Source organism: Lynx canadensis, chromosome F1 (assembly GCF_007474595.2).
Source record: "Lynx canadensis isolate LIC74 chromosome F1, mLynCan4.pri.v2, whole genome shotgun sequence".
In the NCBI taxonomy this organism is placed as follows: domain Eukaryota; kingdom Metazoa; phylum Chordata; class Mammalia; order Carnivora; family Felidae; genus Lynx; species Lynx canadensis.
In genome coordinates, this window is record NC_044319.2 from 41,430,427 (window position 1) to 41,495,208 (window position 64,782).

The 64,782-nt window shown below is 54.9% G+C and overlaps 3 protein-coding genes across 8 annotated transcripts; 1 reads left to right on the forward strand and 2 right to left on the reverse strand.

The window, feature by feature from the left end:
* The first annotated feature begins 1,008 nt into the window (after positions 1-1,008).
* On the forward strand, positions 1,009-34,202 carry ADORA1 (adenosine A1 receptor). 2 transcript variants are annotated; one of them, XM_032591787.1, is made up of 3 exons: positions 1,009-1,105; positions 1,974-2,371; positions 32,861-34,202. In XM_032591787.1, exons 2-3 carry the CDS (start codon positions 2,031-2,033, stop codon positions 33,498-33,500), a joined length of 981 nt encoding a protein of 326 aa, XP_032447678.1. In that variant the 5' UTR covers positions 1,009-1,105; positions 1,974-2,030; the 3' UTR covers positions 33,501-34,202. The 2 variants fall into 2 exon arrangements, with proteins under 2 accessions (XP_032447678.1, XP_032447677.1); XM_032591786.1 differs by lacking the exon at positions 1,009-1,105 and having other exon boundaries at positions 1,591-2,371.
* Positions 34,203-35,231: 1,029 nt separating this feature from the next.
* MYBPH (myosin binding protein H) lies at positions 35,232-45,486 on the reverse strand. The gene is given in 11 exon segments (XM_032591785.1): positions 35,232-36,373; positions 36,375-36,488; positions 36,614-36,750; positions 38,230-38,389; positions 38,983-39,123; positions 39,879-39,967; positions 42,420-42,540; positions 42,542-42,591; positions 43,340-43,474; positions 43,592-43,622; positions 43,625-45,486. Coding segments are annotated over 11 exon segments (1,299 nt in total). The 5' UTR covers positions 43,802-45,486; the 3' UTR covers positions 35,232-36,229.
* Positions 45,487-46,870: 1,384 nt separating this feature from the next.
* Positions 46,871-55,594, reverse strand: CHI3L1 (chitinase 3 like 1). Of its 5 annotated transcripts, none has more exons than XM_030302553.1 (11): positions 55,434-55,594; positions 55,165-55,194; positions 54,884-54,940; positions 54,026-54,227; positions 53,475-53,531; positions 52,704-52,854; positions 51,501-51,622; positions 50,085-50,208; positions 49,177-49,359; positions 47,767-47,883; positions 46,871-47,525 (listed from the first exon to the last, which is right to left on the reverse strand). In XM_030302553.1, exons 1-11 carry the CDS (start codon positions 55,486-55,488, stop codon positions 47,385-47,387), a joined length of 1,239 nt encoding a protein of 412 aa, XP_030158413.1. In that variant the 5' UTR covers positions 55,489-55,594; the 3' UTR covers positions 46,871-47,384. The 5 variants fall into 5 exon arrangements, 4 of the variants coding, with proteins under 4 accessions (XP_030158413.1, XP_030158411.1, XP_030158414.1 ...); XM_030302551.1 differs by having other exon boundaries at positions 55,464-55,583; XM_030302554.1 differs by lacking the exon at positions 54,884-54,940 and having other exon boundaries at positions 55,464-55,594.
* Positions 55,595-64,782: the final 9,188 nt, after the last annotated feature.

Below are 64,782 nucleotides of genomic sequence, written 5' to 3' on the forward strand. Positions count from 1 at the left end.
ACATGTTCTGGTTGAGGGTCTGCCCCCCAGGTGGTCCTTGGTGGGGACCAGTGAGCCACCTCAACTGCAGCAGGAGGCAGCCAAGGGAGGGATCAGGATGGGGCGAAGTGTGGAGGGCGCTGTGTCAGGAGTCAGGAGCCTGGTTTCTTACTCTGGTCCTCTTAGGATTTTGCTGGGTGATCTTGTGGAAGTCCCCTCCTTCTTTATCTATCAGGGCATTTAATTTTTCTATGAGGGGATTGGACAGGATACCTTATGGCTTAGGTGCTGTGAAGAGGGAGAAGGAGGAAAGAAAACGGGCACAGAAGGGGTGACACCGGCCAAGATAATCTTAGGAAAGTAGGTCACTCCTCTGAGCCCCAGTGCCCTCATTTGTAAAATGGACATTGCTAATAGACTAACAGGCCTTTCTGAAAGAAAGAGGAGGAAGAAATATAATGACTCAGGGTAGAGCCTGCAAAGTGATGTGCTCTGGAAGGATGTTAGTTCCTGAGACTATGCAGGGGCTGGCTTCATGGGAGAGCAGGGTTTCAGGATTGAAGGGTGGGACAGCGTGTAGAGCTTCCAGCTGACTGTTGGGGGAGGTGGGGGTGGGGTGGGGGACATCCCGGAGCCCTGCAGGTGAGAGGTTGTGCGGTGTCGGGTGCAGGGGTGCCGCCGGAGGCCAGACCAGGGCTCCGGGCATCCCACATGGAGAAGGGAACCGGTGAACACATGGAGGCTGCACCTCTGTCCACTCCCGAGACTGGATTCACACACCAGACCCTGCGAAAATCTCACATTTTCCCAGCTTTTCTCACCCAGAATCACTTCCTTTGTTTAGAGGAGGGGGTGGGGGAGGAGACGGAGGGCGAGGAGGGAGGGGCCCGCGGGTGCCGCCGCCGCCCCCGCCCCCTCCCGGTGTGCGGAGCCCGGTTGTCACTCAGCTCCCGCGCCGGGGGCGACGGAGGCGGCGGCGCCCGAGTCGAGTCCCAGCCAGCTACCGTCCCCCTGGACCTCCCAGGCTGGCCCCGGAGCGAGCGGCCGCCGAAGGCGTCGAGCTGGGAGGGCGCAGAGACACGACCGTGCAGGTAGCTAGGAGCTCTGCCAGCTTTGGTGACCTTGGGTAAGTCTGTGCCTCGGTTCGCCGCCGTGGCTTCCCAATGGGGATGCAGGAGAGTGTTGAGAGGGGCGGCTAGATGTCCCTTGGGACTGGGGTGGGCGAGGGTCCGTGGCCCGGGAGGGTCCCTGGAGCGGAACCAGGGCACTGCTGGGAGGCGGGCGCCAGCAGCGGCTTGGGTGGGTGGCGCCGGGCACGTGTGTGCGCCAGCTGGGCAAAGGCGGGGCCCGCGCCCGGGTCTGCGGCTGGGCTCGGTCCCCCAGACCCACGCCTGCCAGCCCAGTCCCAGGTGCGACACCGGGGCGCTACCTCTTTAAAAGCGCCTGGGGCTGAGCCTCCGCCGCACCATGTGATTGCTGGAAAGGCCGGGCTGGGAGAGCTGCGGCGGGAGCCCCAGGACGATGAGCCGCCGCGCGGGTCCCGGAGCCCAGCCCTGCCCGGCGCGGCCCCGCGGCTCGGCGCGCCCCCAGGTGCCCGCAACTTTGGGCACCGCCTCCGGGACCCCCTGGTGGCCAGCGGGCAGGATGGTGAGCTCCCTGCAGCCTGTTCTGTGGGCATGGGTGGGCAGAGCCAGGCAGAGGGACCCCTGTGGGGTGCGTGTGTGTGCGCCCCGGGAGCTGCCTCACACCTGATAAAGGAGCCAGTGGAGGAGTGAGCGCTGCTATTTTAAGTTGTCGAATGGACCCTCTGGGGAAGATAAGGGGAGGGGACAAAGATCAGGCAGAGAAAGGGCCAGGGTATCCCGCCAGCCTGGGCAGGCACTGGGTGTGCCAAGTGGGGCACAGCTCCAAAGGGCAGCGGGAGTTTCAGAGCTGCCTGGGCTCCCCCTGCACCTGCCGGCAGGCCTCCCCACCCCAGGCTTCCGTGACCACAGGTGCCTGCCTCGTGCCCCTTGGTGCCTGCCTGCTGATGTGCCTCGCCTGTGCCTGTCATGCCGCCCTCCATCTCGGCCTTCCAGGCCGCCTACATTGGCATCGAGGTGCTCATCGCCCTGGTCTCTGTGCCCGGGAACGTGCTGGTGATCTGGGCAGTGAAGGTGAACCAGGCGCTGCGGGATGCCACCTTCTGCTTCATCGTATCGCTGGCGGTGGCTGACGTGGCGGTGGGCGCTCTGGTCATCCCACTAGCCATCCTCATCAACATTGGGCCACGGACCTATTTCCACACCTGCCTCATGGTCGCCTGCCCTGTCCTCATCCTCACCCAGAGCTCCATCCTCGCCCTGCTGGCAATTGCCGTGGACCGCTACCTCCGCGTCAAGATCCCGCTCCGGTGAGTCCAGAGCAGCTGAAGGTACCCCCTGCGCCCCATGCTCGGTGGCTCGAGGGCCATCTAGAGAGGATAAAAGGTCGAGCGTAAGGCCCCACAAAAGCCAGATATTCCGCGGGCCGGTGTGCCCCAGCCCTCACTCTGCCTTCCCGTCCTCTGCTCTACTGAGGGAGGCCGAGCTGCCGTGGAAGCCGTGAGAGCCTGGGTTGCTGGAGGAATGTGAACCTGGCAGTGCCCACGACCCCAGAGCTGAAGCTGCGGCTGCTCTCCTGACGTGGCCAGGAATCCCAAGGCTGCCTGTGCAGCCTGGGGTGGGGGGTTTGGAGGGGCAGCCAAGACAGTCGCAGTGAGCTCAGGGTGGGAATAAACAGCTCCGCCCGTTCCGGGGAGGTGGAAGGGGCAGAACAGATTGCTGGAGTGGGGTGAGGATGGACGGAGGGGGACGTACCAGGGGCAGAGGAGTGCTGCTTCTCGAGCCAGACCCGGGCAGGCTTCCCGAAAGATCGCAATCTTCGGCTCTCCTGTTCTCTGGCATCTGTGGCCAGCTCCGCCCTCCAGGGCTGTCCTTTGAACCCAAGCAGTCTGATTACTTCTGCCCAGCTCCCACTCATGGGATCTCCGTTGCAGGCAGGAGGAGGGAGAAATTCAGGCACTTGCTTTTACTGTGCCTGTTCTGTCCCTAACCCACGTGTGTCTTTGCCAGTCACAGCAGAGGTGCTTGTGCGGTGTCCAGGCAGCACCGGGGTGGGTGGCATGACAGTGGCAGCCCTCGTGCGGGTGTCCAGTCCACGACGGGGCCTGCCAGGCCATAATCTCGTCGCCAGGCAGTGCCTGGGCCACCGAGTGCCAGCGAATGCCTGGGCGCACTGCCAGGGCTGGCCCGGCCGGGATGCTCTTGTGAGGCGGGCTCGCCCCCTCTTTGAGTCTTGTCACCAATAGGTTCCCTTTCTACCAGGGAGCTCTGGCCATCTCTGGCACCTGCCATCCCCAGAGTCACTTCCATATCTGGGACATGGGGCCTCTGGCCTCACTTGGCAGCTTGCCCGGGGAAGGCCTCGGCGCCCACGCTTCTCCTGTTTGCCTTGCATTTGTGCACATTTACCTTTTCAAAGCTTTTCTTCATGCACCACCTTTTCCTATTCCCTCCGTGATCCCCTAAGAGAGGTGGAGTAGGAGCTGGGAAAGGAGAAACTTCAGAAAGACCCAGAGGGTCTCCCCAAGCTGGTGGGGAGCACAGCCTAGATTCCGCCGCCCACCTTCCTTCCTGATTTCCCGCCCCCTCCCCCACCCCCCACCATCCCAGACTCTGCGCCTTGCTTACGGCCCTCACACTTTCCCAGGGGAGGGGGGTGAAGATGGCTGCTCGGGGCACAGGGCGAGGCACAGGAGGTAGCCCTGGAGCCCCGCAGGCACAGCCGCAGAGGGGCCTTCATGCTGCCATTAGTCCCAGGTCGTGGCCGGGCTGTGCAGAGGAAGCTGGTCGCAGCCCATTAGAGTGGGCTGGGCCTCTGAGCGGGACCATTACAACAACGTATTGCCACATTAGAAAACTCACAGATACGAAGATGTAGGAAGGCCTGCTCAAGAAATTCTGTCTGCTGAGCGGATGCCAAGGTGAACCAAAGGCCTGATCCTGCTGTGACGGAGGTCACAGGCCTGCTGAATGTGCCCTACTTGCCCTGTGGGGAGGGGGCTGGCTGTGCCGGCAGGGACTGCAGGCTCGTTCTTCCAGGAGGCAGCTGTGGTTGTTCCTTGCTCCAGCTTTCGGGAGCCAGGGGTCTTGAGGAGCCGCTGCCTTCCGAGGGCCGAGGCAGGCGTGGGCACAGAGGCTAAGAATACAAGCTGGGTTCGAATCCTTGCTATGCATTCCTAGCCGTGTGACCTCGGGAGAGTCGCTTGTTAACCTCGTGAGGCTTCAATTTCCTCATCTATAAAAGGGGATATTAATAATAGTACCTTCTTCCAAAAATGATTGGAAGAATATAATAAACCCCTATATATAAAACACTTAGTACTATGTAATGCACTCAGTATTATCTGCCAGCCATTCAGTGGTATGTTTATGTTTGTAGCTTTAGTATCATTATTCACGTATGGCTCAAAGTGGGTCTGAATGAGCAAAGCCCTCGCCCCCCACCCCACGGCGCCCTGGTGCTTTCAGACAGCAACACACACGCCCCCACACGCGTGCACATGCGCACGCGCACAAACCCCGCGTTTCCAGGCAGATTTCAAAACACCGTTAAGTTATATTTGTACATGAACTTGTACTTTTCTTCCCTGGTGGATTGTCACTGTGTCAAGGGCAGTGATCTGAGCAGCAGCAATTGCATTTTGTCCTTTTCTGCAAATTCTCCAGAATGCCTCGCCCAGTGTCTGGCACATGGAAGACACTCAGGAAATGTCGACTGAATTGGATGAGTTTTCAGAGCTCACAGGGTTGAGCCTCAGGCGGGCATTCCAGATGTCTAACCTCTAACCTTCTTGTGGGAGACTAGACCGCCCGTGCATTCTTTTTATTTTTTATTTTTTTAATGTTTATTTAATTTTGAGAGAGAGAGAGACAGACAGACAGATAGACAGAACACAAGTGGGGGAGGGGCAGAGAGAGAGAGGGAGACAGAATCCGAAGCGGGCTCCAGGCTCTGAGCTCTCAGCACAGAGCCCGAGGCAGGGCTCGAACTCACCATGACCTGAGCCTAAGTCAGACGCTTAACCAGCTGAGCCACCCAGGCACCCCATCTGCCCCCTGCATTCTGCTTCAGGGATCTGACCACGGCTGTCCCAGTAACTCAGGCAGTTCCTTAAGAGCCGCAACCCCGCAGTAGCTTGGGAGGGCCCTGCCCCATGGAGAGGAGTCTCCTCGGTTAGAGAAAGGCTGCTGTGGTCTAGCTCCTAAAGCCAGGATCCTGGAGGCTGGGCTGACGTGATGGGCCACTCCAGGCCCTTGCCCGTCACTGCCAGGTCCCCCTGCAGGAGGGACAGCATCATGCTCCCTGGGCAGTTACAGTCAGCAGGCTGCTGGGCCTGGGGGACTGTCTGTCAGCCAGAGGTCCCCATGCACTTGACTTGCTGCCCTGACAAGCCAGTCGGAGGTAGATGCCTTGGATGCTGGGGAGTAATACTGAGCAAGCGTTGATGAGACATCTGTGGGGTAGCCGGGTGACAGAGTGAGCTTGGGCCCCTCACCAAACAAAGCATGGTTTGGTCAGTCAACCACAAATTTTATTTCATTCCATTTGGCAGAAAGCCAAGAAAGAAAAGAAGGTTCACATCCCATAGTGTGGTCCAGTGACAAAAAAAAAAAAAAAAAGAAAATAAAAAAGGAAGAAAGAAAAGAAAAAAGAGATCTCAAATTGTTGATTCATCAATAACCTGTGGTCATTTACGTGTGTTTTGCATCCTATTTGCATAGCACCTCCACAGGCCTGGTAATCCACACCCCATTACCCCCTGAGCTCGTACTTCTAGGGAATCTCCAGTCTTTATCCACCACTCCCGCACCCTGAGTTTCCTTGGTGGCCCTCTGTGGCCTACTCCAGGGGGCTGGTTATGGGGAGGAGTGCCAACAGGGGGCTCCCCGGCCAAAGCCCTCTCTGTGGGAAGGAGACCTGAGCAAGGGTTACCTGTGGCCAGATAGGCTGGGGTGGGGTTGAAGGGGCGGTGGATGCTTGGGAGTCAGAAAAACTTGAGTCTGAACCTTGCTCTGTTACTTCCTAGCCCTGCATCCTTGGATGAATTATTCAAACTCTCTGAGCCCCCCCCCCCCCACCTCATGTGTTAAATGAAGGGACTAGATTTGAGGTCTCTGAGCTGCCTTTTAGCTCTAACTCTGTGGTTCTTCCTTATCACGACTCCTGAGAAGGTTGTGTTTTTTAGTTCCTAATGGGTAGGAGCTAGGCACAGTGCTATGTTTTTTTACATGCTTCATCTCATTTAATGCTCCTGGCTTCTCGCTAGGAGAGGGCATTGCTGTCCCCGCTCTGTAGACACTCCTGTAAACAGGTCTAAGGGGCAGGGAGGTTCAGTAAGTTGCCCTGACGAAGGGCAGCAGAGACAGGATTTGAATCTGGGCCTGTCTCACAGCCGTCTTTAAGCAGGGAGCCCCTGTGCCTCTTGAATCGGCCCCAGGAAACTATGGGGATTATGGAGGAGTTTCCTCAAGGCTGTCAGTGCGGTGATTTTGCTCCCCCGATCTTTGCCAATGGCCCTCGTGCTGTGCCCGTGCTGGGCGCCTCCCTCTGAGTCCTCCTCACCTTCACTCCAGTGCCGCAGCTGAGCCCCAGGCAGCCCTGCCTCTGTCCACAGCTGGAGGCCTGCCCAACTGGGCTGCTGACCCGGGGAGGCACAGCGGGGAGTGTGGGAGGCCAGCATGCTGGGGCCGGGGAGGAATCTGGTAGATGAGGACATGTTTGCTGTTAGGCATAAAGTTAGCGGGCCTGGGTCTTTCCGGACACCCAGCGTGCCTCCTGTGCGCGTACCCCAGCAGGCGACCGTCTGTGTCCCCGGAGGCCCCGAACAGTTGTTCTCTATGGTGACACTGCTTTCATGGGGGGGGGTGGGTAGGCCATCTCCAGCTCCCCTGCGGGGTGGGGTGGTCAGAGGCTGAGAGTGGCTGGGGAGAGGAGAGCTGGCAAGCCCTGAAGCCTGACTTCCTCACACTTGCTGAAGGGGAAAGAGAGGCCCGGGACCCCTGTGTGTTCAAGGTCGGTCAGCCACGAGCTCTTTTCCTCCCCTCCGATCCTGACTCTCGCCCCCAGCGTCTGATGTAAAAGGCTGGGGCAGGAGGAGCCCTTGGCAATCGCCTCTCCTGCAGGAACAGAACAGAGAACGCAGCCTCCCCAGGGTCAGTCAGCAGATCAGTGGTGGGCTTAGAGGGGGAAAGTGAAGAGAGACGTCCCTCTGAGATTAAAAAGGACATTTCTTTGTTTGACCGAGGGCCAGCCTTGAGGTGGCTTATGCTGAAGAGCGTGCTGAGTGAGGGGGGCATAGACTTCAGTTGAGAGAAATCTGGATTCGTTTCAAGGGCGAAAGAAACTTCTCCCAGCTGGCATCAGAACGGCTTCCAGGAGGCCTCTGAGTGCTTTAGGAGTAAGCTTCCCAGGTGTTCGTGCTGCTTGGAAGCAGGGGAATGGCCACGACGTCCTCCCGAGAAGCCCTCTACCAAGGGCCACGGGTGGAACCTTAGAGGCCATGTCCTGACAGTTGATACTTAATCTCCAAGCATGAAAGCCATCCATGTCTCCTGTTAAAATGTTGAGACATATAGGAGGGAGTAAAGATGATAAAGTCACCAGTAATTCTACCACCTACACGTAACTAGTGTTAACATTTTGGTGTTCCAGAGAATTTTTCCATGTGTGTCTATATATATCTGTATCTCTAAATATAGATAGATTATAAATATAACTTTTACACAGTTGACAGCATGGATGGTTTTATGCCCCATCCCATTTTGTTTACTTAATGCATTATGAGCATTTCCCCATGTCAATAAAAATGATTCTGTAAGAATTTTATGAGGGTGAAAACCGGATTGTCTTTTCGTCCATCTTTTTAGGTCTCGGCTAAAACAGCCCCACCTCCGGGTGGACTTTTCTGACCTCCTCTCCTCCTGGACCAGGCTAATTTCCTCTGTTAGGTACCTTGCACCTACTTCTTGCCCATCACTCGTGGTCCAGCTGGTTTTTCTGGGCTCGGTAAACACCGAAATGGCGCGTGTCCCCGTGCCTGGCACAGAGGAGGCAGGCTGGAAGCACTTTCTGAATAAATGAGTTTCATATTTTATTTATTCATGCTTATATTTTGGGCCATTTGGATCCTAACTACAATGATACCCACAATTCACATTGTTGGTAGGGTCAGGGCCAAGCCTAGAACCCTAGGTGAGCACAGCTTCCAGCCGTCAGGATTTTTTAATTTTTAATTTTTAAAATAATTCCCACCTCCCTTTACTCCACGTCTCCCCACTCCTCCTGCCCAATTTCATGGAAACTGCAGATCCCCAGACGTGCATCGGTTTTCCTCTGCCCATTTGCCTTTCTGGGCTCAGCAGGGCAGGACCGGCTGGGCTCCGGGCCTAGTCCTCGTTGCCTAGTCTCTATTCCCTGAGGCCTGGACATCCTGTTTCTTTGCCCCTTGGTGAGGACAGCTGTCCCCGAGTGGGAGAGGCTTGGAGGGTGGCACTTGCTAGTTGGCTCCACTTGGCAGGGTAGGCACAGAGCAGAGAGGAAGGAGGACAGATGGTTCCTTGGGCTGCGTGAATTACCCCGTCAGCCTCAGTCTCCTTAACTCAAGCCCAGAGGAGGCTGCCAACTGCTGCAGAACGAGAAAAGGCTGGTGGGTAGCCATGGGACGGGAGAGGAAGAGGAAACAGGTGGGTGAGTGGACCTTGGTGTTCATGGCCCCTTGGAAACACTGGCGTGGGGGTGGGCAGGGAGGCGGAGACAAGGGCCTTCCCTGACCGCAAAGACAAGGAGATGAGGCACCTTTTCCTGCACTGCTTTTCACCCTGGGAGTTTTATCCCCAGCGGGATTAGGGGTATAATGTTAGGGACATGGTGACTTTCATAGATCTATTTCAATTTTTTTTAATGTTGTATTTTATTCTTGAGAGAGAGAGAGTGTGTGTGTGTGAGCAGAGAGACAGAGTGTGAGTGGGAGAGGGGCAGAGAGAGAGGGAGACACAGAATCCGAAGCAGGCTCCAGGCCCTGAACCGTCAGCACAGAGCCCAATGCGGGGCTTGAACGCACGGACCGTGAGATCATGACCTGAGCCGAAGTCGGACACTTAATTGACTGAGCCTCCCAGGTGCCCCCCATAGATCTATTTCATAAACTGACTTGGAGCACCTGCCATGTCCCAGGCACTTTGCAGGGCTACCTGTAGATACAAAGATGGGTGGGCTGGGCTGGTCTCTACCTCCATCTGGGGGCTCTTAGCCACTGTTGAACTTGTGGATTCCTACAGACCAAGGTGGCTGAGGACAAACTCCCAACCTGCCTATGGTGGAAGTGGGGGTGTCAGGAGACTGGCACTTGGCACCTTAAAGTGCTTGGGTGGGGCCGCTGGACCCTTCTCTACATTCACTCTCTGCAGCCCAGGTCATGTGGCAGAGGCCCTTGAGGGATATCTTCCTGCCACCTGCCTCCAGAACTTCTCTGTCCTTTGAGAGAGTAGGGCAACTGGTTCCTTTTTCTTGTTCTCATGCAGAGCCCTGATCTATTCATTCGTTCATTCATTCATTCATTCATCCATTCAACACTTATTGAGTGCCTCCTATGTGCCAGGTATTGTTATAGATATTCTGGATGCAGGATACGTTCATTAACAAAACAAAGATCCCCCTGGAGTCTGCATTCTAATGGGTTGGAGGACAGATGCTAAGTAATGAACACAGTGCCTAATATGCAGAGCGTTAGAAGGTAGAATGTGCCAATGGGGGAAGGAAAAGAGCAGTCTAAGTGGGATTAGGGATGCCAGGGTGGGGGTGGAGAGAGAGGGTTGCAGTTTTAAATGGGGCAAAACCTTAGAGGTGAGGGACTTATGCTGTGCAGATATTGGGAGAACATTTCACACGGAGGAGATACTTGGAGCAAAGGTCCTAGGGAAGGAATGTACCTGACGTATTTGGGGACTGGCAAGGAGGTCTGTGCAGCGGGGGTGGAGTGATAAAGCTGGAGAGTGGTCAGAGATAGGGCTGGAAAGATGATAAGCTACTGGCTTAGAGGCTGCTGGAAGGACATGGACTTTTATTCTGAGGGAAATGGGGAGCCACTGCAGGGTTTAGAGCAAAGAAGCAACATGGTTTGATTTAGGTTTTAAAGGTTCACTCTGCTGCTGTATTGAGACTGCACTGTAGGGGCGGGCAGGGGACTAGTTAGGAGGTAACCACATGAGAGCAGAGGTAGGTACCCTGAATCAGAATGATGCAGAGATGACAGTGAGAAGTGGTTGATTCTGGATGCGCATGTTCAAAGTTTATTTTTTATTAAGGTAAAATGTTTATATAGTGAGGTGCATATGTCTTAAGCATACAGCTCAATACGTTTTTGCATGTTGATATACCTATGTGACCACCACTCTGATCAGTATTTGGAACATTTTCAGCACCCCAGAAGGTTCCCTTGTGTCCCTCCCATGCCCTCTGAAAGGTCACCACTATTCTGACCTTTATCCCCATGGACTGATTTTCCCTGTTCTTGAACTTTTATAAAGGGAAATCACATAGTGATTTGTGTCTGGCTTCTGAAGCTTAAAATTACGTCTGAGAGTCATCCCTATTATTGAGTGAAACAGTAGAATTTTTTTGTGGGTTGGCTGGTTTTTGTTTCTGGTTTTTTTTTTTTTTTTTCTCATTGCTAGAATTCCACTGTATGAATGTACGGTGACTTGTTAAAATTCTGGATGTATTTTGAAGAAAGGGCCAATGAATTTGCTTATGGATTGGGTGTGGGATATGAGAGAAACAAGAGTCCAGCATGACCCAAGCTTTAGTCCGAAGCCACTGGAAAGATGGAGTTGGCATTATCTAAGGCGGGAAAGGCTGTGGGCGGTCCAGGTTTTGTGAGCAATAGAGTTCAGATTTAGACACCTTGAGTCTGGACTGTTGAGCGGGTGGTTGGATGGATATGTAAGGTTGGGGTTCGGGAGAAAGGTCTGGACTGGGGATATAAATGTGAGAGCCGTTGGCACGTGGATGGTGTGTAAATCCCCAAGGGGCCGCCGTGAGGTCTCCAAGAGCGGAAGAACAGATAAAGAAGAGACGAGAACTGAGGACCAAGCACCTAGAGGCTGGGGAGAAGAGAAGGCTCAGATGTAGGAGGAAAACTCAGAGCCTCCAGCGCCCTGGGTGTGGTGTCCCAGAAGCAAAGCTTAGAAAGTATGTCAAGGAGAAGTGAGGGATTGGCTGTTTCAGATGCTGCCGGTGGATCGAGTGATGTGAGGACTGAGAGTTACTGTTGGATTTAGCGAGCACAATGTCAGCGGAGGGGTGGGAGCAGAAAGCTTGACTGGAGAAAGCTCAAGAGAGAAGAGGAAGGAATTGAAGGCAGTCGGCGTAGATTACTCTTTTGGAGAATTTTGTTACAAAAGGATCAAAGTAATGGGGCAGAAGCTTTCAGGCGAAGCGGGAACCAGGCGTTTTGTTTTGTGTTGTTTTCTAAGATTGGAGGGGGACCTGGGCACACCCGCCTGCCCCTATCTCACGATCCAGGAGAGAGTGCAAAACGGGCGTTGGAGCCAAGGAGAGAATTTCTGGAGTGCAGGCTTCGTTTCGGCAGCCCGGGTGGGGACAGACACTGGGGGGCTGGCTTCGAGGCGCTTGGAGATGGCCTATCAGGCAGGAAGGCAGGGCGTGCGGGCGCGGATGCTGCCAGGTGAAGTTCTCTTCTAGTGTTTCAGCTTTCTCGGTGAAGTGGGAAGCAAGGTCATCAGCTGAAAGGGAGGATGTGGGAGGAGGCAGCGGAGAGAGTAGCAAGCGGGAAACAATTCTCTGGAACTGGGGGAGGGAGTAGACTCGAGACTCTAGTCTAGACTAGACTCTCTATACTCGACTCTAGCATAATTGGAGGCAGCATTCAGGGCCCACCCGAAGTTCACGGTGATGAATTTGAAGCGAGACTCTGGCGCCGTGGCCTTGTGCTTATCACAGGCCGCGTTCAGCAGCACTGGCTCAGGCATGGAGCGGATGGAGAGTCCCTTCCTTCATTTAGAAGTGCCAGACTTTGGACCAGACGTTAGGTGTCTTAATCGTGGTCAAGAAGTTGGCCCTGGTCCCCGGAGCTTAGGAACTGGTGTAGGGAGAGAGCTAGTCCACAGATAAACAAGCGGGTGGCTACAATGATAACTTCAGGGGAATTCAAGGAAGGAAGCCCTCTTTCTCCTCTCTGTGGCTGGCTCTGGCTTCTCCAAACCCTGAGTGTGTCCAAAGAGACCCACAGGTGTTCGAGGACTTAGGTGGGGGCCTTGTAGCCCTTGTGGTTCCTGGGCAAGGGTTTGGATTTTATTCTGAGTGCGCTATGAAGCCTCTGAGTGCTTTAAGCAGGGAATGACGTCATCTAAATTACATTTTTAAAAGGCCAGAATTAGCCAATGAAATATTAGGAAATCAAATCCGGTGATAGGTAAAAAGGATAATATATCATAACCAAATAGGATTTATTCCATGTGTGCGAGGGGGGTTTAACACCGAAAGAACTCAATCAGGGTATTCGCCACATTGACGGAAAAAGGTCACCCTGCCTGCTGTGTGGAGGATGGGCCGGAGGGGGCAAGAGAAGACTATAGGAGGTCATGGCTCTGGGGGGAGGGCGGGGGTGGGCGGGGGTGGGCAGGGAGTCCAGGAGGCAGTGGAGATGGAGAGAACTGGAAAGATTTAGGGTATGTGAGAGTTAGAACCCACTGGTGATGGATTAGGTGTGCAAAATGGGAGAAGGGGTCAAATATGAGTCCCAGGTTTATGGTTGAAGCCATTGGGTAAATGGCGATACTGGGTCCATAGAGAAGGAAGAAACCGGGGGGGGGGGGGGTGGGGGTGGGGGGTGGGGACGAGATTCAGCGGAGGTGATATGATAACGGGTCCTCTGGTGGCCTTCTCTCTCACTCATTCCCCAGCTTCCTGTCCTTTCATGTGGCCCAGCAGGTGGGCCCCTTCTTGCCTCACACAGCCTTGAGGAAGGAGCCCCTGGAATACCCAGCAAGCTTCCTGGGTGCCTCCAGCTTCTCACCTCACTTCTTGGGAGGCTATTGGCTTTCTTAGGCTGGAACCATAGCAATAAGGCTGTATGTCTTTGGGCCCCCTGAAGCTGCCAGAAGGAGACAGCAGACTTGGGGGTTCTTCCTTGCTGCCAGGCTCCATTCAGAATGAGACACAGTGGCTTCTGGGATCGCTAAGGCCCCCAAGTGTCTGTCTGTCCTCAGGCTCCCTTGGGTGCCACTGTCCCTGGAGTCTCTGTGTGCCTCCAGAGCCTCATGTCCCCCCCCTCCTCACCCCCCCGCATTGCTGGAACCCACCAGACCTAGCACCATGGATTGTGCTGGTCCCCTGCAGGGTGGTTGTAACCTCCCCCTACCCCCCCACAACAGGCTCCTCTGACGGCCACTGTAGGGCACTGAGTGGTGCAGTTTCAGCTACGGCAGCAAAGAGGATGGTAGTCACTAAGCAGTTATCAAGTATCAGCTCTGGCACTCCACCCCCCCCCCCCCCCCCCCCCCCCCCCCCCCCGCAATGATGGGCAGAGCGGGTGGGATGGGGGAGCCCCATCTGGGTCTTTCTTCCTGGACTGCTCGGAGAAGCACGGTCGGTCCTTCCCCGAAGAAAGCGGCCACGGTGCAGCCTGATCTCGGAGGCCACTGGTTTCCGATTCTCCCCTCTCCACCCTAAGGGCCCAGACTACCGCGTGGCAAGTACTGGTTCTCAGTTCTTTTTTTTTCTGTCCCGGCGGAACCAGGAGCTCTGATACGTACCCGCCCAGCTGGAACGGGATCTCACCAGGCAATGAACCTCTCGTGGGGGCACAAGAGGGGAAGGTCTGTTGGACAAAAGCCCCTCTACCCTAGATATTTGTAACGATCCCCTTTTCGGAGAGGCTTCTCTCTTCCCCTGCTTTAACGGAGCTACGTCAGTGGAACAAAGGGTAAAAGCAGTCTCCCCAGGCAGACGGTTCAGCACTTAGAGCTGTGCCATTTTGGAGTGCTTACTTAACCTTTCTGAGCTTCCATTTCCTCCTCTGCACAAGAGGCTGCTTAATACTTCCTTCTAAAGGTTGTTAGGAGGCCTAGTGATGAGATATGTTAAGAGACTGGCACACAGTAGGCACTCAGGAAGTGGGGGCTGTTACTATCGTCAAATAATCCTAACTCATTTTTCATTTACCGCTTGATGTTATGTGGCCCCTGGGGTCCCACCGGGCTCAGATCTGTGTCAAATGGGTTGTGTGCCCTGTGAGGGCAGGGTGTAGATCTCTCCATCTGTCTTGCTCGTTGTATCCCAGTACCTAACACGTGTCTGGCTGGCACCTAGTAGGTGGCCGAGTCAGTGTCTGTTGGGGGAAGGAATGAGAGAATGCTGTCACGGAGGAAGGAAGGCTTAGGGGGGGCAGATGGAGTGGCCACCTGGGGAAGAAGTCGATTGGGTCTTTTGTATTCACTCACAGAGGTACTGGAGCATGAAGGGTTATTTCATTAAAACATTCCCAAGAGATCAGAGGGTGGGGGGCTGGGAGGCAGAGCGGAGAAAGGTCTCACCTGGGCTTACCAAGCAAGCTGGGGAGAGAATCCTGGTCTCTGGACCCCAGCTTGGCTCCCTCTGGTCTCCACGCTCCTGTTTCTATGAGGGGAGCGGATGTGAGCAGCCCCTCCCAAGCCCTCCTTGTCCTTCTGAGGGGCCGGCGTCTGAGAGAGCTGAAGCAAGGGCTCCCCTGGGGGCCGCTGGCTCTGTAAATGCTCCCGGGGGAGGAAAACATTCAGCGTGTTTGGGGACTCAGCAGACACACCTGCCAAGGTGGCTCGTCCCCTGCAGAGTAAACACAACCCTCCCCAACCCCCACATCATGGGCCTCCTGGGGCTGCCTTGATGACAGTGGCCCCGCGAGGGCTGGGGAGAGACACAGACACCATTCAGAGTGGCTATGTCCGGCCCCAGGGACTGACAGTCTGGGAGTGAGCCAGGGAGCCAGCTAGGGGTGTGAAGGAAGGCATGACGCCTCTGCCACCACCACCTGTAATCACGACAGGAGGCCACTGTGGCTTCAGGCTCTTAGTGGGGTATGTGTATTCATATATGCACACCAGGGTTTGTGTGTGCACGTGTGTGCGTGTGTGTGTGTGTGTGTAGGGGGTTGTAGCTTTTTATTTTTATCTTTACAAATAAAAAAAAAATAATATCCTGGGCTTCCAAACCTTTCATTCAACCCTGTTTGCTCCCCCCTGCCCCCCCCCCCACCCCAGCTCACACTCTCTGAGGCCCAGACAAGAGTCCCAGCCAAGGCTCTTTCCTGTTTGTGCTCCCCAAGGCCCTCATGCCCCGCCCACCACCATGAATCCTCCCTGACAAAGGAACACAGTTTGTGCGGTCAAGTCAACTAGTGTTTTCTGACGACACAGGTCCTGTCCTCAGGGGCACAGACCTATAGTCTGGGGGGTGAGACACGGTTTACCAGTGGCCACTCAGCAAGAAGCCTGAGTAGGCCTGGCCTGCACCCAGGCACACAGAGCCAAGGTCACTCCCCCGAGCCTGGGATGCTCAGCCCCACCCCTCCCTGTACCTGTGCTTAAAACTCACTTTCCCTGGCTCCGGGCCAGTTACTTCTTAACCTGTGCGTCCTTGGAGTCTTAACATCTAAGACCATATCTTAGACACGCACCCATACACCCCGGGAAGCTGTTTTCTTTTCTCCTCTTGTCTAATTCCTCCTCATTCTTTAATACTCAGCTCAGATGAGACCTCCTCCAGGAAGCCCTCCTTGCTCTACCTTCATGTGCTCACAGTTCTTCTTCAAGGGCTTTGAACACAGCTCTTGCCAAACTGCACGGAGGTAATCTCCGTCACTTGCCTGCGAGCAGTTTGCGGGGGTGGGGGTCCAGGTCTATGCATCTCTGTCCCCATGGTGCCCAGCATGCTTTCTGCCCATTTTTTATTCCCATGACTGGTCCAATGAATCAACGAATGAATGGTAACAGTAGCGAGTGATTCTTGAGCACCTAGAATGTGTGACACCCTACGCTGAATACTTTATACGGACTCCCTAATTTCCACATTTTCTGAGAAGCTGAGGCTCAGAGAGGCTGAACAACACACTGTCAGTCACACAGCTGCCAAATGTAACCAGAAGTGTTAAATGAACGGCTGAATGGATGAATGAAAAGATCCATATTTGAGCCTTGACTCCAACACTTAAGCTGGGTGATTCGGGATAAATCACTTCCCTCTTTGGGTCTCAGTTTTCACATCCATAAAATGGGCCGAATCCCCATCCCTACCACCAAGAGTTGCCGGCGAGACACCGTTCTTGCAATGGGAGGGGAGAATGGCTCCATTGTTCAGGGGTATGTTGGCGCGGGGACGAATGTGGGGGAGGGAGGGTTACCCCACCCCACCCATCCCACCCGCACCCCAAATCTGCTCTCTGGCCTGCAGTTCCAGGTGCTGCCCAAGGGCTGGCCTGACCGCCCGGCGCTGAGGTAGCCGAAGGAGCTGATGTCTCCTGCAGGGCTGGAGGCGCATGAGGGAAGCAGAGACCCAGGAGCCAGGTGGAGAGCTGCCGCTAGGAGATGAGGAGGGTCAGGAAGTGGGTGCTGCCCGACGCTTGTCAGAGGAGCCAGGTCTGCCGTTGGAGCTGGTGTTGCAAGAGCAAGCCTCTCCCCTCTCGGGCGTCTACCACCTGCTGGAGCTGCCGACAGCTCCTGGCTGCTGCGAGATGGGCTGTGAGATGGGCCCCCGGGCGGTGGCTGGCTGCCGGCAGGCTGGAGGGTGTGCGCCACGAAGAGACTCCCCGACCACACCAGGCGGGAGGCGTGCCTCGAGGTTGGCCGGGAAGGAACCAGCAGTGACTGAAGGTGCAGGCTGGCCCGGGCTTTAACTCCCCGGTGATGGGGCAGCCCCTGGCCCTCCAGGGGTCCGCAGAGATGTCTCCTCCCGCTGCTGGAGTCAGTTAGGCGAGGAGGGGCCTAGAAAAGGCCTGTCAGCACGCGGCCTGGGTCTGAGCTCCGACTGCAGGCAAGGCTTGAAGGAAAAATGTTCAAGGAAAACACCTGTGAGGAGAATCAAGGACAGGGGGCCTTCTCCTGAACCGGGGTGGGGGGGGGTGGGGGACGGGGGAGAAGTGATTTCCCAGTCTGGCCAGTCCAGAGGGAGACTGGGGGCTGGGAACCAAGAGGCCGACGGGTCTGCCACTTGGACAAGCCACCCCACCTCGCCCCACCTTCACTGGTAGAAAGGACGCGGGCTTCTCGGGGGTGTTACCAGGATCCGCTGAGCGGTGTCCGTGCGGAGTCTGATGAAGGATAGGGGAGCCGAGGGGCACAGAGGCCCGAGTGCCTCGGGAGTCAGGCTGGCCACACTGCCCTCCCAGCCTGGGCTCTGCTACTTACGTGTTCTGACCTTAGGCAAAGTCTCTGAGCCTCAGGTGCTCCGTATGAAAATGGAAGTAATAATATTTGCCTCACGCGACTCTTGAGAGGGTGATACGTGAAAACCTAACGGCTCCCTCCGGGGTCGTGGGGCTTGTTCTTCCCCTTCCTGCTGTTTGGTGGGAGGGGGGAGGATGGATGGATAATGGTGTGTGTGTGTGTGTGTGTGTGTGTGTGTGTGTGTGTGTGTGTGTGCGCGTCTTCTGTCTCTGGTGCGATTGGGGTGGACAGCTGACACTCCCATCCACCAGTGTGGCTTGAGGGGTTCCTTTACACGCACGCCAAGGCCTGCCGTCGTTGGGGAGCTCAGCCTTGGGGAAGTGGCAGGCCTGGGAGGCGCAGAAAGCCCTGTGCACAGGTAGGGGTGCGTTCCATCACTGCCCTGGAGAGAGTGTTTGGGCACCTCCCTTCCTGCTCCAGGCTTTTCCGTGAGTGCAGGGATGAGGGGGTCCCGAGGAAGGAGAGGTGCGGGCTGGTGGGAAGGGAGTGCTCGCCCGGGGAGCATCTCCTCGGTGTCGGGAGCAGCACTGAGCGCCTTCCTTGTCAGCATATTTGATATTATATAGTCCTGCAAGGCTGCGATCAGCATCATTTTACACATAAAGAAATAAGGAACCGGGGAGGTAGAGTCCCTTGAAAATTGTGACCCAGCTCCTAAGGAGCAACACTTGGATTGGAGCTTGGCACCTGCCAGATACCAAAGTGGGTGCCACTTGTGAAATACCCACTCCCCACTGCCACTGTGCTCAGGGATTTCCAGACGGGGAACCGCAGCCCCTGTCCTCAGAGAGCTTCTGGGCGGCGACGGACACGGGACACAAGATTTTGCAGACAGCGAGATGGATCGGCACAGCCTGAGCTAAGATGGCTGAGACTTCTGGGGCAGAAATTGCCAGTGGGTGCAGGCCTGGCCTGCCGCCTGGTTTCCTTTAGGCCCTGCCTGCTTTCTCTCAGGCCCCGGGGCCCGCACGTGCTCGTTTGCCCGGCCGCTTGAATCACAGCGCAGGGAAGCTAAATCTGGAGGCGTTGTCAGCATCAGGGCAGCGGAAACGATCCCACGAGGTCCACAGAGGTGAGAGTGGTGGAGACGGGCTAGAGAGGCCTCCCAGCAGGCCCTGGGCTGGGTCCTGGCCGCAGGGGGGTGCTGTGAGGGGCTCAGGAGGACCTCTCTGCCACCCACCGGGAGAGTGCATCCTGCAAAGAGCACTGGGCCCAAGTCAGAGGAACCTGGATTCAGTTTCAACTCAGACACTAGCCAGCCAAGCTGTGGCCTTGGGCACGCACCGAACCTTCCTGGGCCTCAGTTTTCCAATCTGTAAAATGGCAACAGTCTGTTCTTTTTTAACCTGGCAAGCTGTTTGCAACAGGTAGGATCCCTGGCTGCGAAGCGCTTTGCGATGGTGCCGGGCTGTGTCATTATCATGTTGCCAAGGTGGGGAGCGTCTTTATCCTTTCTTCTCCCATGCTGGCTCTTTTCTGTCTGCACGGTGGGGGGAGCTATCCATTAAGAGGAAGAGGTCACACGGGTGGCTTTGCGATGAACCTGGCGGGGACTTGTGTTCCTGTTTCCTGTAGGATACAAGACAATGCCTTTCCTTTTTTTCTGGGCTCCTCAGTCAGCCTCTCCCCAAACAAGGGTGTGGGGGCTATTCTTGTGCCAGATATTGTGCCGAGTGCCATTGGGTCCTGCCACCCACACCTATTATAGTCTGAGAGGCTCAGACAACAAGGGACACCAAGGCATGAAAGGCTACGGTCCCTATCCTCCCTTCCCTCACAGCCTCACGGAACACAGATGTGTGAAACACAAAACACCACCTTTGGAGGCAGCCTGAGCTACGATTCCAGTTCCGGTCAGCAGCTCTATGACCTTGGGCAAATCACTCCCGGGATGACTGAGAAAAGCGGGAAGGAGGGACTGCGTGCAAAACTCAATGCCAGATGGTGACAAGGGACACACCGGGAGCTGGGCCCGGCAGAGCTCAGCTCCATTTTACAGACGCAGAAGCCAGGATTCTGTGAGGTGATACAATTTGCTGACGCGGCAAGTTTGAATCCGATTCAAAGGAAGGCCCTCTAATGCCTGTTAAGAGCCTGCTAGGGCTGGGTTAACCTGGAACTTCTCGCTCCCCGGCCAACCGGTGTGGCTGTCAGGGATGTGAGTACCAGCCGCGGAGGTCGGAGGAAGGAGAGGGGTACGTGGTCGGGCCTCTGCAAGATTTAAATGTTGGGGGCCCCCGAAGGTGGACCTTCCAGGTAGCCCAGATCGTCAGCATTGGTATCAGGAAAGCCACTTCGGTGCCCCCAGCCCCACCTCCCTCACCCCTGTGGCGGCAGTGCGTGTCCTGCCTGATTCTTGCCTGGTTGAGTCCCCAAGGCCCATTACTGCCAGCCCTCTGCATCCTCTTTTTCCAGCTCTGAGCACGACGCTTTGAAGTTTTCGTGAATGGTAGATGGAAAAAAAAAAAAAAAGGGCTTTGATTTAATAAGCTTCCTCCTCCCCCACACACATCGTAATGTGAGATTCCGCCATCCAGGGTCGCAGCAGATGTGAGTGATTTACAGGGCTTTGCAGAAGCGGGAGTGACTGAAAATGAGTTTATCGATCAGCCCTCAGAGAGGCTGCCTCGCCGGGCCCCTGCTCTGGGACGCTGCCAGCCGCTCTGGTTGCTCTGTGCAAAGGACAGGGGTGCAGGGCAGCTCCCTGCAGAGCAGAGAACAGGCTGGGCCCCACCTCCTCCCAGGGCTGGCCGTGAGGAGAAGGGCTGGCCTTGCAGCAGAAGGAAGTGTGGTTAGACTCTTGCTACAACTATCGAATTAAGTGGCTGAATGTACGGGGCTGGGTCACAGAAGCAGGACCCAAGCATGAAATCCTGAGGATTCCATAGCAGGTGCCTGATCTGTATGTGCTTGGTGCAGGGTTTTCTGTCTGCTGGGAGGGAGCAGGCTTCCTCTGACCCTCCCTCCGACTTTATCCACACTCCTTTTTTTAAAATTTTTTCAATGTTTATTTATTTATTTTGAGAAAAAGAGGGAGAGAGAGAGAGGCGGAGACAGAGGATCCCAAGCAGGCTCTGTGCTGCCGGTGCAGAGACCAAAGCGGGGCTCGAACTCATGAACCGTGAGACCATGACCTGAGCCGAGATCAAGAGTCGGATGCTTAACCGACTGAGCCGCCCGGGCGCCCCTGACTTTATCCACATTAAAAGTGATTATTGACATGGTCGGATTAATATCTACTGTGTTTGTAATTGCTTTCTATGTCATTAGATTTGTTCCTTATTTCTTCCACCTGCCCCCTCTTTTTCAGCCTTCTCTGGTTTTAATTGAGCGTTTTATACGAATCCATTTTCCTTCCCCGAGTATTGTTGGGTGCCTACCGTGTGCCAGGCACCGCGGCAGCTGCTAGGACACAACACTGAAGCAGACCTGGGTGCTGCTCTGGGGGTACTTGGGATTTTATGCTCCAGAGGAAAACAAAGAATTCAACTTATTGTCCCATGTGGGGAGGAGGAGGGCGTCAGGCTCCAACTGTGACCCAGGAGAGCCAACATCCTACCTCCTGCCACGTGCTGTCCTGGAAAGGGGGATCTGTGCCCTCCCTGAGTCCACCCGGGGGAGTGTGGGTGCAGGTGCCCCCCCTTCCACTGCTTCTGGGGCCCCCCCAGCTCATTTCCGTGGCTGGGGCAGAATAGAGGGGGGCCACCTGGGCCAATGCAGGGTGGGGGGCTGGCGGGGCTCAGGGCCAGCGGCTGTTGCCCCGTTCTCCCCCGTGCGCTGCTGACTGGGAAGGACTGGAGTCTGGGCTGGGCCTGGCCGGGGACTTGGCCGTGTGGGGCTCGGTGAAAATGCACACGTGCAGTGAGATACACGGCAAACAAAGCATCGGGAGATGCCGACCAGCAACCGTGGGAAAGTGCTGGGGTTCTCACTGCTGTTATTTGGGCTCCAAACCCCACTGAGCTGGATGTCCGTGGGGAGAAAGGCCAGGACCTGGGGGGAACACACAGCTCCTTCCAGGTCCTAAGAGCAGTCCCGCTTTTGGATGGTGAGGCAGCAGAAGGGACTGGAGTTAGACCTGGGAAGGATTTCCTGATACAAGAGCAGAGGCTCTGGAGTGGAGGCCTGATGGTGGGAGTGGACTCTGGAAAGATTTCCAAGGTGGAGAATTGCCCCTGCCCTCTCTGCCCTCCCACATCCTGCCATCTGTCACATCTTTTCTAGAGGAGAGGGCTAGAGGCTCTGAACGTCAGGAAGCCCCCTGGGAACAGTTGCCTCCCCAGGTCGAGCATCCCCGTCTCCTAGGCTGGGGAGGGTCTGGCAGAGGCATTGCCTGGGACTCCAGGCTCAGCCGCGGCGCAGAAGGCCTGTCTCCTGGGTCCCAGCTGGGCTACTGCCTTTGGGATGCTCTGGAGTCTGCATGGGATCTCCCTGGCGGGGGTTACGTTATGGTCCCTTGATGGACATAGGCTTTTAGGCAGATGCTGACTATCCCGTGGTTTCTAGGCCAGGAGATGCTCAGAAGGGAGGAAGGAGAAAGAACGTGGGCTCCTCCTGAGTCTGCCCTGCCGCTGTCTGCAGTCTCCACACCGGCCACTTCCCCCGAGAGAGCTTTACTGGGCCCAGCTAGGGAGTATGGCTCCTCCAGGGCCCTGTGTGGGGTTTCGTGCTGGGCTGAGCAAGCTCCCACCCTCCCCTGCCCCCTCCCCACCCCAGGCAGATCAGGGAACACAGACTAATTCTGTACCAAGGTTGAGTTCGGTGGGAGAGCTCCTGCAAAGAGAAACTGAAGCCATGTGGCCAGTCTTCCAAAATGAAGCAAGCAACTTTTTTTTTTAATTTTTTTTTAACGTTTATTTATTTTTGAGACAGAGAGAGACAGAGTATGAACGGGGGAGGGGCAGAGAGAGAGGGAGACACAGAATCAGAAGCAGGCTCCAGGCTCCGAGCTGTCAGCACAGAGCCCGACGCGGGGCTCGAACTCACGGACTGCGAGATCGTGACCTGAGTCGAAGTCGGACGCTTAACCGACTGAGCCACCCAGGTGCCCCAGCAACTTTTTAATCTGTGTCCCTGCAACCTGCTTTGTATCTCTTTAGGAGCTGACCGTATTTTCCAGTGGAGTCAGGGGTGTCCCCTGGGTGGTGAAGTGATAAGGTGAGGTGACAACGCTAGGCCCCAGCTGCCACTATTGACCCAGGGCCTAGACAAGTTAGCGCACCAGCCCCGCGGTCACAGTGAGCCAGCGAAGGGCAGTCTTCTCAGGAAGGCCATTGTGCCGCGGACAGAGCTGAGGCTCCAGTCGTTACTTGCTCAAGGCCACGAGCTGTTAACTGGTGGAGCCCAGCTTGAACTCGTTCAACTCATTCAACAGAGCGAACTCTGACTCTGCAGCACGCTTCATTCATTCACTTACTCCTTCACTCACCCCCCACACACGCTTCTCTTTCTGGCCTTTGTCACTGCCCATCGTCCTGTCTGTGGGGCACATAGCTAGAACACGAAAGCTGAGGGGAGGAACTCCCTTCTGGGAGACTGTGTGCGCCTCACCCCCACGGCCCTCGGGCCCCTCCTCCCCGCACTGGGAGAGAAGTTTGGGTCTCAGGCCACCTCCCCCCCCCCCAGCCCCGCTTTCTGTTAGCGCCAAGCTCAGCTCTCTATATAGGATGATCGAACGCATTCCAGAAGAGGGGGCACACCGTGCAGAGCTTGGGAGACACCTGGCTCAGTCCCACATCATCTCGATTGAGGACACAGATGCCCCAAAGGGGAGGGGTCTCACCCAGACCAGCTCAGTCCCAGCAGAGCCTGGACGGGAACCCCTCTCTCCTGACCCACACCACAAGGAAGGACCCCAAGGGAGGACTCTGTCTCTTTGGGGGTCCTGAGGTTGCTGCCACGCGGACAGGCAGCATGGGCCCCTCTGTGCCCTCGGGCCCAGGGAGGTGCGCACGTTCCCAGGTCCCTCCTGCCCTGCCCCGCTGACGTGCCAGACACACTGGAAGATTCTTGGCTGCCTCTTGTCAGTGGCCACTGTCTGAAGAGGCCAGAGAGGCCTGTGGAAATGATCCCATCAGGTCTTTCCACTTCACTGGAAAAGGAATTTGGCCCTTCACCACCACGGTCGTCACAGTAAAGGCCTCGCTGCACCAACCACTCACAGGCCATTAAATCCGTATGCAGACAGGGTGGGTTTTTCCGTTCCACCCACCAGATGAGTCAGAAAGTCACCCTCGGCAGGTGGGGCCATTTGGCCTTGGTCTTTTTGCCATCCTGGCCTTACCTGACAGCAGGAGAGAATTAAGTCTCAGAGCAGGAAATGGCCAGGAATGCCGAGGTCTGGGTCCGGTTTCCCCGAGCTGACTGATCAGGTCAGACCCCCTCCTTCTCCAGGGCCACCCGGTCACTGGGATGTGGGGCCACACCTGGCCTTGGGAGTCAGAGAGCTGCTTCCCATGGTGGGTGGGGAGGAGGTGACTGCATCTCAAAATCACCCAGGGCATCGTCTGTTCGGGAACATTCCGACTCACCCTGGGCTGGGGGAAAGGACTGAGGATGGCAGGCAGATGTACTTGGAAAACGTGCCTCCTCCGAATCAGAGAACCCTGCTCCCTACGCCCTACCCCCTGCAGCCGCCTTTGCAGCTCTGACAAATCCAGATCCCTCTCTGTAAGGATCAGGGAAGGCACACCCACAGAGAAGAGGTGCTTCGTGGGGTGGCACGCAGGCCTGGGGCAGGACTGGTGATGCCAGCTACACGTGCAGCCTGTGAGCCTGGGCTTCATGCCGGGAACCGCGGCCTTGTGTGTTTCGGCAGGGGCTGCTCTCTCGTCACCCTGGCCGCTCCCTTTGGGCAGGGGCTGTGCCTACCTGTCAGACAGAGAGTTCCTTTGGGGCAGGAGCTATGTTTTTTTCTGCTCACTCCCAGATCCAAGGGAGAGGCTCTGAATCTCTAGCGGGGAGGGGTGGGGAGGCGGCTGGTTTCTGAACCACATACGCACACTTGATGGTCTGCCCACCAGGCTGTGGAGTGATCTGTCCTTAGCAAGTGACCAGGAGCTATTTCCAAGGCCCATTTACACTAATGACCTAATCAATTTATCCGGCTCTTTTCTTTCAAGTTGCTCAGAGCATCCCCTCCTTCTCTCTGTAGCCTTTGGGCTGGTCCTGGAGGTATCAGACAGATTTCCCTCTTGGGGACTGGTGACACTCGTATCAGACACGGTAGCTGATGCCACAGGGTCTGAAGTGAGCAAAATTCAAGGCAGGGTTACTAGGACCCAGGCATCCTGGCCCCTCCCCGTGACCCCTGATCCAGACTCCCCTGGGCAATGTAACTGTTAAATATTTGGCCCCTGGAGTGTGCCCAGCACCTTTGATTGTATCTGGTTTCCTGTTCTCCTTTGGGAGGAAGAATTTCTCTGCAGGAAGTAGTTTAATAGTCTGAAAGCCTTACTTCCCTGGTCTTGAGATCCAAGTTTCCAGTTGCAAGTGGCCAAGATTCTTGATAAGAAGGGAGGCAGGAAGGAGGGGAGCAGAACAATGTAGCCTCGCTCCTTCTCAGACACCGAGGAAGAGGGAAGGAGAGGTGGAGGGTTCAGTTCCCGACTCTCCAACCCGTAGGGCTGCAGATAAATGCTGACAGCTCCCCGCTCCCCTCCCCAGCCCTCGGGCCCAGTGCTCTGGCCACGTGACTGGGAAACAGGGACAGCCAGACCTGAGGACCTTCCCTGGCCTCAACAGTTGACAGGACACTTCATCACCCCTGTCTTCCAACAAGGCCACATTCAGCCCTTTCCAAAACGGCCATGTGGCTTCTCTCCCTCTCTCTCTCTCTCTCTCTCTTTCTCTCTCTCTCTTCTGAGTCAACACATACTTGTGAAGAGTCTGGTCAGTTCTCTCATCCCCCTGGCAGGGAGTTCTCTGTGATGACTGTGTTCGGGTCTTCCTGTTCTGGCTTCACTCCTGAGCCGCTGGGGTCTAACGGGGAACTCAGAGATCATTGAGGTGTTTACGGCTGAGGGCCTTGAATGCCAGGAATTGGTTCCGCAGGCGAGGAAGCATCTGAGAGGCCAAACGGGATAGCGAGGCGACCCAGAGATTAGCAGCCACGGGAAGGTAGCCCTGGGCCGAGGGACAAAGGGAGGAGGTGGGTCCTGGGGCCCAGGGGCTGGTGGAAGCTGGGACCGCGGTGGGCACGTCTGCTGGGAGGTCAGGCCAAGGAGCCGATGTAACGGCTGCATAAGACTCACAGAGAGGGGTAGAAAGATCCTGGCTTTCCTCTCCTCCCTCGGTGCTCCAGTGCTCCCCCGCAGACCCCCACCGACTCAGGAGCTTGGGAAACGCAACCTGCAGGGCTCAGCCCCTGGTGACACACAGCAGGGCAGAAGGAGGAGGGAGGCTGGGGACAGCCAGCTTCAGGCCCAGGTCTTGTGTGTGCAGTGACAAAGTGCCCTGAACACTTCCTCTGTTTGGCAAGTTCTCCATCCACCAAAGAGAGATCTTTCGGGTCTCCCCCCTTCTCTTTTCTCTGTCAGATTCTTCTTCTTTCCTGCCCCCGTCTTGTGGTCTGTTCATCACCAGCTGACTTTCGGACCTTTGGCCTGCTTTGAGGAGGGTTTTTGCTCACGTTCTCAGGGTCCACCGAAAAGTCAGTGCCTCGTCATGCGCAGGAAGATCCTCCCTCGGAGGCTCTGGGCAGGGAGAGGCCTCCCCTCTGTGCACAGCTAGGGCCTCTGACTGGAAGTAATCTTAGCTGTGAAAAGGAGCCTATTATTCATGAGGCACGGGACCCATGAGGAGGGGCACGCCCATGGCTCCCACTAGGATTTCGCTTGAGATGGAGACATCTTCTCCGGGCTGCAGGCTGGAACACTGGGGAAGTTAGTTCTGGCCACGGTTCGCAGGGGCAGCGCAGGGCTTTGGGCCGCCGTGGAAGTGTTGGGGGCTGGCTGGTGACCTGGGGGCTCTTTCTCATACCTCTCGTAAGAGGCCCTCGTCAGAGCGGCCTTACGTCCCAGGACCTAAGCAGGAGACCAGTAGTTACCCAATTCATCAGTGGGCTCCCACAGCTCCCAGGGCAGCGGGGAATGAACCAGGGAATGGTTTTTTTCTCATCCAGGGCACTAAGATTACTTCCAGGGCTCTGGCTATGCCTTTCTTATCTGACCTTCGCCAACTGAGCAGCTACCATTTAATCTTTATTTCTGGTGCCCTGAGATGTACTCCTGTGATAGGTCCTCAACCAATCGTAGATGATTGAATAAATCCTTTTTTATTTCTCACTGAATAAATTTTATTTATCATGGGATAAATCATAAGTGATTGAATAAATGGCTGTGTGGATTCACTTATCCATTTCTACACGTATCTATTCATTTGTTCAGCAAATAGTGATTGAACGCTGTTCGAGGTACCGGGGTTGCGGTGGTGAGCCTGCAAAATAGGGCCCTGTCCTGAGCGGAGCTCACATTCTGCTGGAGAGAAACAGATGATAAATGCATATATGTGTATATATATGTGAAGACAGAATGAGAGAGAGAGAGACAGGAAGTGATAAGCTCTATCAGGAAAATTAGGGGCACCTGGGTGGCCCTAATTTTCCTGATAGAGCTTATCACTTCCTGTGTCGGCTGAGTGTCTGATGGATTTTGGCTTGATTTTGGCCCAGGTCATCATCCCAGTGGGGTGGGATCGAACCCTGCCTTGAGCATGGAGCCTGCTTGAGATTCTCTCTCTCTCTCTCTCTCTCTCTCTCTGCCCCTCTCCCCTACTCTTGCACTCTCTCTCTCTCACTCTCTCTAAAAGAAAAAAGAAAAAAAAAGGAATTAAACAGGGCAAGAGGTACAGGGTGATGGGGGCTGTCTTGCAGGGCGGTCAGGGAAGCTGCTCTGAGGAAGTGACGTCTGAGCTGAGATCTGAATGAGGGGAGATGGACAGAAAGCATCTGCCCCCAGCTGGACAGAAGCGAGGGCCCAGCGATGCGGTGCGGACCTCGTGGGCAAGAGGACTGGGGTTCAGAGTAAGGGGAGGGGCCCCCGGAGGAGCCAGGGGTTGGGGAGACTTAGGAAACGGTATCTCCCTCTGCCCAGTGGCCAGGATCACAACATGAGCATCAGCTTGATGATTCTTCCTCTCAACTGGACGGCCAGACTCAGCAGCAGGTCCCATTAGCTCGGTTCCCAAGTGCGCCTTAAAGCCGTCCATTGTCCCCTGCCCCTGTGCCGACCAGAGAACACCACCTAATCTCTTGCCTGGATGGCTAAAATAGCCTCCCTGTGGTTTTCTTGCTTTCCCGGCCACAACTCATTCTCCACATGGTGGTCCGAGGGAGCTTTTAAAAACAGACGTTGGATGACATTACTCTTTTATGTGCCATGGCTTCCCTGCACTTAGAATATACCCCAGAACCTTTACTGTGCCCCTCCCGGCCCTAGGTGTGTCCCTGACCACAGCTGTGACCGACCCGCCCTGGTCCCTGCCCTCACTGGCCTCCCTTGTTGCTCTCTGTGCCTTGACCTCCGGCCTCAGCACCTGCACCTGCCTTACCTTGTTTTGTTTTGTTTATAATTTTCAAAACCAACTTACTATAGCAGCATGAAGCCCTCCACACTTAAGGCCTATTACTAGTGTGTTTTCAAATTTTTGTAGTTTTCAAGCGGACCGGCCGTGCCTTCTGCCGGAAGGCTCTGCCCACCCCCCGCCGCCACCGCCCCCATCGTTGCCTGGTTGGCTCTTGGTGATCGTTCGGCGCTCAGTTCAGCATGTCCTCCTCAGAGGGTCCCCTCTGCCCAGCAGCTGCTCACTCCCTCGGGGAGTCCTGTTGACTTCACTGTCTGAGATGATCTGTTTGTTTTTTACGTCCATTTCCTGTCCCCTTGCTTCGAGAAAGTTACTTACATGAGAGCCCGTTCTCTTCAATATTTCAATGTTTCTGAACCCTAAAGGTGCCCAGTGAGTATCTGTTTAGTGAATCAAAGGGAGGTACCCTGCCCGCTGGGTTGCCCCGACACCTGCCGCTAAACATCTAGGCGGCTCATGAACAGACCAGTCTGGGGGCTATGAAGAGGTCAGACCTGGAGGGAGGAGGGAGGCTCCCAGGCAGGTCTAATGGCATCTTCAGAACGGCTCAATCCAAGCTGCTTGTCTGGAGCGGGCAAGGCTCACCATGGCTCCCTTCCACTCTGGGGTTCCACCCTCCAACCCCCCTCAACCCCAACTTACGGGAGTGCCAGAGCTGGGTCCAGCCTGAGCTTTGGACTTGGAACGATCTGAATCTTAGAAGTTCTGTCTCTGCCTCTGTCTGGCTGAGGGACCTTGGACGGGTCTCATCATCGGAGTCTCGGTTCCTGTAGTTGAAAAAAATGGAAATAATAACCATAACAATACCTAACTCATAGGACTGTCTTTAGTCAGTGCGTGGCCCACGAAAAATATCAGTTAAGTGTTAGCTCCTATCGGCATTGTTCTTGTCATCTTTACTGATCAGTTAGCTGTTATTTTTTCGATGACCCCCCTCCCTTAGCCTCCGGAACCTCCCCTTCCCGTGTGGCACCCCTGCCAGAGTGTGCAGGGGTGTGGCCACGGCATCCTCTGCCCTGCCTTCTTGAGCGTGGGATTTGTAGACCTTCCCCCTATGTCCGCCTCTGAACCACACTTGGTCTGGCAGCATCCGTGGTAGGAGATTCTTCCTCATTCAGCCGGGCCGGCGCTCAGGGATGGGAACTCCCCTGCCCCTCTTTCCCGAAGCTCTTCCTCTCCCTCTCGGAGCCTGCCACCCCTCTACTCCAGGTGCACAGTCTTTCCATGTTTTCACTGTCATCAGGAAGGTGCTGGCTCATAAGCGAATTCATACTCTGGAGTTAGTGCTGTCTTGGCTTTTAAAAATCATACCCATAGAGGCCAATTCTTAACCCAAAGGGACCTATCTCACCAATGGTGGGATTTTCAGCACTGTGAGGGAGATACTGGAGGTGATGGGGCTGGTGCCTTCAATGACGTCCTGAAGGTGCTGCCTGCCCTGTGTGTTGATGTCTCCAAAGTTTGCTCCCCCGCCGCCCGCCCCCCCCCCCATGTCTATCTGAGACTGCACGCTCCTGAGGACAGCCGTCTGTCTGGCTAGTTCCCAACACAGCCGCGGGGGTGGTGTGGCCTCAGGCCCCAACTTGGGAGGGATAGCCCCAAGCATTGGAGAACATTCAACTTGCCCCACCCCATGTGCGCCCCAGGACTTGCAGCCTCTGTTTCTCTTTCCCACGTGTGGGGAGAGGTGAGTTTCTCCCTGGCCCTGGGACACAGCCCTTCCTGTGAGAGCCCGCCCCACCTCAGCTAAGGTCCTGGGTCCAGCCCTTTCCCACCATGGAGAAAATAGCAAGAAAAACAGATGAGAACTGATACCCTAAGCTGCAGGTCTGCTGGGACCTGGCCCTGGAGGAGCCCCAGGAAAGCTTTAACCCCGGGGCTCCAGACAGTCAGGAAGGGTGAGGGGAGGAGGGGTGTAAGCGCCTCTCTAGTGAGAAGTTGCGTCCTCCCTCTCTCGCACCTGGGTTACTGTCCGTACCCACCTCCTCTCTCAGTGGGTCATCATTGCCCGGGTGTGGATCCTGGGTGCCCCCCGCCTCCCCCGTCCCCCCCAGTCCCCAGGCTAGATGACAACAGGAGGTCACCTTGTCCATCCCCGCATCTCCGGGCAGACCCTCTTTGGACAGGGTCCAGATGTTCCCATTTTAAAGCTCGTAGGAAAGGGGCATTGCCACTCTGCCAGTCAGCCTGTATCTAAGTGACCTGTAGGGAGCCTGGTGCCCCGAAGGAGAACTGGTCTCAGAGTCACGAGACCCTGATAAGTTATCAGCCGTTTCGGGGCCTGGAGTTCCTAATCTGTGAAATGGTAATCCCATTACGTGCTGCATTCCCAGGGCGGTTGTGGGGATCACCTGAGACGTGAATGTACAGGGCTCTGTAAACGACAAATGGATATAAATCGGATGTGCGATGGGCCGCGATGGTGGGGTCAGGAGCGGGGGGTGCCTGGCCCCCAGCCTTCCACAGCCGCAGCCCCATTTGGTCCTGCTGAGGCTCACCCTGGAAACCCGCTTCCCCCAACCTCGCGGCAGCCATGGCAATGTCAGCCTTCTCTCCCGGCAGAACGGTCCGTGCTCCTTTGGTCTTGCCCCCTAGACTCATCTAGAGCTTCTTACACCATGGGATGTGTGGGGAGCACTTCCAGATCATCAGTAACGAGCCCGGAGCCAGATATCTGCAGAGCCGTTAGGCTGTGTTTTGCTGAACGTCTAGAGACACTGGAGGTTTTCCAAGTGGGAGCGTTTCTAGGGGCTTCGAGGGGTAGGAGCTCAGGCACAGGAGCATTGGTGGGGTGTTCACAGACTACTTCCCTTATGTTATTTTGTCTGTCCTTACCCTCTGAAGTGGGGTCCACTGTCTCATTTTACAGAGAAAGGGTTGATCTAGTAGGCTGCAAATTCCAGTCTCTGACTTTCAGTGTGTGCACCAGGCTGGCCATCCTGCTGGCGGTCCAAGAGGTGGGAATGGGCTTCAGTTGCAGCAAGATAGCAAGGATTATGTGTAAGAAAACTTAAGGAGGCACAAGCAAACTGGGTGCCTTCAAGGCGTCTGGGTGCTCCGGGGACACGAGGACCCTGTGATCAGAGTAGGGGAGGGGGCACCACACTGAAGGTGTCAGAGTCAGCCAGGGTCCCCATTTCTCCCATTGGAACGATAAGGAGATTGGAAATGAGGTTCCTAAAGTCCCTTCTAGTGCTTGCTCTCTAGATGGGGTGAGGGGATCTGGTTTCTCCCTCCCCTCCAATCGTTCCCCTTCCCATCCCTATAAACCTTCACAGAGCAGGGGGCTTTGGTGCTTGGAGAGGTGTCCAGGGTGAGAGGGACCTTAAGTATCATCGCCGTGAAGAAGAAAGCCACGGATTCTGCAGGCACAGGACAGAAGCAAATGGAGTCCTAGGGAGGCCTCCCCTTCCACCCCTGTGGGTCTCAGGAGCTGTTTAGATGCTCAGGAGGGCACTCCATCCATCTCAGAGGCTGCATTGGAAAATAACAACTGGGCAAGTTGCTGCGCTGAGCCAGCTCCTCGGCACAGAGCCGGGCGGGCCCCAGCCCCTGGCACTCACTCCAGGGCGGTGTGTGGGCAGAAGACATGCTGGTTACTGGCTGGATTGGTTTAAAGGGAAGTGGGGAGCTCCCAGGACGCTGAAACTCTCTGCCCTCGGTGGGGGCGCCGTCACCGCCCATGGGCAGCCTCGTCCGTTTTCCGTGTCATCCAGATGTTCTCATTTTCTCTGTGTGTCATGACACAGAAAAGGCTGGAAAGCTCTATCCCTTGACATAATCTGTTCATTTCCTTCAAAGGACACACGGCAACCTGTAATTGTCTTGTGTATTTATTTCCATGTTGTCTGTCTCTTTGCCCAAAATGTGAGCTGTGGAGAGGCCAGGGTCCTTTACCTAATACCAAGCACAGAGACCGGCGCTTGGCACAGAAAACACCCCATCTGTGGAGCAAGTGCACCCATGCATGCATGCATTCATGTGCCTTGTTTGCAGCGAATGCTCAATGACCATCAGTTATCTTTCCCGAGAATAATTCTCCATTAGCTTGGGGGACAGAGATGGTGCTTGAACTCAAGCCCTCAGGAGATACGCATGGACAGCGATTGGAAGGGGAAAGGGGAGGTAAGCATGGAAGGGGAGATGGGGGCACTGGTAGGGAGGTAAGGGGCAGGGCCAACAGGAGGGAGGTGTGGAAGGCTTTTTTCGACAGTTGAGTCAGCTGGCCCAAGGGGAAGAGTGGTTCTTCAACCCTCTGGCTGTTTTTGGTCAGTGCAGACGTGTGTGAGGAAGCACAGGAAAGTGCCACCGCCTTCCATGTGGCCTTGGGTGGATCACGTGATTGCTTGGAACCTCAGTTTCCTCATCTGTCAGATGGGCACTCATTCGTCCGGTGCTTTCCTACCCCGCGAGGGCTGTCATGAAACAGTGATGAGAGGTGACCAATGGGGACGTGCCGAGCACACGTGATTGATTTTTACTTTGGTGATTTTATTAAAACTCTTTGTTGTTTTCTGTCCTGATTTTTAATCTTGATTTTTAGTTTGTTATGATTTTTCTGCTAACCAGGCTTCCCACCCTCTGCAGGTGAGATGCACCAGTGCATTGTAAGCTCTGGCCCAAATCTTGGATCCTGGAGACTCGGACCTCTAGCCAAAGACCGGCACCTCCCCACTCACTGGGTCCTGGCTGGGGCGGGAGCCTCCTTTTGGGGCCCCGTAGGGGCTGATGGAGCCTGGTGAGAGTGGGGGGGACTCACACTCTGCCCTCCCCTTCCCCAGGTACAAGACGGTGGTGACTCCCCGGAGGGCGGCGGTGGCCATCGCCGGCTGCTGGATCCTCTCCTTCGTGGTGGGCCTGACACCCCTGTTCGGCTGGAACAAGCTGGGGGAGGTGGAGCGGGCCTGGGCGGCCAACGGCAGCGAGGGTGAGCCCGTGATTGAGTGCGAGTTTGAGAAGGTCATCAGCATGGAGTACATGGTCTACTTCAACTTCTTCGTCTGGGTGCTGCCCCCCCTGCTGCTCATGGTCCTTATCTACCTGGAGGTCTTCTACCTGATCCGCAAACAGCTCAACAAGAAGGTGTCGGCCTCCTCTGGCGACCCACAGAAGTACTATGGGAAGGAGCTGAAGATCGCCAAGTCGCTGGCCCTCATCCTCTTCCTCTTCGCCCTCAGCTGGCTGCCCCTGCACATCCTTAACTGCATCACCCTCTTCTGCCCTTCCTGCCGGAAGCCCAGCATCCTCATCTACGTCGCCATCTTCCTCACGCATGGCAACTCAGCCATGAACCCCATCGTCTACGCCTTCCGCATCCAGAAGTTCCGGGTCACCTTCCTTAAGATTTGGAACGACCATTTCCGCTGTCGGCCCGCACCCCCTGTTGATGAGGACCCCCCGGAAGAGGGGCCCCACGACTAGACTCCACCTGCTGCGTCTGCCTGCCCCCATCAGGGGCATCTCAGCCCAGTCCCACCTCCCCACCGGTCCCACTCCCTGAGCCTTTCTGGCGGGGCTGTGGGGTGTGGGTGCCCTGCACCTTGGGTTCTGGAGGAGGTTTGGCGGGGGGGCCGTTCATGGGGAAGGAGCCAGGTAACCTGAGGGGAGGAGGAAAGTGGCTTGAAACTCCCCACCTGTGTGACCATCCCACAGGCAGCCCGGTGCTTCAGGCTGGACTGACCTGGGGAGACTGAGGCTGCAAAGGGGCCACGTGGGCTGGAGGGCAAGCTTGGGCTCCCATGGCAGTTAGGGGAGCCCGCTTATCTCTGGTGGTGGTCATGCAACCCTGGGACCAAGCCTAAGGAAAGGAGAGGATCCCCTCCAACGTGGATGGAGAGAAAGAAACTGGGCTTCATGGCCCTGCTTTCTCTCCTGTTCTGTAGGAGAAGGTGGCAGAGCCACGGAGGGGCGGGAATCAAGGAGCCTCCGTCCCAGCCTCCCGGGACCCTGAGCTCCCAGCTTTGCTGGGCGTCAGGGTACCTGCCCTCCTTGCCCTGGGGAGCCCAGGTTTATATCTGGGAGAAGCAGAAACGGCGGATCCAGAAATCATCCCCAACCTTCGCTTTATTCTCCACCAACCCCCGGACCCTGGGTAGAGGCTCCAAGCCCCCTGGAGCTGGTGTAGAGTTGATGTGCAGGCCTCATGCAGCCAGCAGGTGGCAGCACTGAACCATTGTTCTTGCCCTGAGTGTCCCAAGGTGGAGCCTCGAGTGTACCCGTCATCTGGGCCAACCAGCTCCACTAGCCCCTGGTGATGGCCTGGACTCCCCTAAGTGACATCCATCTCTGCTCTTTCTGGGCCAGATGGAGAGGAGAGCCCCAGACGTGCCAACATGAGGGCGCATTCTGCCTGCCTGGGGAGGAGGGGACCAAGGGAAAGTGCTGAGGCTGGGCACTCCTGGGATGCCATGGACCAGGCTGGAACAGGCCGGGGGAGACCACAGTCCTGAGAGTAAGGGAGGGGAGGTCTTGCTGGCACTTAGATACCCTCAGTATCCCTGGCATCTAGCACAGTTTTCAGGGGCTTGGGGCTCTGTTGCACAGTCTAGGCTTTAGAGCATCTGGGGAAGGGTCCACCCTCTGCCAAACTCGGGCGCCCCGTGTATGGAGGGAGGGGGGCAGGGTTCTGAGCGTGGACAGCAACTCCAGGCCTTGAGTCCGGGCCCTTCCCTTTCTCAGAGGTAGGATGTTCCCTGGCTCCCAAGGAGGACCACCTGACTAATAAAAGACTGTGAACCTTGATGGAGAGCACACCCCTGGCTACCCACCCCACCCCCCCAACCATCTGAAGGCAATAGACAACCTCAGCACAGAGGAGCAATGGGGGGGGGGGGAGGTGGGGATGGGGAGGAAGCAGGGAGAGGGGAGATACGGAGGCGTTCAGAGCAAGGAGGGTTCCAGAGAAGAGGGTGTCTGTTCGCGTAGTTAGGCTGTAGGCATAGCAAACCCTGACTGTGAAAGCGAGATCCTAAAAAAAGCTCATGTCTGGAACTCCCCACCCTCCCATGACATCCTGAGTCCCCTCCCACTGGAACCTTCCTCAGGATGTCATACGTGGAGACCCCCTCACGGTGACACATCAACCCCCCTCTCACTGGGACACAGCGCCTCCCCCATCACAACGATGCTCGTGGTCACAGAGGCCCCCGCACCTTAACACCACACACCTTTATTTGAGCGCTTCTCACCCAGACTGCAGCTCTCTGCAGGGGCACTCCAATCTCTGCACTTTCCAGGCCCCCTCGCATGCCCCGGGGAGACTGGCCTGGGGCCCGCCAGGCCTACTTCTGGCTCCTGGGCTCCAGCCTCTTGGGGAGGAGGCTAGGCAGGTACCAGGGAGCAAAGCCATCCGCTGTCACAGAAATGGGGGTCTGGGGCATCCGTGGAGCTCGATGCTGAGCCTGGTGGCCCCAACCCCCCCAGGTCTGCAGCACCTGGCGGAGGACACGCTTCATGAGCCCTGCTGTTAGGCAGGGCTGGGGCTCCACCTGCCTTCTGAAGAGGAGAGACAGGGCACAGGGCACAGGGACATAGCCCCTGTCTTTCCTTCCCAGGCCTCCTGCCCCAGGGGCCCCATGTCCAGCTCTGAGCTCTGCCTCTGCGGCTCCGGGAAACTTCCCTGCCTGTCCAGAGCCTCAGAACCCCCTGGGGAGGGAAGGTGGGGCATAGGTCATTGCCCCCACATTGCTGCCAAGGAAGTGCCCTGGTCTAAGGGCACGCAGAGCCAAGGCTAGACCCCTGTCTCGGGTGCACATTGCCTGACGCTGCAGGTTTGTACCCAGAGCTGACCACCACCTTCCCCTCTCACCCCCGCCCCCTGCCTGACCCCAGAGACAGCGGGTCCAGACATTTACCATTCTCATCACAGCCTCCTGTCGCTCTTCAGTGCGTGGCTGAGGCCGGAAGAGATGCCGCAGTTAGAGTGGGGGATGGGGACACCTGCAGGGGCCCCGAGTTGGGGGCAGCGGGACAAGAGGGGCTCAGGGCTACACCCCTTCACCCCAGTCAATGGATCAGTCTGAGTGGCAGACTCTGTTACCTCCTTTCCCTACATCGGGCCAACCTCCCACTTGGAAAATCCTTCTGACAGCCAGACCTCTCCATCTTTACCACCCCTCTGTCTTGTCTTGATTTCCAGCACCCAGCCTCATCTAGCCCAGCAGGAGAGGCGGTGGCTTCTCCTCTTCTCCTGTCCTTGGGAGGACCCTCCTCATAACCTTACCTTTGACCTCCAGCCGGCAGGCCACAGATGCCTCCCCTAGCACACTGATGGCCTTGCAGGTGTAGAGCCCGGAGATCAAAGGGGCTGGGCTTCCAGATCTCCAGGGTGCAGACACCTTGCTCAGAGAGGGCGTGGTATTTGGGGTCACCCTGGATGTCCATTTTGGTTTTCATCCAGATTATCTTGGGCTAGGGGAGCGTCGAGAGCAGAGGAAGGCTGGGATGGGCTTTGAAGGAGCTGCCTGCGTAGATTCAAGCCACTGCCCCGCCCGCCCCCACCCCCACCAGGACATAGCAGGGCTTCACCCCTTCACCTTGGGCAGTGCTCGGACCCTGCAGAAGAGCTGAGTGCTGTAGCCCGGGGTGGAGGTGTGGTCAGCCAGGGGCTGGGTAAACGAAGGGGCTTCTGAGAAGTCTTGCTCGACAAACCCTTTAGGCTTGGCAACGATATCTGGGTTCGGGAAAGAAAGGGGGGCAAATTCGAGGTTATAGGAGTAGACCTCTTAGAACTAACCCCATCCATTTTCCTAAAGTAATCACGATAGCTTACACTTAGGCGGCTCATTTAATCTGCATCGTGTCCCTCTGCCAGCGTGAGTGTGTTATCCCCATTTGACAGATGGGAAACTGAGGCCTTCATGGATGCGTGTCTTGCCTGATATCACTTGGCGAGTCTGGGGTTTAAAGGGTAGAAAATTACACGAGGACCATGGCTCTCTGATCAGAGAGCTGCTGGTCTGGAGAAGGATCTTAGCATCACAAGGACAGGCGACAAGCCATTTCATGGCTGCCGTGGAATGAAGGAGCTCTGTGGCAGGGTCCCAGGCTCCTGTGACCTTGGAAGCCAGGGGTGGCCAACGTGTGGGAACGTAGAGCCCGAATGTCTCAAAGCGGCAGAGGAAAGCTGGGACCACGGCTGGGCGGGTCAGCGAGGGGACCGAGAGGGGAATGGGCAGGAAGACTGGATAGAGGAGAAGCTCTTGGCTGAGGCTGGGGACCTACAACCCAGAGATACCATATTTCATTTCTGTTGGTCTTGGGAGACCTGACTGGCTTTCCTTTTTTTTTAAAAAAATTTTTTTTTTCAACGTTTATTTATTTTTGGGACAGAGAGAGAGACAGAGCATGAACGGGGGAGGGCCAGAGAGAGAGGGAGACACAGAATGGGAAACAGGCTCTAGGCTCTGAGCCATCAGCCCAGAGCCCGACGCGGGGCTCGAACTCACGGACCGCGAGATCGTGACCTGGCTGAAGTCGGACGCTTAACCGACTGCGCCACCCAGGCGCCCCTGGCTTTCCTTTTTTAAACAAACATTTCTTCCTAATTCTGTGTAGCTCGGGCCGGAGTTGAAAAGAGCGTGCCTTCCCAATCCCACACAGACTCTGCATGGGGGTGGGGGGAGCTGGAGGTCACAGGGCGACAGGGAGAAAGGGCTTGGCATCTCACATTTGATTCAAGCAGGCCGGGTGCTTGTGTGGAGACAGTAAATACCCCTCTCTTTCTTATCCGTCTCTGTGGTGTTGTATTAAGGTTGCGAGGCTTGTGTTTTAGCAAACTCACTGGACAATACCCGCCCACGCGCTCTGCCCTTCAGAGCAGTTCTCTTGGGACACTGCACATTAGCCCCAGTGACTGCTACGATGCCGGCAGCCACCAGCAACGGCAAACTAAGTGCACAGCCTCCCCAGGGGCGCATCTCGTCTGTTCCGATGTGTTTGTTAAAATCAATCAACTGCATGCATTTCTTTACAGCCGCTCGTGGGAATGTGTGAGTGCGTGCAGAGCTGTGGCAGGGGTGAGGAGAGGGAAGCCAACGTCCCGGCTCGAGGCCCCCACCAGAAGCCCGCAGGGAGGGACGCTGACACGCCAGGAAAGGCCGAGCCCGGCAGTCAGGCCTGGCTTGGTGTCTGCTCCCAGGCCCAGACCCACCTGCCTTCCGGATCTGGGCTGGCTCCTTGGTGACGGCGGCCAAGGTGCTGAGTCCACACAGGTTCTCCGAGAAGACCCGAAAGGAGTAGGCGTTTCCCACGATGAGGTCAGAGACGGTGCAGGTGGTCGGGTGGTAGCGCTCCAGCACCGTGAACCATTGCTGCGGGAACCCCAGCCCTGTCGTCCTCCCCTCTGACCCCTGCCCTTGCCCACCTGGCTCACCCTGCGGTCCCTTCCTCCTTGGGGCTCATTCCATGCCCTTTCCCTGGGGGCTGAACCACCCAGCTTTGGGAGAAGGGGTCCCTGGGTCACTCAGATGATCTCTCTGGGGTCCTCAGAGAATTCTGGATTTTTACCACTCCAGGGGTGGCCTGAGGACCTGCAAACTCACAGTCACCTGGGAACTCCTTGGAAGTGCAGGATCTCAGTCCCCACCCCAGAGCCACTGAGTTAAAATCTGCATTTTAGCGAGATTCCCAGGTGATTCATAGGCATAATTACATTTCCAGAAGCACTGCTCTAGACCTTGCAGGGCCTCAGAGAGTCACACACACACACACACACACACACACTCCTTGCAGTCTTCAGGAGGAAACTGAGGCCCAAGGAGGACAGGGATCTTGCTAAAAGCCACACGAGGAGTCAGGTTAGTGGCAGTTAGACTAGGACTTGGTCCCTGGACTCTTGGAGGGCTGGGCCTTCCTGGCCACCTTGGCCACTTCCCCCACCCCACTCGGCTCCAACAGGCCTCACCCCTATCATTTTGTCTGCCTTCTGCACCACGTAGCCCAGGAGCTCTGTGTTGCCTGGGTCCTGTGGCAGTGTCCACTCAAGGGCAACGTCGTAGCCCCAGACGTCCAGGAGCCGGATGCTGCTGGGGGGGCCCAGGTTTCTCTGCGGGACCAGAGTGTGAAGAGGGAGTGAGGGGGGAAGGCTGGGCTTGCCCCACCCCCCCCCCCCCCCCCAGCCAGGATCTGGCTCCTGTCACAGTCTCTGGTCTGATCCCTTCAGCTGTCAGCTCTGGGGTAGGAGGTGGGGTATCTGGACCCCCAGCAAGTCAACTCTGCCTCCCCTGACCCGTACCAACCACCAGGATGTCAATGGCTGCCCTGGCCTCCGAATCCTCGAGATGCACAGTGAGCTCGTAGCGGCCTGAGCCGGAGCTCTGGGCCGAGGACGGAGTCCTGGTCCCCAGTGCACACGTGCACTCGCTGGCTGTCCAGGGCGTGGCCACTGTGGGTCCAAGAGGCCTGAGGCTTGGGACTCCTCCGGAAGGGAGGAGCTTTTGGGGCGGGTGCAGGAGGCTCCAGCACCCCCATACCCACTCAAGTCCAGGGATCCCTGGAGCCGTGCCCAGGGGAACCGGCTTCATCAGCCCTTCCCAGGAACGGCACCAGAAGTTGGAGACATACGTGCTGCTCACAGCCTCGTTCCCCAGGTGTCCAGCCAGCCCTGGGACCACCCGCCCTGTCCACAGGCTGGAGAGTCGCAAGGGTCCCGTGTACGACAGAGGGAGGGTGAAGCTATCGTGGTGGGTCTTAGGCCAACCTTCATGGGGATCCTGACATCCCCTGGGCTTCTCTGACACATCTCAGATGGGGGCCCTGATTTCCGTCCAGGTCGTTATCCTGGGCAGAAGCCACACCTACCTGGAAAGGGATTTGCAGACTGACGGTCTCTCCCACCTGGCGGATGTAGGTCTGACGAAGATGGCAGGGGACGCGGATCTTGGGGGCCTCTGCGTCAAAGCGAGAGTTTAGGCTTAGCCCAGCAATAGGGTTGCTGGTTGGAGGCTACTGTGGCGGGGGTAGGAGACAACTGGTGAGGGTCACTGGCTGGGCAGGAGGGCTCCGAGGGGTGTTCTGGGGCTGCCTCCTTGGTGGGCGAGGCAAAGCTCACTGCTGGAGATCCATGGGCCCATATTCCCTAAGGTGCCTGGGGAATTGAGAACCAGGAGGTTCCAGGAGGGCAGGGCCTCCATGGTGTGAAACAGTAGGCATCCCGGGCACTCCCTTGGTGCCCTGACCTTGTCAGGCTGGGATTTGCCCTGCAGCCCAGGCATTCCTGGGCTCCAGATGGGTCCTGGCGGGCTCCTTAGCTCCCCCTAGTGGGGAGTCAGGTGTGGCACCTGTTGGCCCTCATTCCCAGGAAAGGCGTCAATGTCATCTTCCTCCGAATCCAGCACCTTCCTTCCATTCCACACCAGCCATGGGCCTCCAGAGAAGCCCTTCTGAAATCGATTTGCTCACTTCTCTGTCTCGAGGCCACATGGGAGGATTAGGAGCTTTCCCTTCTTAAATGAGGCCGGAGCAGACATACCCCTTTCTTTCTCCGTCACCCCTCTCACTGCCTTTCAGTCTTGCAATTGGGAAATCCTTCCTGAAATCTTACTTCAGTCCCATGCCAGGGCAGGGAGCCACCTTCCCGACCGTCACCTAATCAGGTGCAACCGCTAAAGCCACTGGGCATTCCAAGGGAGCCTGCAGCGGCCCCTGCCGTTGTACCCCCTGGGCGGGGCAGCAGTGGTGGCGGCCGGGGCCCCTCAGCAGGAAACAGGTGGCAGCAGTTGGTGGGTGGCACACAGGCTGGAGGGGGAGGAGACGGTGGGAAGGAACACTGTGTCTCCGCGGATTAGCTGTGCAGGCACTTGGCTCTGGGAGCCTAAGGAGCAGAATGCTCCAGGGGCAGCTGCAGGGGGCCAGGAATGCTTGGCAGCTCCAGGTGGCTAAGAAGGGGACAGCTGAGCAGCTGAGGATTCTGGACAAGGTCCCCACCCTGCCCTGCCCAGGAGGAGGGCCTGGCTGGTCCCTCTTTGTTCACGGCCTCCCCTCCCTCTTCTCTCCAGGAAATCCCCTCCTTGTCTGCCAGAGGAATGTTAATGGAGTCGTGGGTGCTGAGTGTGGCTGGCTCCTTCAGTGTCGTGCCTTGGAGCAGAGGGCCCAGGACCTGCACCCTCCCCGAGTCTGAGCTCCATGGGGCAGGTCCAGGAGCCTCCCAGCCAGGAGGGCTTCCTGGCACCTCCAGACTAGAGTCAATGCGTCCATACTGTGGCTGCTAGGGCAGGGCCATGTCTCACACTCAGAGGATGGGAAGGTCCCAGAGAAGACTCCCTGATGCTTGGTGGCACGTGAACGGTCTTGTGTGGGAGTCAGGCTCTGGGATTGCCGCTATTGGGCTGGGTGACCTCGAGGGAGTCCCTGGGCTCCTTGGGACCTGCTTGGCTTAGATGGACCAGCCGTGACAGTCTAGGATTCTGATCTCACCAGCCCCGTGGCCCCACATCTCTTGGGCCTTGAAGTCGAGAAGTATTTCCTTGAATCCAAACTTGACCCCTCCTGTGGCCATGAAGCTCACTCCTTTTTGGAGGGCTTGTCCAGAACTGTGGGGGAACACTGTCCCCCTGTGGGTGTGGGGGAACAAGAAGGAAGGCCACCTGCTGGCCTGTGTCTCTCTTCACCCTGGGCCCTGGGCTGTCCCCAGAGACCTCGGATCAGACCAAATGACTCCCTGCCATTAACAGACTGAAACCTGAGCAGCTCTGGGAGGGGAGCAAGGGTAGGCTTGAGGCTAATGCACCCTGCAAATAGAAATCTTAGCAAGGGGACAGCAGCTGGCCTCCTAGGTCCCCAGTACACCGCTGCCCTCTGGGGATGGAGAAAACTTCCCAGGCCTTCTGCAGGCTCTCGTCTTCCTCCCACCGGGGACATGGTGGGATAAGAGGCAAGCGAAGACTTCTCTCAGTTACAAAACCTTTGGGACGATCTGGAACCCAGGCCATAGGACAAGAACAGAAAATGGGCAGAAAATGAGCTTGCGTGGCCGCTGGAGGGGCTCAGATTAGACAGGAGGAAGAACAGGATGGCTCCTAGCATTGGGACCCTGAGGCGGGTGACTTGGGGAACTTGAGCTTCAGTTCGGGGGGGTCAGGGAGCCCTTCCCCCTCAACGCTTGGGGGCTGGGCCACTCGGGGAAATAGCATCTTTGACCTCCAGAGGCTTGCTGCTGAGGAACCTGGAACTTTCTTAAGGCAAGCTGGTGATAGCACGTGGGTTGTGCTCATGATGGTGGGATGGGGGGGGGGGGGAGAGGACGGTCCTGTTTCCTTGGCCTGATGGCCTCAGTTTTCCTACCCATTGGATGAGGTGCCTGGGAAGGGCTCGGGGAGCAGGAGACGAAAGGGTGGGCCTTACCGATCATCTTCTGGATGTGGACAGGCTGCTCTAGCACAGCTGGTGGGCCGGCCCCCGAAGAGCTCACTGTAGCCACACGCAGGAAGAATTGGTCTCCCGGAGCCAGGTTCCTCACGGTCGGTCGGCTGGGTCACCATCATGGGCCGGGCATTCGTGGGCACCCCCTCAGAGGCTGTGGCAAATGGGGAGCAGGCAAGGCCCCCGCTTCATGGCCATGGTCATCCTTCTCAGAGGGGCTTTCCTTTTCCCTGGTGATCTGGGGAAGTTGACCTCCCTCTCTGAGCCTCATTTCTTCCTTGCTCCCCTTCCCTGACTTGTCAAATGGCATCAAACACCCCTGGTGTTCGAGCCCTGGAATGGTGGCCAGAAAATCCCAGAGAGGGTTGGACACACTTGCCACGTCATGCAGCAATGTAGGGGCAAAGGCAGAAGCCAGGCTGAACTTGGCCACCGTGGAGGTGAACGGCACAGAGGCAGCAGGAATTGGGCCATTGCCCTGGTCCCTGTTTCTCCTCACGGTCTCCTGCTCTCAACTGTCCCCTACTCCCAGCTTCTCTGGTCCCCACCTCCTGCTCGCCCTCCCCCAACAGGGCCCTCTGAGACTCAGCATCTCCTTCCCTTCTCAGCAGAGCAGCACCCGAGGGACCCCTACCCTTCTATCTGATACTTGCTCAGAGGCTCCCTGGAGCTGGACGACAGGGGGTCTCCCGAGGTCATTTGGACACCCCCCTGCCTCAGAGGTACATGGAGTGAGCACGAAGTGGGTAGGTGAGTGGGTTGAGGGGACCACTTGCACTTCATCCTTCTGTATCTAGCCCCCCCCCACCCAGACTGACCCAGCTGCAGGGTCTGGGGGCTTGTCCCTCCTACCCCCCAGCCCACCACCCCTGGGTGTACGCAGGGCTTAGCCCAGAGCTCACCTCCCTCTCAGCAGAGCTCTAGCACATAGCCCTGGAGCCCCAGCCGCCCTAGCCTCTCTGGGGGCTCCCAGCTCACGGTCACTGAGCTGTCGCTCACATCCTCCACGGCCAGCAGCAGCAGGGCACTGGGGATGTCTGGGAGAGAAGTAGGGAGAGATGAAGAGGCCTGTGGTGGAGAGCTCTCCCCGCTCCCCTCCATTCCCTGCCATTCCCTCCCCGCTTCCCTCCTCCACCTGCCCCATCTCTTGTCACCTTCATTTGGAGGTGCAGGTTTAGTGGCTGCGGGGGTGTGGGGGCCGGTGCCTGAGGGGCGGGCTCCTATGGTGCGGGAGCCTGCTCTTTCCCAGCAGACTCCGATGCTGCCATTTCTCCAGAAGGCTCTGCGCTGGGTGCCTTGGCAGACTCAGAGGCGGTTTCCTCCGGACCACAGGCGGGGGCCTCCGAGGTGGCTTTTTCTGTCATTGCTGCGCCGGCTGAGGGGTCAGGCTGGAGTGTGCAGGGGTCAGCAGGGGTAGGTCTGGACCTCCAGGATGCCTGGGACACCTAGGCCCAGGCTTATATAGTCAGGGGCTGCCCCACCCCCAGCCAATGATGATTCCCAGCTGTGGGGTCAGGTCAGGTGGGAGGACTGGTGGGGTGGGGAGACGCCTAGGCCAGGAATAGCTCTGGGGGAGGAACTGCAGGGTCCCTTGAGGCGCGCACTACCTCGTCCATCGCTCTGATCGGACCTCGGCGGCCAGGGTGCTGGTGCCCGGATGGCAGGAGGGCGCAGATGGGTGAGATGGGACGTTGCCTCTGGAGGTTGTGCCAGGGGTCAGGGCAGTGGGAACAAGAGCTCCCATCTGGAGAAGGAACCCAGATCGGGTGTTGTGTTTGGCCTCTGTGGAGCCACTTGTACCCAGGGCTTCTCAACCTGGTGCTGGGACCCAGACAGCCTGAAACAGCCCTCCCTGGGGAGCCCTGCCAGCTTTGCCCTGGGATTCCACACTCCCCTTGGCCTCACGTTCCCTGGGCATTCTCACTTGTGCCGTGTGAGGCTGAGGGTTCTAGAGAGGGAAGGAACTGAGATGCCCAAGGTGGGGCTAGTTGGAGGAAAGTCTTCCAGAAATGGGACCCTGGGAAGGGGGTCGAAGGCTTCTGGCCACTGCTTCTGCTGGAGAGGCTGGAGAGGACACCGTCTCCGCGATCTCTGCTCGGGGCCTCAGTTTCCCCATGTAGTACAGACAGCCCTGTGACAGTCCCCTAGCCCTTGGGAATGAGATAAAGTCACGAGGCAGAGCTGGAAGAGACCCTGGAGGAGGACAGCACTCTGAAACTTCTAGACTCTTGGCAACAGGGCACGGGCACGGGCATTTGCAGTGGGGGCGATGAGGCAGCTGCAACCAAACGTCTAGTCATTGATTCAACCATCCAATAAAACATTAAGATTGGTAATCATTTAATAAGCCTGAAAATACCACGTGCCTGGGAGAAGGGGAAGCAACAGGAACCGTCATGGCTCGTGGGAGCGGAGATCGAAGAAATCCCTTCGGAAAAAGCGAGACAGTATCTAGTAAAAGTAGACAATGGGCTTATCTGTGACCTGTAGTGACACCCCTGTAGTGACACCTTCACGCACGTACCCCCAGAGACACGCACGAAAACATTCACAGCAATCTTATTTGTAATAGCCCGCGCCTGGTGAAAACGGCTGTCCCTCAATAGCGGAATGCATTGCTATTCCATCATCACACAGCATCACGGGGCGCAGGGGTGCGCCTGTAATCAATCCAAAATACGGAAGGAAATGAACAAACTTCAGCTGCGTGGACGATCTCACAGACATAATGGCGAACGAAAGGAGGAAAGCTCGCGGAACGGGGAGATCCCGTCCGCGTTCAGTTCAAAGGCAGGAAACCCCAGGCTCTCTTTCTCGAGGGGCTTCCGTAGGTGGTGAGGCCGCAGAGGAAAACAGGGGCAGTCAGGACAGGTGCCTCGAGGCAGAGGGCCGGGGAGGTATGTGATGGTGGAGTTTCAGGAGCACTACTGAGGTCTCACTTCCTGTCCTGGGTGGTGGGTACGCAGGTTTTCACCAGTTACTAATTCTTTACATTAAACAAATACATTTTATGCACCCTTTAAAAATATTTTGTTTAATGTTTATTTATTTTTGAGAGAGAGAGAGGCAGAATGTGAGCAGGGGAGGGGCAGAAAGAGAGGGAGAACACAGAATCCGAAGCAGGCTCCAGGCTCTGAGCTGCCAGCACAGAGCCCGATGCGGGGCTTGAACTCAGAGACTGTGAGATCATGACCTGAGCCGAAGTCAGACGCTTAACTGACTGAGCCACCCAGGCACCCCTTATGCACTCTTTAGCATGTACGATATATCCCGTAATTTAAAAATAAATACACGTGTCATTTATTTAGGGCCCTCAGCCATATCCATGCTCTTCCCCTAGCTGGGGCTGGCCACATAGGAGTGGGGCCGCCTTTCACGGCTGGCTGTCTTCTTTGGGGAGTGGCAGCGGAGGGTCTGGAGAGCCTCGGGGTCCAGCCCTGCCTGGGTGCCTGTGTCCTCTACCAGGTGACTCAGTGTCCTGCCAGGCAGGGGGCGGGCCCTGGAGACCCGATCCCCATCCCTGGCCTCTGACTCTGCAGCTATAAGTGAATGTGACTAACTCTGCAGGCCCCTGAGTCAGCCCTTCGGAGCCTGTCCAGGACTGGGGGAATGGTGGCTCTAGGAAGGAGGAGGGGGGTTGGCTGCCCCAGAGGGTTTTCAAAGACCCTTGTGTGAGGGGGTGGGCGAGGGGCAGGGATTGAGGGTGCCTGGCCCCCCTCTCCAGCGATGAAATGCCAGGTAACCCCCTCCGCCCATTAACTCCGGCCAAGTTCTCATTTTCTTTGCCTTTAGGAGGGCTGTGACCTTGGGATCAGTTGCATTGGCCCAGCTCCAACTCGTTCAGATTTGAAGGTGGCCAGTAGGTACTTCCTTCCCTACACCTCTAACCCGTGTCACAAACCACTAGGCCAAGTCACAAATAATTCCCTCCAAACAGGAAGGAATCCACACATAATTCTCTTTGACTTTGGAGTGTACATCTGGACTCTTGGGTAGAAGGCATGCCTGGGGCCCTGGGAATGCTGATGAGGGCATTTCTACCTCATAAAGGCTGGAAGACTGGCTTGTCTTCTGAGCCCATCACATCTCATCTATATTCCTATCCCATCTGCCTGCCACCTGCTGTCCCTGGTCAGCCTGACCAGAGGAACCTTGGTCTCTGCTTGGGTTGAGGGCCGAGTGTGTCCTAAGAGGGGAAGACAATATTTGAACGGCCATCAGCCCTCTTGGGTTAAGTCCACAGCAGATAGATCTGCAGAGGCTGGCCTTCTTTGGGGACCCTCTGGAGCCCAGTGGAGGCCAGGATAGCCTCACCTCCTACAAGCTCAGGGCCCCCAAGCCTGAAAGAAACGAATCCAGCCAGAAGAGATAGGGGAGGGGAGCCCAGGGAGGGTCCCACCGGGCCACAAAGAGAGACTGAAGCTGTACCAACACACCATTAAACTCTGGTGATTTATTGAGCAGCCGCTGGGCAATTAGGAAAGGGAAGTAGGAGGGCAGACCTAACATTCCTGGGTGCAGGTTTCAAGTTGGGCTTCGCTGAGGGTGTAATTACTGTGGCCGCTCCTTTGAGAGTGACGTTTGGCTCCTCGGTGGTAGAGTTGGCCAAAATGGGGTCCTTTGGCAAGGAGGCTTGGGGGTAAGGGAGTTGGAGAAGTCCCCGTGTGTGGGGCTGGGGTCATTGAGCATTTTCATAAAGCAGCAGGTGTGTGCTGTCCCCGTGGCTTACACTGTGCTGGCCCCCAGGCCTTACCTGCCCGTGGCCCTGCCTCTACCTGCTTGTCCACTGGAGCTGAGCTCAGATGGCTTCACTGTGGCTCTCTGCGTGGGGTCCAAGGGAGGGAGACTGAGGCTTAGTCGGGGACTCAGAAGGGTGGGCGATCTGGCTCCCGGCCGGCTGGAGCCAAGGGGAGGGGCAGCCCTGCCCCACCGTGTGCAGAACAAGGGCTAAGCCGCAGCGAGCGCATCCTTGATGGCAGTGGTGAGAGGGAAGGGCAGACCCCGGCCACAGAAGGACCCCCGGAAGTCATCCAGATCCACAGCCCACACCATGGCACCAGCCAGCTGCCTGCTCCTCAGGTACTGAACCTGGAAAGGAAGACCCAGAGCGGGCGGAGCTGGGTTCCCTGGGCTACAGTGTGTATGGGGGGTACGTGCCGCCTAGGCCCCTCCCCAGGGAAGGAAAACGGCAGGTGCCTCAGACCTGACCATCCCCCCCCCCCACCTCAATAACCCAGCTCCACCCTCAGTGCAGGTGACCTGACTCTGGCCGCTTGGAGAAGGGGTTCCCTCTCCCTCTTCATCCCGGGGCACGGCCTTGAGGACCTACCTTGTTTTTGACGCTCTCCTGGTCATCGTACCCCACCCACTGGTTGCCCTTGGTGGCATAGGGGACCTTCTGGGCAGAGAGTCTATGGACCGCGGCTCCCTTGAGGAAGTCACAGATCTGAGCAGAAAACGGGGCAGGGGTGGCATGGGGAGCTGTGTGAGACTTCGCAGGTCACCGAGGAGATGCCATTCTCCAAATCTCTTTCAGCCCCTTGCTTCATCCTGCTGACTACATCTGACCCCAGCACTGCCCCCCCCAGCTCAGATTGTAGTCTTCATGCAAATTTATGTAAAGCAGATGCAAATGCCCTACGGTTCTATGGGTGCTGTAGCCTGAGGGCATTAAAGGGACTCTGGTTTGCTTCTGGTATTTTTTTAAATATACTTTATTGTCAAATTGGCGACCACACAGTGCGTACAGTGTGCTCTTGGTTTGGGGGGTAGATTCCCGTGATTCATCACTTACATGCAACACCCAGTGCTCGTCCCAACAACTGCCCTCCTCGATGCCCATCACCCACTTTCCCCTCTGCCCCGCCCTCCGATCCACCCTCAGTTTGTTCTCTGTATTTGAGTCTCTTATGGTTTGCCTCCCTCCCTCTCTGTTTGTAACTACTTTTTTTCCCCCCTTCCTTTCCCCCATGGGATGCGAATTGGTGCAGCCGCTCTGGAAAACAGTGTGGAGGTTCCTCAAAAAACTAAAAACAGAACTACCCTAAGACCCACTAATAGGTCTACGAGGAATTTACCCAAGGGATACAGGAGTGCTGATGCATAGGGGCACATGTACCCCAATGTTTATAGCAGCACTTTCAACAATAGTCAAATGATGGAAAGAGCCTGAATGTCCATCCACTGACGAATGGATAAAGAAGATGTGGTTTATAGATACGATGGGATACTGCTTGGCGATGAGAAAGAATGAAATCCGGCCATTTGCAGCAACGTGGATGGAACCGGAGGGTGTTATGCTGAGTGAAATAAGTCAGTCAGAGAAAGACAGATATCGTATGTTTTCATTCAGATGTGGAACTTGCTTCTGGTATATCTTAAACGGGGATGTGGGAAATGATGGGTGGACACTAAGGACTGGCTCGAGGCTGTACAGAGGGGCAGAGGCTGGGGCAAAACAAAGAACCTGGCTTTTAGCCACCGCTCTCTTCCGGGCTGGGAGGAAAACTCCGACTCGGTGGCCAGAGGAGTATCTGGGAGGTTAGCGGTGCAGACCCGCTGTGCCTTCAGGAGACGTAGTACCAAGAGGCCTGACTCCCCCCTTCCTCCTCCTCAGCGTGCAGTGTTTGCTGGAACGTGTTTTTATTCCCAAAGGAGCGAATGGGGGGGTGAGGTGGGAAGCTCACCTTCCCCAGGGCCTCTGGGAGTGTGGGGATCTTACCTTCTCCCTCGTGCATACCTCATAGTAGGCCAGGATCCCTTCCTCCTTGGTGAACTGGCCTGGTAATCCGGGCCCGGAGATTGGGGCTCCCACACCCGTCTTGGAGGAGGTCAGAGTGAAACTCCTCCCGAAGGCGGGGATGCCCATCACCAGCTTATTGGCTGGGGCCCCCAGCCTCAACATGTAGCCCATGGCATAGTCCTGGCAGGGGAGAAGAGGGGAGGGCATGAGCAGTTAGGGGAACTGGCAGTGCAGGACAGGTGAGATCATACAATTGCCGGTGCCGCCCTGATGGGCCGAGCTCCAGGTCTGCCGTGCATCTGGGATTCCCTTCCTTCCGGGAACTGATAATACCAGTCTAAAATGCATTTTGTAGGGACGCCTGGGTGGCTCGGTCTGCTGGGCACCTGACTCTTGGTTTCGATTCAGTTCATGATCTCACGGTTCCCGGGAGGGAGCCCCCGGTCAGTACTGCGCTGACATCGCGGAGCCTGCTTGGGACTCTCTCTCCCTCTCTCTGCCTCTCCCCTGCTCATTCTCTCTCTCTCTCTCTCTCTCTCTCTCTCTCTCACACACACACACACACACAATACATAAAAATTGAAAAATGCATTCTGTAGTTTCATTCTCGAAAAAATTGTCTTAGGTATAGGAAGGGATTATTACTATTTGGCAGCCAATCAGATGATCGGCTCAGGTTACACAGCAAGCGAAAGGTTGTTCTAGACTAGACTCCTGCCTCCTCCGTTCCGGAGCCATGGAGAACTCACAGACGTCGTGCCTTAGTTTCCTCATCTGCAGAGTGGGCCCCATAACGCCTCCCTTGCAGGAATTCCTGAGGTGCACAGGCTTGGTGTGTGAGCTCTGGCAGGTGACAGGTGTCTGTGGTCCCTTCCTGGCTGGCCACCCTCCTTCCAGACACTCACGACATTGTTGAATCTGTCAGCACTTTTCTCCTCCAGGCCTCGGAACAGGGGGCTATGATGTCCTGTGGTCTGACGCCAGGCTCCGTGAAAGTCATAGCTCATAACGCTGATGAAGTCCAGGTGTCTGGGGAAGAGAGGTCAGAGGGCGAGGCAGGAAATTAGAAAGGCATCCATCAGCCCAGCGCGTCGTGAACAAGGGGAGGCAGGAGACAGGCCGTTAACCCAAAGCCCCGTAGGGAACCTGTGATCCACTGTCCAGGCCGCGTGACAACTTCCCCTGTGCCGCGCCCCCGGGGGGTGGGCTCAGAGCCCCACAAGTGCATTTAAGGCAAGAATGGAACTCTTCTGTTATGCCCCCGGCACACATTTGGGAACTGGCTCTATCCTGCCTCCTGCCCTCCACGTCTGCCACGTTCAACTTAGTGAGAGCAGATTAAAAGCGGCATCGAGGGACGCCTGGGTGGCTCAGTCGGTTAAGCGTCCGACTTCAGCTCAGGTCACGATCTCGCGGTCTGTGAGTTTGAGCCCCGCGTCGGGCTCTGGGCTGATGGCTCAGAGCCTGGAGCCTGCTTCCGATTCTGTGTCTCCTTCTCTCTCTGCCCCTCCCCCGTTCATGCTCTGTCTCTCTCTGTCTCAAAAATAAATAAAACGTTAAAAAAAATTTTTTTAGAAGCGGCATCGACAGCCTGGTGGGGACAGAGCTGGACCAAAGGACGCACTGGGGTGGGGAGGGAGGGTTACACGCACGTGGGTGAGAGGGACCACAGGTAGGTTATGTGAATATGAGCCTCAGGTGTTCGGGGCAAATGGTTGAGAACCGCCTAGTTCCTACCTCCTAAACGATCAACGTAAACACTGCATCTACACCTCCCCAAATTCTACAGATTCTAAAAAGTCACAGTAAAGAACCTTCGTTCTTTATTCCCAGGTTTCTTAAGCTCCGTGTCTTTGTTCCACTGCGACATCAGCCCCGTTGGGCAGTGAGCTGCTCATTCTCACATGCATCAGGGGGCAGGGGGAGGAGGAGGGATGCACAGAGCGGGGGTCGCCCGTGTGTGTGCAAGCACACGGAGGCAGTGCAGAAAGGCACAGTTTTCTTGCCGCAGTCCGGCATCTCCAGTGACCAGCACTCTGTGGAGAAAAGCCTGGTGTGGAGGAAACGTCCCTCAGTGGCTGGCCGGTTGGCATATCATTTCCTACTTCCTTTTCCACAAATACCTTCATAGAAACTCTCCCAACTGGTTAGCACAATCCCCCCAGGGACTACTATGCCCCCATTTGACAGATGGGAAGACCGAGGTGCAGAGAGGGGAAGTGACTTGCTCAAGAGCACACATCAAATGTGTGGAAGAACGGGGACTAGAAATCCAGTCTTCTGACTTTATGAGGAACGCTGGGGCGGGGCGGGGGACTCACGGGGATATCTGGGCGATGTCATAGCCGTTGTCGATGGCAACCTTCCCTGCAGACACGGCTGCGCTGAGCAGGAGCTGTCCTGCTCCCCTCTGGGCTTCCCTTGCAAACTCAGCCTTCATTTCCTGGTTGGGAGAGATGCAGGGGAGTGAAAGGGGCCCCGGCTGTGTGAGAGGGAGCCTGGTGAGAGAGACAGAGGTCCCTGAGCATGTCATTGGCTTTCCCCATCTGCTGGGCTCCCCAACCTGACAGGGCTTCGGTGGAAATGATAAAGCAACCAATTCACCTTGGGCTCCCCCATCCTTCTCCTAAAAAAACCTGTTTGGACCAATCACATCCCCACACCCCACGCATACCCATCGACACTCAGTCGCTCCCTGTCCTAGAGGGACCATGAGGACAGACGGTGATCCTAGTTGGCCCACAGGTCAGGTTGGAAGAAATTTGCTTTGCGGTCTGTTTTGTTCAAGCCAGTACGTGAGACGACAAGATTGAAGTGGTCTTTAAATGTACATTTAGCGGTCTTTAAAATTAAAATTATATCGGTACTGTGGACAATTTATTTAAAAAAATTTTTTTGGTTAATATTTATTCACTTTTTGAGAGACAGAGACAGAGTGTGAGCAGGGCACGGGGCAGAGAGAGAGGGAGACACAGAATCGGAAGCAGGCTCCAGGCTCTGAGCTGTCAGCACGGAGCCCGACATGGGGCTTGAACCCATGAACTGTGAGATCATGACCCGAGCCAAAGTCGGACACTTAACCGACTGAGACACCCAGGCACCCCTTGTGGACAATTTATTTAGGTGATCACTCTGTCCCTGGGGTAGTGGAGATGCTTGGGCTGTTGTCAGATGTGGCCAAGTGTCCCCAGTGCGGGGCATGCTGGGTAGCGGGCATCATTAGTTTGGGACCAAACAATGGATGATGATGCCACCCCACTAAGTGGGTGCCCGGCCTCCTGCCTCGGAGGACCCCAGCCCACCTCCCATCGTGTTAATAAGACGTCTTCCTTGCTGTGTAAGATCTTGGGGGCACAGGCCAGTTCGTCTTTCCCATCCCAGGACCCCGTGGCCAAGAGGTGTCAGGCCCTCTCTGCCCGCCCTCAGGAGGCCAGCAGCTAAAGACCGCTCCCGCCCCCCCCCCACCCCCTGGTGCCGGCTCAGGTCCCCAACATCCCCACCCCTCTCCCCGACCCCACCAGTACCTTGACCAGGGTGGTGAAGTAGGGCTTGTCTCTCCGCCCAGGGTGGAGCCAGGCCAGGTCCAGCCCATCAAAGCCATGGGTTCGCAGAAATGGCGGCACCGACTTGATGAAAGTCCGACGACTCTGGGTCGTGGAGGCTATTTTGGAAAATCTAGGACCCAAATCACCCCAGTAGAGGGCTCAGTACCGACGTGCTGGGAGCCTTGGCCGTCGGGAGGGATTTCTGAGGCACGTGCAGCCGTAGGCCTGGGCCCCACAAGCTCTAGAAGGGCATGGCTGGGATGGGACCCCGCTCCAGGCATCTCAGAGACAGCTTCTGTAGTGTCATTTTTGAAAAAATTGTCATACGAGCCAAGCCACTTTGGAAAGGTCATAACCCGCACCTCAGTTTCCTCCTCCGTGAAGTGGGGATCCTGACCGTCTTTCACAGCGCTGCCGTGGGGATTTCCTGTGACCGTGGCTGGATGGGTTGCCCGACATGTAGCGATCACTCTTTACGTGGCAGCCGGTAGGGCCACGTCTCCCCTCCTTTTTAAGCCCTGCTCCAACCCTACCCACCCCAGGGAGTCCTCCCAGGCTGTCAGCACTCTGTGCGACCCTCTGCGGGGCCCTCTCCCTCTCTGAGCTCTGGTTTCTTGGCTATACGTGGGGTGGGCGCCTGACAATCATTTAGGCCTAAGCGGTCTGGAGCCCCCGTGACCCCGTAGAGTGGGTGGGGAGACCTACGCCTCCTCACCCCCATTCCGTCAGCCTTTGGGGGATGGGTCTTACCTTTGAGAACCAAAGCTCCATCCACCCACAGACAGAAGGGTCTTCAGGTTGGGGTTCCTGTGGGGAGCAGGGAGGCGGGGGGGCCGGCGTGGAGTGAGGCTGTCGCGACACCGGCTGGCCCCTGTTTGGGAGGCTGTCACAGGCTTCTAGCTTAGGTGGGATGCCTTTCCGACCCTGAGAATCAGGATTCTAAGAGGCATAGACCTTGCAGCAGTCACTCTGAGGTACACTGCCCATTTTTGTTCCCCTGAGTGGGGAAGCCGGGATATGGCAAAATAGAGTCATGAGTATTTTCTGTGCTTCCTGGAGAAGCACCCCCAGTGGGGGAGAGGGCTCCCCTCAGCCCGCCTTCCAGAGCCTGCCTCTGTCGTCGCCAGATATGGCCCAACACATGCCCTCATCGCCTGTTCCCTCGGAAGCCCAGGCCCTCCCACTCCCCACCCCAGGCCCCGGGGGGCCCTCATCCATCCTCCCGAGCAGAGGCACCCTGCCCTGGGACCAGCCAGCCCCGCCCTGCATCTCCCTCCTTTCCTGGCAGCCTGTGGCCCGACCTGTCCTTGAGCGTGTTCAGCGTGTCGTAGAGAGTGACATCATTCCACTCCCAGGTGTCGATCTGATCGTTGCTGATGTTGGCAAAGCTGTAGATGACGTGGGTGCAGAGGAAGGGGTCGATGGCATCTGGGAAGCAGCTCCCATCACCCTCCCGGTACTGGGACCAGCTGGTGTAGTAGCAGACCAGTTTGTACGCAGAACCTGAAGACGGAGCCCGGGGTGGCGCCCGAGCCAGGACTGAGCCAGGGGGCCTCTGGCTGAGCCCCGCGCCGAGCACCGATGGGGCACTGGGCGCTGGGGCCGAGATGTGAGCAAACTTAGAATTCTAAATGCAAGGGGCTGGCTCGGTTTCCTCTGCCTCTGATGAAAATGAGGCCGATTCTGAAAATGCTTTGAACAGATTAAATGCCGTGGATGAATATCCTGTAGACTTAGGACACGGAGCTGCGTGCACTGAGGGTAGGGGCTGGTGAATAAAGGTAAAATAGGGCTCGGTGCAAGTAAAGAAGGCTTCCTGGAGGCAGTGGCTTGGAAGGAGAGGAGGGACCCAGCCCAAGACGGCAGGTTCAGAAGACCCTGGCCCTCAGGGTGGAGCCTCGCAGATCCTGCAGCGTTGTTGATGGGGGCCGCTCTGGCCCGTTTCTTCTCTGCCTTCCTGCGGGAGTGTCCCTAACTTGTCACCCACCCAGAATGGAGGTCCCCAGGCCCCCTCAGCCTGTCCCCCAAACTGGGGCACAATCGCAATGGGCCAGGAAGTTCTTCTCCTCGTTCTAAGTCCTCCTGCTGCAGAGTAGGCCTTTTCTGCCCTCTTGGTTATGGAGGAAGAACCGTGGGCGCCCCTCCCCCGTGCTGCTTACCGGGCCCATGGGTGGTGCTCACCAGGCCGTGAGTCCAGGCCTTCATCGGACCCGAGCCTTTGAAGGGTTTTTATTTTGAAAATTTTCCAATGCACAGAAAAATACAGAAGAAGAGTGTAATAAACATCCATATGCTTATCACCTTGGTTTAACAAATGCTAATATTCCCGAGCCATTTGAATCACAGAAGACACTGGGAAGGGCTCCCCTGTGCCAAGACTTCATCCACATCACCCTCATCAGACCCCTGTCTCCCGTGACTTGAAAGAGGGGTTACTTACAGCTCTGGAGCAGCACCAGGACCGCAAAGCCTGAAGGGAAATCCAGAGTCAGACCCCCTGTGAGTACATCCTGCCCTTCCTTTCTGCTAACCCCCCCCCCCTTCCAGGCAATCTAGGGGTTAACACCATTTGCCCTGGTGCCTCCTCCTCCTCTTCCTCCTCCTCCCCCTCCTCCTTCCCTCCCCCCCCCCCCCCCCAGCAGGTAGGAGGCCAGCCTCTCTGTGCAGTGGCTCTGTGGGCGATCTCTGGCTCTCAGCCTGAAAACGCACAAGCAGAACAGCCTTGACCAGCCCAGAGACCTGTCCGAGCCGCCCTCAGAACCATCCTGGCTGCAGCAGAGAGGGGCACGGTGTGGCCAATTCCGGTGCCCTCAGCTCCTGGTGTCCAGCTGCTTAGATAGGGCTTCTTCCCCACACCTCGCGCGTCCTTTTTATACCTGTCCCACTCCACTCCCACGAGCTCCAAAACGTCCCATTTATGGGAAGTGACCCGTGTGGAGGAAGAGGAACTACTGTGGCTGGGACTCGCAGGGGAGGAGCGCTGCGGGCTGCCAGAGGAAGATTGAGAAACCTTGGAGAGTTTTGAAAACTCGGGCCAGGTCTTCAGGAGGCATGTGCCACCCACTGGGTGATGGTCTGGTGACTCCTGGGTGAGTGACCCAGCCTTATTCCCAGAGACCTGCCTCCCTTGCCTTCTGCCCACCCCACCCCACCCCCACCTTTCTGCCTGCAGTCTCCCAGCTTTCCCGGCAGCCTCTGCCCCTTTGCATCGCCAGCCCTCCGTCCAGGCCCCTGGCCGGGTGGAAACTGGGCACCGTGAGTTCTGTAACCCGCAGCGCCCCAAACAAGGCTGTAATTTCTTTTCTCCCCAGGCCAGCAGCATCCTGCCAGAGCTGCTCCCCACGCAGGCTTTCTGTCTCGAAGCCTGTTTCCCACAGCCTGGCCTGTGAGTCGGGTGAGGCTCAGACAGCCTTTTAGCGATTGATGGGCTAATTTTTTTTTTTTTTAACTTTTATTTTAGAACAGAGAGAGAGAGTGCGCACGCGCTCCCGAGCAGGGGAGAGGGGCAGAGGGAGAGGCAGAGGAGAACCGCAGCAGGGAGCCCAACAACATGCTGATTATTTTCTAATGGAAAGCTGCAGAGGAGTGGGAAATTCCCTGGACTCCTCTCAGGCCCTGCTGGTGTTTTGCTTTCCTTTTTGAAATTCCAGTTATAGGATTTGTTGCCAACCCGGGGCTGCAGTGAATTGCCACAGAGTTAATTCCCGCAGTTCTGGATTTCCCCCCAGGAGCAGATCATTCCAGAAGATCGATAACCTCCATGATCTCTCTCAGTGATGCTCCTGAAACCCACACCTAATGATGTCACGCCCCCCCACCCCCGCCAAGTCCTCCTGTGACTCTTTATTACTCTCAGGGTAAGAACAAAAAACTTCCTTAAAAAATGTTTTTTAATGCTTATTTATTTTCAGAAAGAGACAGAGCACAAGCAGGGGCAGAGAGACAGAGACACAGAATCCAAAGCAGGCTCCAGACTCCGAGCTGTCAGCACAGAGCCTGACGCGGGGCTTGAACTCACGAACCGTGAGATCATGACCTGAGCCGAAGTCCGATGCTTAACTGACTGAATCACCCAGGCGCCCCCAGAACAAAACTTCCTAAGGAGGCTCTGCATGGTTTGCCCCCTTTGTGGGAATACTTTCTTTGGCCAAAGATCCAGGGCAAGCCCATTCTTTGCAGGCTGTAAATTAATTAACAGGCGGTGAGTGAAATGTCCCAAATTCCAAGAGCCAGAGCAGCTCAGAGGGCTTCTTAACAAAGCCCTATTATTTTTACCACAAAATTAGGTAATAATCTGACGTTAGCCACCCTGGTTTCACAGCCTTCTCTTGGTGAGTGAGGTCTCTCCTTCTCTCCCCCCTTCCTCTCCTCTGTAAAACTGGGACAAGTCCCCTTTATTGTATGAGGAGTGGACAAAAAGGAGTTTGTCCAGGGTCACTCTGTGCATACTAAAAGGGTCACTGCTTTTCCTTTTAAGGCGACTGCCTCCTTTTGGACCCTGGATGGCAGACAGTGGTAACGCCAGTCAGTGATAGCTTTTCCTCCTTCATTTGAGCACTGAGAAGCGAACTTCTTCTAAACTTTAGCAGAACTGTTACAAAGTAGCATGCAAGAAAAAGTTTCATTACAGCGGGCAGGAGGTTAAGAAGACCCTTCCCATTTTCACTCTTCCTTTGTTAAAAGTTATCTCATAGGCTCAGATTTGCCCAAGCCTTGTTGTCCTCTGCCCCTCTCCAGACCAGTTTAGTAATTCTACACGTTCTGCATGAAAGCGGCAGTGTCACAACAAATGGCAAAGATACTCCTGGGCCTGTCTCATCAGTGTGGCTAAGTGTTCCCTAGCTCAGCGCCTCCCAGCCTCCTGTCACCTCCTGCCCCCTGCATCCCCACCTCCACCCGTCTTTCATATCATTATATTTGCTCTACTGTCTCCCACCACAGGGCTTTTGCACATGCCATCCACTAGCCTGTCAACTGAAGGACCTGAGGTTTTATGCTGCTTGCCAGCTAATGAGATAGACAGCCACAGTTTCATGGATTCTGGCAGAAGACATGAGAATCCTAGGTCAGAAGCAAAGGACTTATTATTCATTGCGGGGCAAGAAGCATGGATTTCATGTTTGTGTCCTTTCCTGTGATGAGAAAACAGCTATTTTGAATTGCAGCCTCAGCATTTTATAGTATGACAACTCTGCTCACCCTCAGAATCTGAACATTTAGATAAGGACCCGAACTTGGGGTTCCTGCTACAAGTCCCTGCTTTTCTTTTCTTTTCCTTAAAAAAATTTTTTTTAATGTTTATTTATTTTTCACAGAGAGAGAGAGAGACAGAGCATGAGTGGGGGAGGGGCAGAGAGAGAGGGAGACACAGAATTGGAAGCAGGCTCCAGGCTCTGAGCTGTCAGCCCAGAGCCCCACACGAGGCTCGAACTCACAGACCATGAGATCATGACCTGAGCTGAAGTCGGTCGCTCAACCGACTGAGCCACCCAGGCGCCCCTTTGCTTTTCTTGATACACCTTTTAAAATAATCACTTAGAGCTGAGCTGGTGAAAAGTTACTGACCTCTGCCCCAAGCAGCTTATAAGTAATAGGTGCTTTTTCTTTGTCTTTTGCCCACTCGTGACCTGGGGCAGAGGACCGTCCTTCTCCTCTCTAATTACCATTTATCCTAATTTCTGAGACTTGTAAGTGAGAAATCTTGTGCCTCTACTACTCTCGTGTGACTGCACTGAAACTGTGTGGAGTTTTCCCAAAAAAACAAAAACAGAACGACCCTACCAGCAATATAGCACTGCCAGGAATTTACCCAAGGGATACAGGGGTGCTGATGCATAGGGGCACATGTACCCCAGTGTTTATAGTGGCGCTTTCAACAATAGCCAAATTATGGAAAGAGCCCAAATGTCCATCAACTGACGAATGGATAAAGAAGATGTGGTTTATAGACACAGTGGAATACTCCTTGGCGATGAGAAAGAATGAAATCTGGCCATTTACAGCAACATGGTGGGAACTGGAAGGTATTACGCTAAGTGAAATAAGTCAGTCAGAGAAGGACAGATACCATATGTTTTCACTCATATGTGGACCTTGAGAAACTTAACAGAAGACCATGGGGGAAGGGAAGGGAAAAAATAGTTACAGAGAATGAGGGAGGCAAACCATAAGAGACTCTTAAATACAGAGAACAAACTGAGGGTTGATAGGGGTTTGGGGGGGAGGACAAAGTGGGTGATGGGCACGGAGGAGGGCACCTGCTGGGATGGGCACTGGGGTGTTGTGTGGAAGTGATGAACCACAGGAATCTGCCCTAAAAACCAAGAGTGCACTTTACACGCTGTATGTTAGCCATTTTGACAATTAGTTCTATTTTAAAAAATAAAAAATAAATATTTACTGAGTTAAAAAAAAAAAGGGGGGGGGGGGCCCAGGGCATTCACTTCCCCAAAGTGGGAGCTTTGATGCTGAGAGAGGTACCTAATGACCGCGTGTGGATGGCTTGTGCCTCTCCATTCAGCATGTCATAATCTGCATATCCTTCTCATTTTTTATTTTATTTTTAAAAATTAATTTATTTTTGTGTGAGAGAGAGAGAGAGAGAGAGTGCCTGCGCATGCACACGTGTGAGCTGGGGAGGGGCAGACACAGAGGGAGAGAACCCCAAGCAGGCTCTACACCCAGTGCAGAGCCCGACGTGGGGCTGATCTGGAGCCATGAGATCATGACCTGAGATGAAATCAAGAGTCGGACGCTTGACTGATTGAGACACCCAGGTGCCCCAATCTGCATACTCTTAATATAACACACCAGCTGTGGGGCCCCCAGCACACTTCCCTTGGCCCCAGGTTCCAGGGGAACAGCCCAGATGGATCCTGTGTGTGCAACATCTTGCGTTACGGCAGAGGAACCGAGCTTGAGGAACCCAAATATTTTACAGTGAGCGGTAAGCCTGACTCTCCTTGGACCTTGGGGGAGACAGTATCTTTATTATACTGGACAGTAAACAAAGCTGCCTTTTGCTCCAGGGGAAAACACTGTTTCTATCTTCCAAGGCTGTTGGCTATACAAACACAATCAAAAAGGTAGCCTGGAACAAAGACGGCCTGTTCCTCTGTTCAGAGGCTGTGCAAAGGTGCTGTGGGGACTTGTCTCCCCACACTGCCGTTCTGTGGCCAGTTTACTCCTACTCGTCCTTCACACTGAGGCTCAGCAAGCACCTTCAGAAAAGGCAGACGCCCTGGGGAGGGATACCGCCCGACGGGAGCTGTCAGAGTACTTTGTATCCCTTTTCCCAGTACCTGACTCGTTGCAAGTTTACATCTTGCGTGTGGATGTGGATGCCTTATTAAGGTCTGCCTCCCTCACTAGGCAACAGGTACAGTAGAGGCAAGGACTGGGCCAGTTATTTTTAAATTTTATTTTTTTCAAGTTCAATGAACATACAGTGTTATGTTAACAACTCTATACATTACTCAGTGCTCATCACAGTAAATGTATTCTTCATCCTCCTTACCTGTTTCGCTCATCCCCCTGGCCCACTTCTCTCCAGTAACCATCAGTTTGTTCTCTATATTTGAAAGTCTATTCTTTGTTTCTCTCTTTTTTTCTTTGTTTTGTAAATTCCACCTATGAGTGAAGTCGTATGGTGTTTGTCTTTCTCTGACTTATTTCATTTAGCATTATACCCTCTAGATAGATCCATGTTGTTGCAAATGGCAAGATTTCTTTCTTCTTTATGGCTGAGTAATATTCCATTGTATATGTAAGTATAAACTTCATCCATTCATCTTTGAATGGACTTGGGTTGCTTCCATATCTTGACTATTGTAAATAGTGCCGCAATAAACATAGGGGTACATGTATCTTTTCAAATGAGTGATTTTGTTTTCTTTCAGTAAATACACATTCCTAGGAGTTATTAAGTCATATGGCAATCCTATTTTGAATTTTTTGAGGAACCTCCATACTGTTCTCCACAGTGGCTGTACCGGTTTGCATTCCTGCCAACTGTGCGGTCCTTTTTCTCTACATCCTCGCCAACACTTGTTGTTTCTTGTGTTTTTGACTTTAACCCATTCTGAGAGGGGTGAGGTGACATCTCACTGTGGTTCTGATTTGCATTTCCGTGATGATGAGTGATGTTGAACATGTTTTCATGTCTGTGTTCGCCTTCTGGCTGTCTTCTTTGGAGAAATGTCTGTTTATGTCTTCTGCCCATTATTAATTGGGTTATTTGGGTTTTTTTTTTTTTTTTTTTTGGTGTTGAATTGTAGAAGTTCTCTATGTATTTGAGTATTAGCCAAGATTGGGTCCATTTTATTCACCGTTGTATCTGTCCCCAGTGCTTGGGGACACATAGTAGATGCTTAGTGAAGAACTCACCGAATGACTGGATAAACGAATGAATGAGTGATCGCAAGATGGTACATAACTCCAAACTCTTCTGTTTTGAGTTTGGAACCTGCTGTTTGTGAAATTTCATCTCATGCAATCGTTCTTGTCACTCTGAATAAGACTCTATGCTACACTGGTTATCCATTTACTCATTCAACCAAGGCTTATTGAGCACTTTAGTTGCACTGTCGGAGGTGGCAGAGACAGAAAGATGAGTAAAAACAAAGTCAGTCCTCATCCTCTTGAAGTATACAGTCTGGCCAAGAAGATGGACATGAAACAGAGAGTCACATAAATAAGTAATCTATTACAGTTGGGAGAAGTTTACCAAAACAATTCTGAAGGTCGGGAGACTTTATACTGGGGCGGCGGTGGTGGTCTGGGTGGTCAGGGAAAGCTTCCGTAGGAAGTGAGGTGTAAACTGAGGTAGGAGGGAAGGCTAGGTGCCGGCCTGCCTAAAGAGCATGTGAGGCAGAACAAGCAGAAAGAGCCTGCGTAGGAAGAGGCCGCCATGTTCCAGGAACTAGAAGAAGAGCTCAAGAGCGTTTGAGGCAGGGAAGGGAGTGAGGGAGGCACAGGCGAGGCTGGGTCAGGAGCCTGAATGTGGACAGAACTACCTCTCTGAGGACAAGCTCCTGGACCCCTAGGGTGGCCTCTTGTGTGTAGCCGTTTTGAGGATCCTTTCCTTTTGCGTAGGGTGTCAGAGCAAACAGATGCGGTGTGAACTTCCCACCAAACATTTGAAGGGAAGGGTGTTTTTTTGGGGGGACAAATTTTTCCTCCAGATAGGAACTTCGGCCAGGTGGGAGTTCATATTCATTTCCAAAACCTCAGCTCCAGCTCTGTGTTGCTGTTGGCACATAGCACACGCGACCGAAGACTCAGAAACATTTAGACAAGAAAACAATTACTTGGGAAAATGGAAAAGGTGTCAGACTTCAGAAAGAGAGACTGGCCTGTCAAATACAAAACGCAAGTATTTAAAGGGAAAAACAGATGACCAAGGCTACCATATTCATGGTGGAAATCAGCTGTTTCTTACACGTTCATCATGTTTACAACATTTCTTCACTTAGCCTCATCAAAATCAGGGATGAAATTGTTTTGGTCAGAGCATCCATACTTTTTTTTTTTTTTTAATTTTTTTTTCAACGTTTTTTATTTATTTTTGGGACAGAGAGAGACAGAGCATGAACGGGGGAGGGGCAGAGAGAGAGGGAGACACAGAATCGGAAACAGGCTCCAGGCTCCGAGCCATCAGCCCAGAGCCTGACGCGGGGCTCGAACTCATGGACCGCGAGATCGTGACCTGGCTGAAGTCGGACGCTCAACCGACTGCACCACCCAGGCGCCCCAGAGCATCCATGCTTTTGAGAACGAGTCAAAGCTAATTATTTTGGAGCCCTGAACCAGTCAGGATAAGTTGTTTTTGGTTTACCTCCCGATGAACAATGTCCTCACCCCACCAAATGCACCCCCAGTGGTACTCAGTCATGAATGGAGCAGGGTCGGTCTTTGCTTCTACAGTTTTTCTTTCCTCGTGGGCAAGTTCTTGCTGTTGAGAAAATTTAAATTCGATTAACTCAATGTCTTCAAATTAATATTTTATTTTACTTGATGAAAATTTACTTCCATAAGTATACCAAGCAGCATTGATTAATGCATAAACGCTTTCTTTTTGAATGGCTAACAAAACTTGAGCTGTGTGATACTGATGCTTTATGGTGAACTTCTGTTTGGAGGCTTTGTAAAGCTCCTCGAGTTATAAATTACTCTTATGTGTCAGAAGGATCTTTACCATCTTTATTAGCATGATTTTCTCTAAAATTCCCCTCTGTGTTAATATTTCTGGACTGCCAGGAAGTGAATATTTTTACTACTGGAATTCTTGAGTCATAAGGGCTGTCCCAGAGAAGTTTTCCTGGGAGGACTTTATAGGTGTCATTCCCCCATGTAAATCGTAGTCTTTGTTCCTTATGGGTTTGTCACACCTAATTAAGTGGGATTTTTGGCATGGTCAATATCCAAGAAAAAGGACAGATTCTTATTGAACCTAGGTAAATAACCTACATGGTCGTAAGTATCAATTCCCTCTAGAATTCCCTGATGTCAGTTAATGTAAGTATTAACCATAATGAAGTCAATTCATTTAGTCCTAGGTAACTAATATTTGTTTTTGCTGCTCTTGGGTTAGGTAGACTACATCTGCAAAGTTTTATGCTTTTAAATTGTTTGCATATGCGACCACTCAGCTCTGCTGTTGTAGTGATAACAACCCAATGAGCACGACTGTGCGGTTCTTTGTTGACATTTTTCTATTATTTCTTCCAGAAGACTCGTTCCTGATCTTGAGCTCGTAGCAGCGGCCTTTATTAGATGCAGGGAAAAAGGAAATATCATCTGTAATTATAAGATTAATTATCATCTGTACAAATGAGATTAAATGGTTCTAGTTAATCAACGAGAATGGAGGAACTTGGGAGTCTTTTATTAAGGTATAATATGCAATCAGTTTGTGAGACCGAGGGCATTAGCAAATCCCTAGGGCCTTTATTTTATGCCATAAAGTAAGAATGTTACCAATTGACGAGGATAATTAAACCTAGGGACAAAATTTAAAGTAAATGAATGTGTTGACAATTATCGTGTCAGTCTCTGTACACGAGCATCAGAATGTTCCTTTTCAAAGTGAAATGTGAACCTGATCGTTTTCACTAGAATCATGGAAATGTTTAAATCAATGCATTTTACTTATAAATACTTAGTAAAACTGAATGTTTCTTTTTGATGAGCAGGAATAAATAGGACGACTCTGACAACTGTGTCGGGCTAATCAACCATGTGGAGAATGGCAAACAGAACTCATTACTTTTCATACATCCCATTTCATAAAGTGAAAAAATAAGTCCATGCGTTAACGATGGCCATCTCAAAAACCTATCAATGGTTTGGTGTGAAAGATGTCTTCACAGTTTTACTCTTCTGCACGAGGGGCCCAAATTTGGGCAAGGTCAAATTTGAAAGAGTTATGAACTTAAGTATGAGATATGAACTTAATTATCGGACGGCAGAAACTAGTTATAAGCAATGTTTTAACAATATATTTTTAATTTTTTTTAAGTTGCTTTATTCTGACAGAGAGACAGAGAGAGTGAGCAGGGGGAGGGGCAGAGAGAGAAAGAGAGAGAGAACCCCAGGCAGGCTCTGTGCTCTCAGCACAGAGCATGACGTGGGGCTCAAACTCATGAACTATGAGATCGTGACCTGAGCCCAAACCAAGAGTCGGAGGCTTAACCGAATGAGCCACCCAGGTGCCCCAGCAATATTTTTAAAAAAAAAAACACACAGAAATAGGTAGTAATTATTTAGGAAAATTAATGTTTTCCAAAAGAAGGACTTTATGTTAAAATGTAAAAAAAATATGCCAAAAGAACAAAGAATTAACAGAATCTGTTTATAAAAAGGGACTTGCATTGTTTGGGAGTAGGTTATATTAGTTAGAAAAATGGGCAGCAGATCTCAATGCTGGGTGTGTTCTTTGCATAGATCATTAGTGTAACAATTTATAGTAAAGAATACAATACTCATGAGTAATTTAATTAACATCAAGCCAACCCATTTAAACAATTAACACATCATTTCTCCTTTCAAACTCATTATT

Coding starts and splice junctions, on each gene's coding strand:
- ADORA1 (XM_032591787.1), top strand. CDS start 2,031: ATGCCGCCCTCCATCTCGGCCTTCCAGGCCGCCTACATTGGCATCGAG. Junction 2,372..32,860: donor CGCGTCAAGATCCCGCTCCG/GTGAGTCCAGAG, acceptor CCCCTTCCCCAG/GTACAAGACGGTGGTGACTC.
- CHI3L1 (XM_030302553.1), bottom strand. CDS start 55,488: ATGGTTCTGAGGGCGGCTCGGACAGGTCTCTGGGCTGGTCAAGGCTGT. Junction 54,228..54,883: donor GAGCACCACCCATGGGCCCG/GTAAGCAGCACG, acceptor CTCCGTCTTCAG/GTTCTGCGTACAAACTGGTC. Junction 47,526..47,766: donor AGGAGAGCGTCAAAAACAAG/GTAGGTCCTCAA, acceptor CTTCCTTTCCAG/GTTCAGTACCTGAGGAGCAG.